Below are 72,089 nucleotides of genomic sequence, written 5' to 3'. Positions count from 1 at the left end.
TGATCGAGAGGCTCGGACCGGCCCGGTTCGTCTCGACCCTGGACCTCACGAAAGGGTACTGGCAAGTGAGGCTAACGGACCGGGCCAAGGCGAAGACCGCCTTTTCCACCCCGGACGGCCTATTCCAGTACACGGTTCTCCCCTTCAGCGTACACGGCGCGCCAGCCACCTTCCAGCGGCTTATGGACTGCCTACTGCGCCCCCATCAGAACTATAGCTCCGCCTACTTAGACGACATTATAATCTACAGCGGGACCTGGCATGAACACCTGGCACATCTGGATGCTATCCTCGGTGCCCTCCGAAGAGCGGGGCTCACCGCCAACGCCAAAAAGTGCCAACTCGGCATGTCCGAGACGGACTATCTGGGCCACACAATCGGACGCGGTTGTGTGAAACCCCAGCAAAAGAAGGTAGAAAGAATCCGCAACTGGCCACGCCCCGCCACAAAAAAACAGGTAAAATCATTCCTGGGACTCATATCATATTATCAAAAGTTTATTGATAATTTCGCTACTATTGTAGCCCCGCTGTACGAGCTGACACGACAGAGCCTCCCAAACCATGTGTGGAGGCTTTCCAACGGCTCAAGGACGCACTATGTTCCGAACCCGTACTAAGAGCCCCGGACTTCACGAGACCGTTCGTCCTACATACCGATGCCTCGGGGACCGGTCCGGGAGCCGTGCTGGCCCAAGTGACGAACAGTGAGGAGCACCCGATCACGTTTAGCAGCAGAAAACTACTCAAACATGAGAAGAATTACGCAACAGTGGAGAAAGAATGCCTGGTTATTAAGTGGGCCGTCCACCACTTACGCTACTATCTCTGGGGCCGGCCATTCACCCTCATCACCGACCACGCCCCCCTATGCTGGATGTCCACCAGCAAAGACAGGAATGCACGTGTCACGCGCTGGTTCCTAGAACTACAGGACTACAGGTTCAAAGTCGAGCACAAACCAGGGAGGAGCATCCCGCATGCTGACGACCCTGTCTAGACAATAGGAGGACGTCACACAGGCGAGCCAGATGGGCAAAAAGCTAAGAAGTGGGATATGTGGTGTCTCGATGGTAATACCGCGCCCAACAGGTAAGAGCGCCCCCGGAGCACGGCCGAGGCAGAGAGATAACAGGAGCCTACCCCACCCACTAGGTGTGATCATGGAAGGAAGATACATACCTCGTTACCTACTTGATCAGCTGGAATGCGCCGCACCTGCCTTCACCTGCTAGAAGGGATCCACCTCAGTATAAAACTCTCTCTCTCTGCCTCAGTGGGGATCCATTCTCCGGGAGGTGAGGAACGCGCATATACCGGGCTGCTGGGCGGTAGGTCGACACCACTATTTCACGTTACATTATACAATTTACAATTTACAATTTACAATTTAGGCATTTAGCAGACGCTCTTAATCCAGAGCGACTTACATTAAGCAATAACAAAAGCATGGCATACATCACATATATAAAAAGTAGTTATCATGAATCATGCGTAGACTAAGAACGTAACAGTGGAGTATCTATGTAAACTATACATACTATACTATATAATATATTATACATGTGTATATGCAACATTGTCTCCTCTTACCCTCCAGGCAATCACCGGGCATGCACAGAACGGCTCGTTACAGCGAGCGCATAAACCTGAAAAAGGAACGATTGATTAAGGACATGGAAAAGGAGGGCAACCTACCGGAGTACAGACGTATGGAACAGGAGTAGCGATACTGCCCTAGTACACAGCCAACCGGCTGGACATTGGAAACCCCCAATACAAGCTGAGTAGAAATACTTACGTTCATATCCTCGAATCTTATAGAATAAGGGAAACCGACTCCCGAGAGGGGAGGGAGAGAAACCTTATAGTAGACCTGTACTCACCTGTCGATATCTCTACAGCTAAAAACCACCTACCTGAGTAAATATACCTACCGTTGAAGTCCCGCGGCGAGGTCCAAAGACGAAGACGACTCAACTGCTCCACCTGCTGGAAGGAAAAACACATGAACTGTATGATGATACCTGAAAAGGAAGAGGAGAAATAGTATTATTTGTGACAAAGAAAGCTGTGAATAAACCTTTATAATTTTGCATTCTATCCTGTCTAAAGGGTCATGTGTACCAGTCGCCACAAGATGGTCAACAACTGAAACCAACTATATAAAGAGCATGAAGCTTGCACTTAATTAAAACTGCCTCATAAATGTGAAATAACAGAAAACATGGTCAGTGTGGTTCATCAAATATTCTTCATATACCATGACATTGTTGAGGGGCTCTAGCCCCTCCTATATACAGGTTAAAAACGCCATTGACAATGGAGTCTAATGTTTGTTTTGTCACTAACACAAACATTAAATGCCATTAACAATGAACAGAGTTTAATGTTTGTTTTGTCACTAACACAAACATTAAATGCCATTAACAATGAACAGAGTTTAATGTTTGTTTTGTCACTAACACAAACATTAAATGCCATTAACAATGAACAGAGTTTAATGTTTGTTTTGTCACTAACACAAACATTAAATGCCATTAACAATGAACAACAATGAATGCAGTTGGATGAATGTTTGTTTTGTCTGTCACTGAGGAATTCGGCATAATATAATATTAAACAGAATAGACTTTAAAGGCAGGGTATTATTTTCTTTGGTTATAATAAGTACTAACTAAGTAGGTCTATTCTACTCTTTATTTACTCTTTGTTTATTTATTAAACAGAAAATACAAAGAAATGTTGTATTGAATTCATGGTTCTATGTCTTGGTGTCACCTCGACCCATGATGGACTTCTTAGTGTTTCTCTCAGGTTTCAAAATAATTATATAAGACTTTGGTCCAAACAGTGACACCAAAATTCCAAAGCTAGATGCTAAAATAGCAAAAACCTCCACTACATCTGCATATTTGCCTGGAGAGCTTATATATGCTGGGATGAAGGCTATCCACACGGCACAGAAGATCAACATGCTGAAGGTGATTAACTTGGCTTCATTGAAGTTGTCTGGAAGATTTCTTGCCATGAATGCTAGGAGGAAGCTGAGGAGTGCCAGTAAACCAATATAACCTAATAGCACTGCAAATCCAACTGTTGATCCCACCACACACTCATAGACTATCGTATCACTGTGATAGTGTGTGTTTTTATGAGGAGCTGGTGAGGCAGACACAAGCCAGGCTATGCAGATTGCTGCCTGGATGGAAGTAAGAGCCAGAACTGTTCCTCTCTGCTGTATAGCACCAAACCACTTCATAATGTCTGTACCCCCAGGCTTGGAGGCCTTGAATACAGCCAAAACCACCATAGTCTTTACCAGGATACACGAGACACACAGCACAAAGCTGATCCCAAATGCTGCATGCCTCAGCTGACAAGTCCAGAGCGTGGGACGGCCAATGAACAGAAGTGAGCACAAAAAACAAAGTATGAGTGAAAACAAGAGAAGGAAGCTAAGTTCAGAGTTATTGGCGCGCACCATGGGTGTGCTTCGATGATAGATGAAGATTCCCAGTACAATGGCACAGATAAGTGTGCCCAGCAATGAGATGATTGTCAAGGAGATACCAAGAGCCTCATGGTAGGAGAGGAACTCCAGGCTTTTAGGAACACAGTGGTCACGCTGGGGACTGGGCCAGAAGTCCTCTGGACAACTGGTACACTCTGTAGAGTCTAACAAAGATGACAAGGTTAAAGGGACATACAAGTACAGTATTGTCCTAAAGATACTGTACATTACTACATGGTGTAAACCAACCAGTCTCATTGCTGATTTCTCCCTCAGAACAAGCAATGCAGTCAAAGCAGCAGATAGGTTCCCCTTTAATTCTGGCCACACGGGTTCCGGGGGAACAGCTCTCACTGCACACTGACCGAGGTGGCTACAGAGGAAATTATGAATGATATATTTTTGTACAAACTGAATTACATTCACACCAGCTCAGCATTAGCTATAGAAAGCGGAAGTTACCTTTTTAGATTCAAAGTTCCAGAAGATTCTGTCTTCATCCAGGATGAGTTCTTCACCTGCAGAGGCTAACTTCTTGACCACACCTACATTGTGAACTTTTGTGCTTCCATCAGGGAGCCACACCCAGTTCATGACATCATAGATTGGTAAAGCATCACCATTCTCATCAAACGATACGTGATCACCAAATGGTGTAGAGAAGTTGATCCTTTCCAGGTAATATACAAGCTAGACATGGTGATGACAGAATTATGAAGATCAAGTGACTATAAAAGTGTGTTTTGAGCAGCTGCTCAAAATATTACTTGCACAATGTACATAGACAAGGGAAATAGATTTTGATGTACAATTTGTACTTGAAATTATTCAGACACCACTGCATATCAGGTTTATGGGTAATAATCACAACTGTCCACTGTGTGAGATAAACAACTAAAACTAACAATTTAATAACTACTGCAGGCTCATAATTATTCCGCCCCATCATGACAAGTGTCTTTAGTAATCTTTTGTGTACACCCTTTGGCCTTTTGCTGTTATGAACTGATCCAAATTTTATATATAGTCAGATTGGCCCAGACGCCAGCCAAACCTAAATCATTATTAGTCTAAATTTGAACCCATGCAACTAGAAACATATGTAACCTGTGAAATGAGTGACATTACACCTGCCATGGCTGTATTGTCCGCAAACCGGCACAACTGTGCCCAATAAAAGGCCCTTTTCCTGGCACACAATTCAACATGTCATGGATGGCATGGGCCAGAGCATACACAGCCTTGTACACATTGTACTCTGGCCTGAGGTCAGATACATCCAAAAGTGCAGTTTCTGCTGTTGCTAGGTCCTCTTGTCCTGTACACACCCTTCCACCAGCATCCACCCACTCTGACGGAAGGGGGGGGAAATTACACTGAAATGTGTGCTCCCAAAACCGCCTCATCTGAAGAAACACAGTGAAAACTTAAAGCATAATTCTCTAAAGCACAAAGCTTGTGAATGAACACAAAATTGCAACTTAACCCATTTAGGACTGAGGCCGATTATAAAAAGGTCTTCTAAATCCTGACCTATGTTTTCATCAAATATTAATTCAAAATGACAACAGATATATATGTTGCTATATAGTATAGTATATAGTATATACTGTACATAGCAACAACTAACCCAAAGGGATTTCCCGTCCTGAAAGGTATAGTTACAAAAGGGGATCCCGTACATAATGGGTTTAAAAAACTGAAACAAAAGACTCACTATGTTATTTTCATGGCTGTTGTCAGGGTCAGTGTCAGGATGTATTTTTAACAAGAAGTCCTTTAGACCTGGTATCTCTCCACGACGGATGGCAATGCCCAGGGTGCCTCCCAGGTACGGCATGAAGTCTAGAGTCAGGAGCTTAGGATATGTTGTCCAGGCCTCACTGGCCATCCATTGCAGACCTGTCACATTCTGCTTTACCACCTATATGGTATATAAATCAATGCTATTGAACACCCTTCATGTCTGTGTGTTGATTCACAAAATATTGAACGAATTAAAATGAGAAGTATTAAAAAGTGCCTCTGACAAAACCAGCTAAGTCCATTGGACCCTCAAACACTCTGTCTGTTTGTCTGTCTGTCTGTCTGTCTCCACCACCACCACCTCTCCCCATCTCACGTAAGTATCTGACAATATACAGTATACATTCACAGTACCAACTTTGATGAGGCAGTATTGCTTTGTTTAAAAAATATAATGTTTTCTTACAATTTACAATTTAGGCATTTAGCAGACGCTCTTAATCCAGAGCGATTTACATTAGGCAAGAACAAAAGTATGGGAATACATCACATATATAAAATGCACTTATCAAGAAACATGCGTAAGCTACGAACGTAATTAGAACATATCTATATAATGACACTATACATATTAACTATACATAAGTTCTTGAAAAATTATATACATAATACTATACATATTTAGGCTATATATATTCTTCTTCTTCTTCTTCTTCTTCTTCTTCTTATTATTATTATTATTATTTTAATTTATTTAGAAAGTGGTTAAATTGCAGTCCCACAACCTCCTCCATGAGATGAACCATATTGCTCCCATGTTCAAATGCAATGACCACACGAGCTGTGGATGTCTTCATCACAGTGACAATCCTCTGAAGTTCAGCTGGGTCGTGGTCCCAGGGCAGAACCTCCACGTACGCCAGACAACCAAAACCAGACTGGGCCAGGTCAGACTGGAATGACTGGGCAGCATTTCGGCCATAGGCATCATTAGTAAATAGCAGTCCTGCCCAGGTCCACCCAAACCGCTTTATAATTTGGAGCATAGCTTGGACCTGATGGATGAAGAATGGTGGGATAAGACCTGCTTAGTTTGATTATGCACATACTGTCGTGTAAAATCAGTGAATCTCCTGCGTATAACCCACATTAATTTTCTTTTGATGCTGACCCTGAACCTAACCCTTCAGCTCCAGCAGTATTATACACAAAGAAATGAGAGGCGATATGCAATATCAATAAAGGGAAGTGATGTGTACTACTTGATACCAACAGATGTTTTGTCTGTAGAAGTTCACCTGGAAGGCATCACTTGGGATTGTTCTAAAGAAAGATGGGAACTTATTCCGGTCACTCAGACAGGAGCACGTGGAATAGTAACTTACCTGAAAAATACACAAAAGATATATTCTGTAATATACCTATACGGTACTATAATTCTTTATTACACGGCTTGGTTGAATGCTTGATTCTGATTGGTCAATCACCAAATTCATCGGTCTGTTATTTCTGGATAATGAATGCTCCGCTCTATAACACACCGATGCCAAAACAAACCGTCGGAGCACCTGCTGTGTTCCGCTGATTTACTGCTCCAACATGACAGCCATGATGTAAACACACACACAGTGTCCTTTACAGCAAAACATTGCTCTCAAAAAGGTTTTTGAAAACATTTCAGCGAGAAATAGACGGTGCAGTAGGCTACCCGAAAATGGATTCTATTTGATCAATTCACTTCCTTGTTTTCCGACTGTGCTGCAGCTGGGCAGACGCCGGCCAGCGCGACACTTATGGGAATACTTTCATTACCGTAAGCAAGGAAATATGAGTCGTTTTGTTGTGTTTTGGGTCAATTTATTAATTTATGTATTAAGTAGCCGTGTAATAAGCGGGATAATGTATGGCTGAGTGGTCATTGTTTATAGATAAATCACCTTCAGGCTGATTAACCACTGACGCGACAGCGGAGGTGGTTAATCAGCCTGAAGGTGATTTATCTACAAACAATAACCACTCAGCCATACATCATAGGTGGGCAACTTTGAAGATGGAGAGGGCCACTATATTTATACAGTCACTCCAGAGGGTCACATTGCATATTACGGTCGTAGCAAAAACAGCCAATCTACAAGCTCAAAACGCGTTTTGAGCTTGTAGATCAACTATTTTAGCTATAGTTTATTTTAAATCCTGATTTTTTTTTTGCTATTTTGGAATTGAAATCCTGAAAGATATTTTAGACTAAAGTAATTAAAGCCAGTCATGTTTGCATGATTGGAATTATAACAGAAATTAAATAATATACTTTATCAGTATTCCAATATTAGGGCCACATTAAGTGAAGATGGGGGGCGCATATAACGCAATAACATAATATTAATAATAATAAATACGATTTATATAGCGCTTCAAGGTATCCAAAGTCGCTTTACAGAACAGAAGTAAAAACAAATGTATTAGAAAACTAGTTAAAAGGTTAAAAGGTTACATTGTATAACAATATACAATGTGGCAATCTACTGCCCCCCATGCTCCATTCAAAGTCTGCCAGCTCCACTTACATGCTCTGTAAGTAAATATTGTTTTCTTTATCATGCTGTAGAAAGACTACACTGTTTATCATTATATTAGATTTGTAAATAAACTAAAATAGCCAAAAAGAATAGCCAATTAAAATGGTGATGGTGAAAGAAGAAAACTTACCAAGGACACTCTGTACAAACCTAATACACTAGAGATGGCAATTGAATGTGTTGAGGGAGAGTCGCCCACTATTCCAAGCACTGGAGGGGAGCCAACACAGCTCTCATTCAGTTGAAATTGTTCTTCTCTCCCACTGACCAATGACAAAGCTGAACGGAATGCTACTCCAAGTGTGAAACAATTATCATAGAGACTGTATCCCAGAGTCACGTTGGGTAGCAGGCTGGGGTTTCTGTTGATCTCAGTAATGGCAAAAGCCATGGTCTGGGCCATTCTGAACCCGGGAATGTTTAATCTAACAGACAAAGTTCCACAGTAACCTTGACAATTTATCTTTGTAGAACTACATCAAATAATCCTATGATGCTATAGGCCTATATTAAAACAATGTTCTCTTGCTTGCTTTTTTATGTGTGATACTCACCCATAGCAAATGAGATCCTGTTGCTTGGAGGTGAAAGATAGCTCAGGGAAGGCAGAGGAGAAATGGATGTAAAACAAGCCACCCAGAATAAAGTCCCCAGCCTTGTAAATTCTGTTGAATTTAAACTGTTCCTGTAACTCACAAGAAGAGGAAGGTGAGGAAGACAAAGAAGAGAATGAAGAGAACAATATCAAGCACAAGTACACATATGGAATCAGTTGTATAACTACAGAAGCGTTCATGACTGCACCTCCTCTCCTCCTCTGCACACTTTGTCCTGTTGCTCATTTTTATACACAGTGTTAGGCCATCCCCTGAGCCAACGTATGCCATAACATCATCGATCACACCTTCAACACACATCAACACCCTAGCAAGGCAGAGGCAGAAGAAGAGGCAGGGCTTAACATACGTCAACAATGCTTTCATATCAAAGTCCTGTTATGTCAAATCAAATCAAATCAGATCAAATTAATTTATATAGCACATTTAAAAACAACTCTTCAACATATCAAAAAGAGCAATACAGTACAATACAATACAGTAAAATACAATGCAGAAATATAATATAAGACAGTCAATGAAACAACAGGCAATTAAAGCAAAATAATGTAAAATATAAAAGTGCAGGATCATGAGGGGGATTAAAAAGGCTCAAGTTGTGATTTAAAAGACTCAACGGAGGGAGCAGTCCTAACAGCAAGGGGAATGATGTTCCAAGTGTAGGGGCTGCGACAGCCGCGGTCGCCCCTGAGCCTCTTTTTTGGTGGTGGAATGTGTAAGAGACCGCATTCTTCTGACCTGATAGGTCCTGATTTGTAGACAAAAATGAGGGTTTTGATGTAACAATAAGCCACAAGAGGTCACAAGAGGCTCTCTCTTACCAGGTATTTTATAATGGCTGAGAGGCGTAGTGAGACACAACGCAAAGCGGGAGTCTCCGACCCGCACGGCCTGGGTTTGTAAGGCAATCAAGTGGGGGAGCACTTGATTGCCTTACAAACCCCATCTCAGCTACAGAGCTGCGGAATCAATGTAACGCAGCTGGGAATGATATAAAGTTATTTGGAATGTTCATTTTTGGAGACAGGTATATCTTGATTCTTGGGGTTACCAGAATGCCAAAAAAGCATGTCTAAAATTATTTCTGTTGGGTTTAGCATGTTTAATTAGCATAATTAGCTAATAAATTATCAAAAACGGAAATGGCAATAACTTTGCTTCTAGGTAACTGTAATCTCTAAGTACTGGACCCTCGTCTGGTTCTGACAGACAGGTAGTGTGTGCAGGCTGGGTGGTGTGTGACAATCCTGTTGAAGTATTCCTTTGGTACGGCGACTGCGGCGGCGGGCCCGGGAGAACAAATTAACGGACACGAGACAGTATCACGCTAAGGTTCACAACGTTTATTACACAAACAGGAACATATATAGTGCTGGATCATAATGACGTTGACAATAAGATATGAGACAGAATAACGTGCCTACTCCAGCAAGGCTGACCTTGCTGCCGCCGAGATGTCTCTCGTAGCCTATCTATAAAGTATGCTACAGTACAGGCAGTACACAATACATATCAAGTACACTGTATCTCAAGTTGGAGTACACAGACATGGGCGATCATGATTATAACAGTAACTTATAAAGGTGATCTAAGTTTTGTCTCTATGATCAATCCCACAGTACAAGTTCATGCCCTTTTTGTGACAAAGTGGAGACCGTTTTTCATTGTTTCTATGAATGTAAAATACTGTTTTATTGTTTTGGAAAACATGTTTAATTTGTTTGGTGAAGAGTGTTATAAGCTTTTATTTTGGGAGCAGGTTACAGAAATGCTAACTGTGTTAAATGGCAACTAAGAACCGGAACCTCCTGATGAATAAGGGTTTGCTCAATTGCGTAGATTTGAATGAAATTGCACCATGCTGTTGCTTTTACTGACAAACATTCCATTCCCATGATTCCCATATAGTTAATGTGTTGGTCCGGTATTCTCGCTCATTGCACATGGAGTGCGTGTTGGGGGTCGTTGATATCAGAGCTGTGTCTTTCTTCACAGAATCAAAGGTGTTATGGTCATGATTTACCAGGATCCTGGATGGCTTGATTCTATAGGCTTAAAATAATATATATAAATATTGATGTAAATCTCTATGGGGAAAAATAAATAAAAAAATTTTTTTTTAACTATATGTTTATTGTTTTTTTAGTTTTTCATACATGTACACAACATGGTGATGCTGAAATATAGGAGCGGAGAGGATCAATACAGCAGACCAAGAGACAAAAACAAGACAAAACATTTAGCAGAAGTCAGTATATAAACAGATAAATGAGAGTATAGGTCCTCACAGTGTTGATGCATCAGTGTCCGAGAGAGTCCATAAGATCACTACAGTGTTATGAGGCATTTCCATTATCATTACGAAGCATATTCAACACATCAACATTCGTTAAGAGTTGGGTGAAGGGTCCCCAGACTTCATCATACATTACACTTTTTTTCTTCAAAATATAAGTTCAGTCAGACAACTCACGAATAGATTTACCAATATTTATTACAGAATGAGTAATGAGTTTGCATATGATATTAGACTTGGCGTTCGGCTCTGCTGGATTTCTCCCTGCTCGGCATGGTTAAGCAATAACACAGAATATAAAGAGCAGGGAGATAGATATACAATAACCCCCCATGGGGAACATAAATAGCAGAGCCCACCGGTGGTGCTGGGGTGGAGGTGGGAAAAAACATCACATACAACCAGGGACCATATGCAGAGGAAGGCAGGAAGAGCATGCAGACTGGTGAGCTTAAGTAGCCCGCCCAATTGGTCAGCTGACTGCCACATCAGCGAATGACATGAGGGTCTTGCACACACCGAATACACCCACATAGTAATGCAGCATGTTAACCCCTTGAGTATAGTATGCGCCTTGAGCATGGCATTAACTCCCTTGAGTGTGACTGACTGAACTAACTCCGCAAGCTACGTCTCATTTCAGTCAGACAACTCACGAATAGATTTACCAATATTTATTACAGAATGAGTAATGAGTTTGCATATGATATTAGACTTGGCGTTCGGCTCTGCTGGATTTCTCCCTGCTCGGCATGGTTAAGCAATAACACAGAATATAAAGAGCAGGGAGATAGATACAATAACCCCCCCAACACACATACTTTCGGTGAACTCTCACCGTTGATCCGGGCAGGTGACCCACTATGGATACACAGTGACGAAATGCAAATATGCATTTCTGGAACCTGCCGGATATGCTAACCCCCCCAACAAAGCAGAACCGGAACGCCCTACGGGAATACTCAACCGATACACATCCGTGCAGATGTCCCACTGAGAATAGTGACGAAATGCAAGCTATGCATTTCTGGATTTTGCACGGATATTTTAACTTTTACGTGAGCTATGTGTAGCCATGACTGCACGCCGAGCCGTGAGGCTTACCTCTTGAGAAAAATAATGTGTGGGGCCCCGGCCGATACCTTTGTATGTTCTCCCAGCATGAGAGACAACTATCTGGGATCGGCTGGGGCATACTAACCTTAAGCTTAAGCTGAAAAAGGCCTGCTTGGCTGCGCTCGCCGATAGGCCATTCCTCTATTGCCACTATAGAGGAATATTTTACGCTGCTGCGTGTAGTGCAACCATTCACCGTTACGCCGACGTCCTCAGCAAGAGGAACGCCACCGGCCCTCTGTCAGCAAGAGGAACGCCACCGGCCCTCTGTCAGCAAGAGGAACGCCACCGGCCCTCTGTCAGCAAGAGGAACGCCACCGGCCCCCTGTCAGCAAGAGGAACGCCACCGGCCCGCTGTTTCAGAGCCGCTATAAACATAAGGATATTCTAATTTACGAGAGCTAAGTGTAGCTATGACTGCACGCCGCAGCCGTGCGGCTTACCTGAACTATTTCACAGGGCTTACATGTAGTGCGACCATTGACCGTTACCCCAACGTTAATCTAAAGCCAAAATGAGGAAACCACCATTACCCCGGTGTAGAGGAACACTGTAGAGGAACATCTACAGAGCCATTTGGTCATTAGCTTGTGACATGCCACCAATGAACTACCCCCAGCGACCACCGTATATGCAAGGTAATAAGATTACCATTCCTGATCAGATACAGCACTTGCATTCATTACATCCTGAATCAACACTGAAAGCTCTTCTGATTAGATGCACATAATGATTCATGGGCAGCTGAGGACCGTGGCCTGAGTTTCGGTTGGCGACTGCCGCATCAGCGTGGCAGTAGAATCAGGAGTAGCGAGGAAATGAGCTGAGAAGACCGATAGCCATGGCTTAGGCAGGGCTCACGCCACCTTACGGAGTCCAGAACGCAGCCAAAGCAGGTTTCCCAATGCAGAACTAAAAGACACAAGCAGAGACAGAGTTACTTATACTTCATCCTGACTGAATGATTAAAAGATTAAATAGGGGATCCTAAGCACGGATCGGAAACAGAGATCATGCTGAGGGTCAAGATCAGCAGAAGAGACTTCCCACACCACACGAGCCTGATAAGCCGTTTAAAGAGAGATACCGATATTTAAAGAGAAAAGCCTTAGATCTTAATCCTAGACTATTTAGACACCCAAGTGATAGAGGCCCTTTATGAATTAACTTACATGAGCGGCATATGCTCTTCATGAGGCCTTTGAGCAATTGAATATGAGCTTAAAGAGGTTAAAATAAGCTTGAGTCGTGCAGACCCGAGAACTATTCAAGACCACCCTCGTCCAGAACTGGGATGAGATACACTACTATGTCCCATACAAGCAATCTATGATCATGCTGCAGAATCAGCAGCACTGCACATGGGTGATGGTGATGGACTTACTTCTTTGCCAGATACTAGAACCATCACTTTCGAAGAAAACCCAACCGGCCAAGGCGGCCAACACCGGCTGAAGAAGCATTGGTGAATCTCCTGACTGAGCGACCTTAGGACGTCTGAGATTTGTGCTGAAAGAAAGCTTAGGGCCAAAAGAACATCTGAGGGTCATGAACCTGTTGAACAAATGAGCCACAGATAATAGATAAAACATGATATGCTTTGAGAGAAAGCAAGATATATGCCTGTCCTGTATAGCCACTTATTTTTATTATAATTATTAATACATGTATTACTTTATTTAACATAACACTAAACAGCTTCTATGAGGAAGCAATGACAATGGCTACAGATAATTGACAACATTGATGCCACTAACTATGAATTTATTACTGCATTCATTTAGATTGCCATCCAATGCCATTAGTAGCAATAACTAGATGAGCGGAAAAACAAGCCTTGCTGAGTCATGAGGCCCGGGGGTAGGAGCCCAACTCTTAATCCAGAAGTGTGAGGCGGATTGATGTACACGTACAGCCCCTGGACGTGACACTAGAATGACGCAGGGACTTACTCCATTACGACCGTTGATGCCGAGTGCCGAGGATCGGAAGAGGCACTGGGTTCCCACCTTTCCGGAGGCCCCGGCATGACCCAGCCGGTGATCGAGCCACAACCTCCCAGTCTCGGGGCAGACTCGTCTAGCCGCGAGGCCCCTGGGCTGGTACCAGAACGTGAAGGCTTACAACAAGATTAGGAGTAGCTACCAAGCAGCCACAAAGAAAATCGGCCCCATCCCTACTAACTGCAACGTTAAATAGATTAACAACGAGATATACTGGCCATCTTGCACAACTATAGACTACTTTAACATAAACGTTTAATGAGCACCATGAGCCAAAAGTGTTTCCAGCATTGGATCCATCGTCCTGATGATGCAGTGCTGAATGAGGTCACACAACTAACCAGGGGCGGCCTTAGGAATCTGGAGGCTCGTTTCAAGACCAAATATGAGGCCTCCATAACCTATGACGTAATTATCCTGTTGATACGGGTGTATTGATGCAATAGTTTGACTGTTCAATATTGCACGCAACCATTACTCTCGACAATGATGCAGCGACAACACCACCTCTCCTCATCCTGCTGTCCCTTCACGATAAGTGTCTCCCCTTTACCTCCCAGTGCTGCACATTCACCCATGGTTATTAACAGGAAATAAGTGTAACTTAACATTGTGGGAGAGAGTAAGGCAGCGAGTGAGCGAGAGAGAGGCCAAAGGTGGCGGGGGACACCCGACGGTCAGTCAGCGCTCGGAGGGCCCCTGAGGGTGGAGGCCTGTTTCAGTTGAAACTGGTGAAACATAGCAAAGGCCTCCTATGCAAGTTGCAACTAACCCAACTTATGCTATATCCACTGCGGAATTATAGACATTAAACGTCATCACTGTGATATTTGCCTAATGCTGTTACTCAATACTATAGCGCAACGTCAAATCGATTACTGATCTGAATACAAACTGGCAGACTACATTTCCCAGGCTGCACAGGGGAAAACACAACCAATAGGTTGCACAAGCACTGCGACACGGAAGCCAAGCTTGCTGCGAACATAGACATACGTCTATGGCTGCCTTCCTTCGTCCCAGGTCCTCTCACGGATAAGTGATGAATTAATGCTTAGGAGTTTCACTTTAGAGCTCCTGGCAGTGGATGTTAGTTGTGCAGAAATGAAGCAATACAGCAAGCTGCTAGCCTACCACCTTTTGAAACATCTTCAGTCCCACAAAACAACTGCCATTACCTAATCCTACTCAAGGACTGATCAACAGAACATACAGTATGAATCTGAAACATTAAAGGTGACAATGAGCGATGGGACACACGGTGACAAGACGCTATATGTATATATTGATCTGAACTTCTGACCTCAAGAGAGTGAGGAGGGTATGCGCGTGACATCATCATCAAACCAGGAAGTTATGCAGGAACGCCTATACTGAGTGGCAGAAAACTACTTCTGGCCTTGACAGCCCATGCATCCAGACAGAAAAGTCCAATATGATTGCATTAAACGACGTTAAGCAACGTTAAACTCACTTTGCCACTCAATTTGCCGTTCACTTTATGCATGCGCATACCCTCTATACACTGGAGTGACTAGACCGACAGCTAGATATGCTTGAAGAGGCGGACGGAGGCAGCAGTTTGTTAAGGCTTTTAACTCTTCTCCAAGACAGCTCAACCCGGATAGTGAAGCTGAGACATGATACAACGAAAAGAAAGCACTAATTAAATGATACCCATTGAGAAATACGTCCGAAAATAAACCGCTAGAAACAAATCTACAGATCTACAGCAGTAGACCGTAGGCTATGTCACTTGACATGACATTACTGCAAATGCAATTTGCAATTTTAACCTACTTTAGAATGACACTGCACATAACTGAAATGGATTGAGATGAACGTTAAGATTAATAACTATGCCACATATGACTTGACAGTGTTAATGTTAACCAGGCATAAAACTGAAGCATAATAAATCACAGGGCAAAAGGGTGCTAGCTTTAGCATTAGTTTAGCAAGAACAAACCCTCATGGCAATGAGGAAACCTCAACACTATATGGCTACAAAAGCACCAAACCTATATCAAGATTGCAAGTAAGGTAGTTACCTCACAGACAACACTTTCCAAAGCACATATAGAAAGTATTTTAAGGAATACTTTGGTAAGCAGAGTGTGACTGAAGTCTTGCTCCAAAATGAATGAAACTGCTAGGAGACACAAACAGTCAGCTGAGTTGCCAGATCTTGAGAAAGAAAGCAACCAGGTGTAGAACCATCCTGTACCCGACTAGGACTCACCATGTGACAACTTAACTTACAATATATACCCTAATGACTACAACGACTTTGAAACAATACAGTTCATTGGCCAAGGTCATTTGGATCCATGACAGAACACCAGAACCGAACAATTTGACTACAGAAAACAAGCCCAACGTTGCTTATAAAAGCGGACGTGGCAACCACTGCACATGAGTTGAGGACCCATCACTGAATGGGAGAAACACTGCACCTGGGCTGACTTGGCAAAACATTAGCAAAATGAAAACTTGGCTATAGAACACATACCATGTTACAATAGAAGCTGCAGCACTGACTGCGCATCTGGCTTAATTACCAAAACGGGCTATTATGAAGCTTGTTGAAGCCACATAGTAGAACTCAGCAGCATTAGCAGAATCCTATCAAACTCAATATTTTGCATACAACCTGCAGGCCCTTATCACAGCAAGGACAGTAGCTGAGAAGCATAATTTAAGCAGAAGTAGCTGCACACACGGACAGCAATAGCAGCAGCAACAACCACGAGGAACAAAAACATCACATACAACCAAGGACCATATGCAGAGGAAGGCAGGAAGAGCATGCAGACTGGTGAGCTTAAGTAGCCCGCCCAATTGGTCAGCTGACTGCCACATCAGCGAATGACATGAGGGTCTTGCACACACCGAATACACCCACATAGTAATGCAGCATGTTAACCCCTTGAGTATAGTATGCGCCTTGAGCATGGCATTAACTCCCTTGAGTGTGACTGACTGAACTAACTCCGCAAGCTACGTCTCATTTATCCTTTCCATAGCACAACAGCTGCTCATTTCCCTGAGCCATTGGCTCGCTCGTGGTCTCAATTGCTCCCATGTTAGAGCAATTGTGCGCTTTGCTTGGAGAAGTGACATATCTATGAGAAATTGTTTATTCCTTGGTATAACCAGGGTTACCGGGTACAATCCCAATATGCAGAGTTTTGGATCCAATGGTATCCTTACATCTAGCATTCTATAAAGTATTTGTAAGATCTCACTCCAAAATGCCACAATCTCTCTGCATTCCCACATACAGTGAAAAGGTGTGCCCTTTGACTGCTCACATTTTACACAAGTGTCTGGAATATTTTCATTGAACTGGTGTAATTTAGCTGGTGTTATATAAGTGTGCATCAACCAGTTATATTGTAGCAATCTTAATCTAGTATTTGCAGTTTGTCTGTGTACTTTTGCACATATGGCACCCCAGTCAACCAAGGATATATCATCTTGTACATCTTCCTTCCAGGCCCTTAGTCTATCATTAGAGCTTTCAGAGATGAATTGGAAACCAGCACGTCATATATCACAGAGATACGCCCTTTACTATAACAATGATCAGATATAAGTTTCTCCATTCCCGAAAGGAATGGAGTAATCAATGCTTGGTTACCAGATGCTCTAATAAAGTCTCTTAGCTGTAAATACTTGAAAAGAAAGATCAAATTTTGTACATATGTGTTCAAATGTCATCAGATTTCCATCTTGGAACATATCTCCTATTTTAGTTAGACCTTTATTAGCCCAAAGGCGAACCCCCTGATCTGTTATTCCTGGTTTAAATAGATAATTTCCCCATATAAAAGTTGTTTTAATCAGTTTTTAATACATTTATAATGAATATTTTAACCAGGAGAGTGTATTAACAGACTCAAAAATACTTAAACTGAAACAGAGAAGTTCTGAAGCAGAAGACAGGCCAAGAGACTCAGGCACACCGATGAAGAGGCGCAGGCCAGGCAGAGAGATGTTTCGGAGTTCGGTTTTATTTGCAGAGTACAGAATACAGCAGTATCCTGGATCAGGAGCCTGGATGGCTGACCACCGTGGTGGCCAGCCCAACTGAACACCATCCTTACATTGAGTCAGAATATATAGGTACATGCACAAAGCTGAGGGACAAGCACAGTTATTTACGGCACCCCCTTGCAAGGATACCCACATGATTGACACCTTAACCTGCAGCTTTGGAAATAGCCTGATAGATCAACATTGGCCAGGTTCATCCTGGAAGGTGTGCTGAGACCCTAGCCTAGGTGTCATGACTAGGGATGTGCCGATGAGACATTTTGGCCGATAATGAATTGCTGTTATGGCCGATAACTGATATTACCAATGTCGATATGATCTCATTCTGTATTAAAAAAATAATAATAATTTTGTCCATTCTAAAAAATACATGTAACAGGGTATCTGCACTGCAGGCTTAGGCAAGCCAGATTTAACTTAAATGCCTTTATATTTAATATTGTGAGCTTGTAGATCTGTTAAAGCTGTTACTTTGGGCTTGTTTATCTGTAAAGAGCGATTAATCGGACCGATGAATTAATCGGTCTGATTAATTAATCGAACCGATGCCGATTAATCTAAAAACAATCGGCCGATAACGATGTGTTTGCCGATTAATCTCCCATCACTAGTCATGACATAATGTTTAAGCAGATTGTGGTGTCTCGATGGTAATACCGCGCCCAGCAGGTAAGAGCGCCCCCGGAGCATGGCCGAGGCAGAGAGATAACAGGAGCGCACCCCACCCACTAGGTGTGATCATGGAAGGAAGGTACATACCTCGTTACCTACTTGATCAGCTGGAATGCGCCGCACCTGCCTTCACCTGCTAGAAGGGATCCACCTCAGTATAAAACTCTCTCTCTCTGCCTCAGTGGGGATCCATTATCCGGGAGTTGAGGAACGCGCATATACCGGGCTGCTGGGCGGTAGGTCGACACCACTATTTCACGCTACATTCTATGCAACATTAAGTGAAATATAAATACTTAACATGTCTCCTCTTACCCTCCAGGCAATCACCAGGCATGCACAGAACGGCTCGTTTCAGCGAGCGCATAAACCTGAAAAAGGAACGATTGATTAAGGACACCACATCCATAGCATCGCTATGGATGTGGTGGGACCCCTGTCCAAGTCGACCCGGGGCCACCGCTACATTTTAGTAATAGTGGATTATGCCACCCGGTATCCCGAGGCCATAACCCTGCGTGCCGCCTCGGCCAAGGCAGTCGCGCTGGTATTAATGCTGGTTAGCCGGGTCGGCATCCCGAACGAGGCGCTTTCGGACCAGGGCACATGTTTCATGTCGCAAGTAATCACCCTCCTATATAAATGGCTCAACATTAAGCGCATAAAAACCTCCGTATACCACCCGCAGACGGACGGCCTAGTGGAACGATTTAATCAAACCCTAAAAACAATGTTGAAGATACTGCCAGATATTGATGGGAAGGATTGGGACCGCTTAATCCCATATGTGATGTTTGCTATTCGTGAAGTTCCCCAGGCCTCCACAGGGTTCTCTCACAGGGTTCTCTCCCTTCAAACGACACCTCGCCATCAAGGAAGAAGTGAAAAAGATGTTGGAGCTGGGGGTCATCGAAGAGTCATTTAGCTCCTGGTCCAGTCCCATCGTCATCGTACCGAAGCCGGACGGGTCCCTACGCTTCTGCAATGACTTCAGGAAATTGAACGAGGTGTCGCTCTATGACAGTTATCCCATGCCGAGGTCCGACGAACTGATCGAGAGGCTCAGACCGGCCCTGTTCGTCTCGACCCTGGACCTCACGAAAGGGTACTGGCAAGTGAGGCTAACGGACCGGGCCAAGGCGAAGACCGCCTTTTCCACCCCGGACGGCCTATTCCAGTACACGGTTCTCCCCTTCGGCGTACACGGCGCGCCAGCCACCTTCCAGCGGCTTATGGACTGCCTACTGCGCCCCCATCAGAACTATAGCTCCGCCTACTTAGACGACATTATAATCTACAGTGGGACCTGGCATGAACACCTGGCACATCTGGAGGCTATCCTCGGTGCCCTCCGAAGAGCGGGGCTCACCGCCAACGCCAAAAAGTGCCAACTCGGCATGTCCGAGACGGACTATCTGGGCCACACAATCGGACGGGGTTGTGTGAAACCCCAGCAAAAGAAGGTAGAAAGAATCCGCAACTGGCCACGCCCCGCTGTACGAGCTGACACGACAGAGCCTCCCAAACCATGTGAGATGGACGGCGGAGGCCGAGGAGGCTTTCCAACGGCTCAAGGACGCACTATGTTCCGAACCCGTACTAAGAGCCCCAGACTTCACGAGACCGTTCGTCCTACATACCGATGCCTCGGGGACCGGTCCGGGAGCCGTGTTGGCCCAAGTGACGAACGGCGAGGAGCACCCGATCACGTTTAGCAGCAGAAAACTACTCAAACATGAGAAGAATTACGCAACAGTGGAGAAATAATGCCTGGTTATTAAGTGGGCCGTCCACTTACGCTACTATCTCTGGGGCCGGCCATTCACCCTCATCACCGACCACACCCCCCTACGCTGGATGTCCACCAGCAAAGACAGGAATGCACGTGTCACTCGCTGGTTCCTAGAACTACAGGTTCAAAGTCGAGCACAAACCAGGGAGGAGCATCCCGCATGCTGACGCCCTGTCTAGACAATAGGAGGACGTCACACAGGCGAGCCAGACGGGCAAAAAGCTAAGGGGAGGAATATGTTGTGTCTCGATGGTAATACCGCGCCCAGCAGGTAAGAGCGCCCCCGGAGCATGGCCGAGGCAGAGAGATAACAGGAGCCTACCCCACCCACTAGGTGTGATCATGGAAGGAAGATACATACCTCGTTACCTACTTGATCAGCTGGAATGCGCCGCACCTGCCTTCACCTGCTAGAAGGGATCCACCTCAGTATAAAACTCTCTCTCTCTGCCTCAGTGGTGATCCATTATCCGGGAGGTGAGGAACGCGCATATACCGGGCTGCTGGGCGGTAGGTCGACACCACTATTTCACGTTACATTATATGCAACATTGTCTCCTCTTACCCTCCAGGCAATCACCGGGCATGCACAGAACGGCTCGTTACAGCGAGCGCATAAACCTGAAAAAGGAACGATTGATTAAGGACATGGAAAAGGAGGGCAACCTACCGAAGTACAGACGTATGGAACAGGAGTAGCGATACTGCCCTAGTACACAGCCAACCGGCTGGACATTGGAAACCCCCAGGCTGAGTAGAAATACTTACGTTCATATCCTCGACTCTTATAGAATAAGGGAAACCGACTCCCGAGAGGGGAGGGAGAGAAACCTTATAGTAGACCTGTACTCACCTGTCTCTCTACAGCTAAAAACCACCTACCTGAGTAAATATACCTACCGTTGAAGTCCCGCGACGAGGTCCAAAGACGAAGACGACTCAACTGCTCCACCTGCTGGAAGGAAAAAACACATGAACTGTATGATGATACCTGAAAAGGAAGAGGAGAAATAGTATTATTTGTGACAAAGAAAGCTGTGAATAAACCTTTATAATTTTGCATTCTATCCTGTCTAAAGGGTCATGTGTACCAGTCGCCACAAGATGGTCAACAACTGAAACCAACTATATAAAGAGCATGAAGCTTGCACTTAATTAAAACTGTCCCATAAATGTGAAATAACAGAAAACATGGTCAGTGTGGTTCATCAATATTCTTCATATACCATGACATTGTTGAGGGGCTCTAGCCCCTCCTATATACAGGTTAAAAACGCCATTGACAATGGAGTCTAATGTTTGTTTTGTCACTAACACAAACATTAAATGCCATTAACAATGAACAGAGTTTAATGTTTGTTTTGTCACTAACACAAACATTAAATGCCATTAACAATGAACAGAGTTTAATGTTTGTTTTGTCACTAACACAAACATTAAATGCCATTAACAATGAACAGAGTTTAATGTTTGTTTTGTCACTAACACAAACATTAAATGCCATTAACAATGAACAACAATGAATGAAGTTGAATGAATGTTTGTTTTGTCTGTCACTGAGGAATTCGGCATATGCCATTATGTTCTGATATCGCGATGATGTAAGACGATAAGGGTTGGTAAAGCGCCCCTCACTTCACACGGTGTGATCTTTCATAATTTTTCATAATTTCAATATATATATTTTAAATATAATATTAAACAGAATAGACTTTAAAGGCAGGGTATTATTTTCTTTGGTTATAATAAGTACTAACTAAGTAGGTCTATTCTACTCTTTATTTACTCTTTGTTTATTTATTAAACAGAAAATACAAAGAAATGTTGTATTGAATTCATGGTTCTATGTCTTGGTGTCACCTCGACCCATGATGGACTTCTTAGTGTTTCTCTCAGGTTTCAAAATAATTATATAAGACTTTGGTCCAAACAGTGACACCAAAATTCCAAAGCTAGATGCTAAAATAGCAAAAACCTCCACTACATCTGCATATTTGCCTGGAGAGCTTATATATGCTGGGATGAAGGCTATCCACACGGCACAGAAGATCAACATGCTGAAGGTGATTAACTTGGCTTCATTGAAGTTGTCTGGAAGATTTCTTGCCATGAATGCTAGGAGGAAGCTGAGGAGTGCCAGTAAACCAATATAACCTAATAGCACTGCAAATCCAATTGTTGATCCCACCACACACTCATAGACTATCGTATCACTGTGATAGTGTGTGTTTTTATGAGGAGCTGGTGAGGCAGACACAAGCCAGGCTATGCAGATTGCTGCCTGGATGGAAGTAAGAGCCAGAACTGTTCCTCTCTGCTGTATAGCACCAAACCACTTCATAATGTCTGTACCCCCAGGCTTGGAGGCCTTGAATACAGCCAAAACCACCATAGTCTTTACCAGGATACACGAGACACACAGCACAAAGCTGATCCCAAATGCTGCATGCCTCAGCTGACAAGTCCAGAGCCTGGGACGGCCAATGAACAGAAGTGAGCACAAAAAACAAAGTATGAGTGAAAACAAGAGAAGGAAGCTAAGTTCAGAGTTATTGGCGCGCACCATGGGTGTGCTTCGATGATAGATGAAGATTCCCAGTACAATGGCACAGATAAGTGTGCCCAGCAATGAGATGATTGTCAAGGAGATACCAAGAGCCTCATGGTAGGAGAGGAACTCCAGGCTTTTAGGAACACAGTGGTCACGCTGGGGACTGGGCCAGAAGTCCTCTGGACAACTGGTACACTCTGTAGAGTCTAACAAAGATGACAAGGTTAAAGGGACATACAAGTACAGTATTGTCCTAAAGATACTGTACATTACTACATGGTGTAAACCAACCAGTCTCATTGCTGATTTCTCCCTCAGAACAAGCAATGCAGTCAAAGCAGCAGATAGGTTCCCCTTTAATTCTGGCCACACGGGTTCCGGGGGAACAGCTCTCACTGCACACTGACCGAGGTGGCTACAGAGGAAATTAAGAATTATATATTTTTGTACAAACTGAATTACATTCACACCAGCCCAGCATTAGCTATAGAAAGCGGAAGTGACCTTTTTAGATTCAAAGTTCCAGAAGATTCTGTCTTCATCCAGGATGAGTTCTTCACCTGCAGAGGCTAACTTCTTGACCACACCTACATTGTGAACTTTTGTGCTTCCATCAGGGAGCCACACCCAGTTCATGACATCATAGATTGGTAAAGCATCACCATTCTCATCAAACGATACGTGATCACCAAATGGTGTAGAGAAGTTGATCCTTTCCAGGTAATATACAAGCTAGACATGGTGATGAGCAGAATTATGAAGATCAAGTGACTATAAAAGTGTGTTTTGAGCAGCTGCTCAAAATATTACTTGCACAATGTACATAGACAAGGGAAATAGATTTTGATGTACAATTTGTACTTGAAATTATTCAGACACCACTGCACATCAGGTTTATGGGTAATAATCACAACTGTCCACTGTGTGAGATAAACAACTAAAACTAACAATTTAATAACTACTGCAGGCTCATAATTATTCCGCCCCATCATGACAAGTGTCTTTAGTAATATTTTGTGTACACCCTTTGGCCTTTTGCTGTTATGAACTGATCCAAATTTTATATATAGTCAGATTGGCCCAGACGCCAGCCAAACCTAAATCATTATTAGTCTAAATTTGAACCCATGCAACTAGAAACATATGTAACCTGTGAAATGAGTGACATTACACCTGCCATGGCTGTATTGTCCGCAAACCGGCACAACTGTGCCCAATAAAAGGCCCTTTTCCTGGCACACAATGCAACATGTCATGGATGGCATGGGCCAGAGCATACACAGCCTTGTACACATTGTACTCTGGCCTGAGGTCAGATACATCCAAAAGTGCAGTTTCTGCTGTTGCTAGGTCCTCTTGTCCTGTACACACCCTTCCACCAGCATCCACCCACTCTGACGGAAGGGGGGGGAAATTACACTGAAATGTGTGCTCCCAATACCGCCTTATCTGAAGAAACACAGTGAAAACTTAAAGCATAATTCTCTAAAGCACAAAGCTTGTGAATGAACACAAAATTGTAACTTAACCCATTTAGGACTGAGGCAGATTCTAAAAAGGCCTTCTAAATCCTGACCTATGTTTTCATCAAATATTAATTCAAAATGACAACAGATATATATGTTGCTATATAGTATAGTATATAGTATATACTGTACATAGCAACAACTAACCCAAAGGGGTTTCCCGTCCTGAAAGGTATAGTTACAAAAGGGGATCCCGTACATAATGGGTTTAAAAAACTGAAACAAAAGACTCACTATGTTATTTTCATGGCTGTTGTCAGGGTCAGTGTCAGGATGTATTTTTAACAAGAAGTCCTTTAGACCTGGTATCTCTCCACGACGGATGGCAATGCCCAGGGTGCCTCCCAGGTACGGCATGAAGTCTAGAGTCAGGAGCTTAGGATATGTTGTCCAGGCCTCACTGGCCATCCATTGCAGACCTGTCACATTCTGCTTTACCACCTATACGGTATATAAATCAATGCTATTGAACACCCTTCATGTCTGTGTGTTGATTCACAAAATATTGAACGAATTAAAATGAGAAGTATTAAAAAGTGCCTCTGACAGTCTGTCTGTCTGTCTGTCTGTCTGTCTGTCTGTCTGTCTGTCTGTCTGTCTGTCTGTCTGTCTGTCTGTCTGTCTGTCTCCACCACCACCACCTCTCCCCATCTCACGTAAGTATCTGACAATATACAGTATACATTCACAGTACCAACTTTGATGAGGCAGTATTGCTTTGTTTAAAAAATATAATGTTTTCTTACAATTTACAATTTAGGCATTTAGCAGGCGCTCTTAATCCAGAGCGACTTACATTAGGCAAGAACAAAAGTATGGGAATACATTACATATATAAAATGCACTTATCAAGAAACATGCGTAAGCTACGAACGTAATTAGAACATATCTATATAATGACACTATACATAAGTTCTTGAAAAATGATATACATAATACTATACATATTTAGGCTATATATATTCTTCTTCTTCTTCTTCTTCTTCTTCTTATTTTAATTTATTTAGAAAGTGGTTAAATTGCTTTCCCACAACCTCCTCCATGAGATGAACCATATTGCTCCCATGTTCAAATGCAATGACCACACGAGCTGTGGATGTCTTCATCACAGTGACAATCCTCTGAAGTTCAGCTGGGTCGTGGTCCCAGGGCAGAACCTCCACGTACGCCAGACAACCAAAACCAGACTGGGCCAGGTCAGACCTGAATGACTGGGCAGCATTTCGGCCATAGGCATCATTACTAAATAGCAGTCCTGCCCAGGTCCACCCAAAACGCTTCATAATTTGGAGCATAGCTTGGACCTGATGGATGAAGAATGGTGGGATAAGACCTGCTTAGTTTGATTATGCACATACTGTAGTGTAAAATCAGTGAATCTCCTGCGTATAACCCACATTAATTTTTTTATTATAAACAAATAAATGAGAGGTGATATGCAATAACAATAAAGGGAAGTGATGTGTACTACTTGATACCAACAGATGTTTTGTCTGTAGAAGTTCACCTGGAAGGCATCACTTGGGATTGTTCTAAAAAAAGATGGGAACTTATTCCGGTCACTCAGACAGGAGCACGTGGAATAGTAACTTACCTGAAAATACACAAAAGATATATTCTGTAATATACCTATACGGTACTATAATTCTTTATTACACGGCTTGGTTGAATGCTTGATTCTGATTGGTCAATCACCGAATTCATTGGTCTATTATTTCTGGATAATGACTGCTCCGCTCTATAACACACCAATGCCAAAACAAACCCTCGGAGCACCTGCTGTGTTCCGCTGATTTACTGCTGTTTCCAACATGACAGCCATGATGTAAACACACACACAGTGTCCTTTTGCTCTCAAAAAGGTTTTTGAAACATTTCAGCGAGAAATAGACGGTGCAGTACCCGAAAATGGATTCTATTTGATCAATTCACTTCCTTGTTTTCTGACTGTGCTGCAGCTGGGCAGACGCCGGCCAGCACGACACTTATGGGAATACTTTCATTACCGTAAGCAAGGAAATATGAGTCGTTTTGTTGTGTTTTGGGGTACTTTATTAATTTATGTATTAAGTAGCCGTGTAATAAGCGGGATAATGTATGGCTGAGTGGTCATTGTTTATAGATAAAACACCTTCAGGCTGATTAACCACTGACGCGACAGCGGAGGTGGTTAATCAGCCTGAAGGTGATTTATCTATAAACAATGACCACTCAGCCATACATTATCCCTTACATCAGAGGTGGGCAACTTTGAAGATGGAGAGGGCCACTATATTTATACAGTCACTCCAGAGGGTCACATTGCATATTACGGTCGTAGCAAAAACAGCCAATCTACAAGCTCAAAACGCGTCGCAGTGCAACGCGTTTTGAGCTTGTAGATCAGCTATTTTAGCTATAGTTTAATTTAAATCCTGATTTTCTTTTTTGCTATTTTGGAATTGGAATCCTGAAAGATATTTTAGACTAAAGTAATTAAAGCCAGTCATGTTTGCATGATTGGAATTATAACAGAAATTAAATGATATACTTTATCAGTATTCCAATATTAGGGCCACATTAAGTGAAGATGGGGGCCGCATATGGCCCCCGGGCCGCCAGTTGCCCATGTATGCCTTACATAATTTCCCCCTAACAAGCACAGCACGTTAGTGGAACAGAGCAGGGTGAAACTCTACACTCACTTTCCCTGCTCAATCCCATGCTAAAATGCTCAACATCGCTCACCACCACTCAGCTTGATTTCCCTCCGCTCGGTTCACATTTTCAATCACAAAAAAAAAAAAAAAAAATGGAAAAAGAAGGGACTGCATTGTGTGCTGCGAACACACAGAGGCAGCTTTAGCCATCAGGAGGCAGCTGGTTCAGAAACACAATGCCATCTTTTGACAAACACGTATACGAACCCTTCAGCACTCACAACAAAACACACTATAGCCTTGCGTAGCCAGCCTTCATCTGCCTTTGCAATGCATATTGCCACGCAGTGATATCACCATCGCTATACAAGGCTAAAAACACACACCATGCAAGGTTTGTTAACACTTGCATGGTGTGTTGTTAACCCCTAATCAATCATTAAGATATACTTTGTTACAAAAAACACAAACATTATCCTTTTTCATAAGACAACGCAATAACATAATAATAATAATAATATATACGATTTATATAGCGCTTCAAGGTATCCAAAGTTGCTTTACAGAACAGAAGTAAAAACAAATGTATTAGAAAACTAGTTAAAAGGTTAAAAGGTTACATTGTATAACAATATACAATGTGGCAATCTACTGCCCCCCATGCTCCATTCAAAGTCTGCCAGCTCCACTTACATGCTCTGTAAGTAAATATTGTTTTCTTATCAGGCTGTAGAAAGACTACACTGTTTAGATTTAGATTTGTAAATAAACTAAAATAGCCAAAAAGAATAGCCAATTAAAATGGTGATGGTGAAAGAAGAAAACTTACCAAGGACACTCTGTACAAACCTAATACACTAGAGATGGCAATTGAATGTGTTGAGGGAGAGTCACCCACTATTCCAAGCACTGGAGGGGAGCCAACACAGCTCTCATTCAGTTGAAATTGTTCTTCTCTCCCACTGACCAATGACAAAGCTGAACGGAATGCTACTCCAAGTGTGAAACAATTATCATAGAGATTGTATCCCAGAGTCACGTTGGGTAGCAGGCTGGGGTTTCTGTTGATCTCAGTAATGGCAAAAGCCATGGTCTGGGCCATTCTGAACCCGGGAATGTTTAATCTAACAGACAAAGTTCCACAGTAACCTTGACAATTTATCTTTGTAGAACTACATCAAATAATCCTATGATGCTATAGGCCTATATTAAAACAATCTTCTCTTGCTTGCTTTTTTTTTTGTGATACTCACCCATAGCAAATGATATCCTGTTGCTTGGATGTGAAAGACAGCTCAGGGAAGGCAGAGGAGGAATGGAGGGATGGAAACAAGCCACCCAGAATAAAGTCCCCAGCCTTGTAAATTCTGTTGAATTTAAACTGTGCCTGTAACTCACAAGAAGAGGAAGGTGAGGAAGACAAAGGAGAGAATGAAGAGAACAACATCAAGCACAAGTACACATATGGAATCAGTTGTATAACTACAGAAGCGTTCATGACTGCACCTCCTCTCCTCCTCTGCACACTTTGTCCTGTTGCTCATTTTTATACACAGTGTTAGGCCATCCCCTGAGCCAACGTATGCCATAACATCATCGATCACACCTTCAACACACATCAACCCCCTAGCAAGGCAGAGGCAGAAGAAGAGGCAGGGCTTAACATACGTCAACAATGCTTTCATATCAAAGTCCTGTTATGTCAAATCAAATCAAATCAGATCAAATTAATTTATATAGCACATTTAAAAACAACTCTCATTGTACCAAAGTGCTTCAACATATCAAAAAGAGCAATACAGTACAATACAATACAGTAAAATACAATGCAGAAATATAATATAAGACAGTCAATGAAACAACAGGCAATTAAAGCAAAATAATATCAAATATAAAAGTGCAGGATCATGAGGGGGATTCAAAAGCTTAAGTTGTGATTTAAAAGACTCAACGGAGGGAGCAGTCCTAACAGCAAGGGGAATGATGTTCCAAGTGTAGGGGCTGCGACAGCCGCAGTCGCCCCTGAGCCTCTTTTTTGGTGGTGGAATGTGTAAGGGACCGCATTCTTCTGACCTGATAGGTCCTGATGGAGGGGGGATAGGATAGGAGGTCAGTGATGTAGGAGGGGGCCAGCCCGTTTAGGGCTTTGTAGACAAAAATGAGGGTTTTGATGAGGCAATAAGCCACAAGAGGTCACAAGAGGCTCTCTCTTACCAGGTATTTTATAATGGCTTTGTTTGGTGAAGAGTGTTCTAAGCTTTTATTTTGGGAGCAGGTTACAGAAATGCTAACTGTGTTAAATGGCAACTAAGAACCGGAACCTCCTGATGAATAAGGGTTCGCTCAATTGCGTAGATTTGAATGAAATTGCACCATGCTGTTGCTATTACTGACAAACATTCCATTCCCATGATTCCCATATAGTCAATGTGTGGGTCCGGTATTCTCGCTCATTGCACATGGAGTGCATGTTGGGGGTCGTTGATATCAGAGCTGTGTCTCGGTGCACAGATTTTCATTTTTCTTTCTTCACAGAGTCAAAGGTGTTATGGCCATGATTTACCAGGATCCTGGATGGCTTGATTCTATAGGCTTAAAATAATTGATATAAATATTGATGTAAATCTCTATGGGGAAAAATAAATGGCCGATTTTTCAGTGGGTCCAGAAAACCACGCCCACTGCTATGACTTATTCGGTGGCCGATAAGTCACATAGAAAGCTAATTTATTACCCAACTCTTTGAGAACACAACAACAACATTTCAATAAAGTGCACTGTTTTAAAAGTGCAAGTGCATATTTCTGTGAACCCAATACAAGTTTTTTTTTTAAACAATATGTTTATTGGTTTTTTAGTATTTCATACATGTACACAACATGGTGATGCTGAAATATAGGAGCGGAGAGGATCAATACAGCAGACCAAGAGACAAAAACAAAAGACAAAACAAAACAAAATTAGCAGAAGTCAGTATATAAACAGATACATGAGAGTATAGGTCCTCACGGGTTAGATGCATCAGTGTCCGAGAGAGTCCATAAGATCACTACAGTGTTATGAGGCATTTCCATTATCATTACGAAGCATATTCAACACATCAACATTCGTTAAGAGTTGGGTGAAGGGTCCCCAGACTTCATCATACATTACACTTTTTTTCCTTTCCTTTCCATAGCACAACAGCTGCTCATTTCCCTGAGCCATTGGCTCACTCGTGGTCTCCATGTTAGAGCAATTGTGCGCTTTGCTTGGAGTAGTGACATATCTATGAGAATTTGTTTATTCCTTGGTATAACCAGGGTACAATCCCAAAATGCAGAGTTTTGGATCCAATGGTATCCTTACATCTAGCATTCTATAAAGTATTTGTAAGATCTCGCTCCAAAATGCCACAATCTCTCTGCATTCCCACATACAGTGAAAAGTGTGCCCTTTGACTGCTCACATTTTACACAAGTGTCTGGAATATTTTCATTGAACTGGTGTAATTTAGCTGGTGTTATATAAGTGCGCATCAACCAGTTATATTGTAGCAATCTTAATCTAGTATTTGCAGTTTGTCTGTGTACTTTTGCACATATGGCACCCCAGTCAACCAAGGATATATCATCTTGTACATCTTCCTTCCAGGCCCTTAGTCTATCATTAGAGCTTTCAGAATTGGAAACCAGCACGTCATATATCACAGAGATACGCCCTTTACTATAACAATGATCAGATATAAGTTTCTCCATTCCCGAAAGGAATGGAGCAATCAATGCTTGGTTACCAGATACTCTAATAAAGTCTCTTAGCTGTAAATACTTGAAAAAATGGATATTTGAAAGATCAAATGTTGTACGTATTTGTTCAAATGTCATCAGATTTCCATCTTGGAACATATCTACTATTTTAGTTAGACCTTTATTAGCCCAAAGGCGAAACCCCTGGTCTGTTATTCCTGGTTTAAATAGATCATTTCCCCATATCAAAGTTGTTTTAATCAGTTTTTAATACATTTATAATGAATATTTGTATTAACAGACTCAAAAATACTTAAACTGAAACGGAGAAGTTCTGAAGCAGAAGACAGGCCAAGAGACTCAGGCACACCGATGAAGAGGCACAGGCAGGCAGAGAGATGTTTCGGAGTTCAGTTTTATTTGCAGAGTACAGAATACAGCAGTATCCTGGAGCAGGAGCCCGGATGGCTGACCACCGTGGTGGCCAGCCCAACTGAACACCATCCTTACATTGAGTCAGAATATATAGGTACATGCACAAAGCTGAGGGACAAGCACAGTTATTTACGGCACCCCCTTGCAAGGATACCCACATGATTGACACCTTAACCTGCAGCTTTGGAAATAGCCTGATAGATCAACATTGGCCAGGTTCATCCTGGAAGGCCTGCTGAGACCCTAGCCTAGGTGTCATGACTAGGGATGTGCCGATGAGACATTTTGTCCGATATCGATATCTGATATAATGAATTGCTGTTATGGCCGATAACCGATATTATCGATGTCGATATCTCATTCTGTATTCAAAAAATATAATAATTTTGTCCATTCTGAAAAATACATGTAACAGGGTATCTGCACTTCAGGCTTAGGCAAGCCAGATTTAACTTAAATACCTTTATATTTAATATTGTGAGCTTGTAGATCTGTTCAAGCTGTTACTTTGGGCTTGTTTATCTGTAAAGACTGATTAATCGGACCGATGAATTAATCGGTCTGATTAATTAATCGAACCGATGCCGATTCATCTAAAAACAACTAGAATCGGCCGATAACGATGTGTTTGCCGATTAATCTCCCATCACTAGTCATGACATAATGTTTAAGCAGATTGTGGTGTCTCGATGGTAATACCGCACCCAGCAGCTAAGAGCGCCCCCGGAGCATGGCCGAGGCAGAGAGATAACAGGAGCGCACCCCACCCACTAGGTGTGATCATGGAAGGAAGATACATACCTCGTTACCTACTTGATCAGCTGGAATGTGCCGCACCTGCCTTCACCTGCTAGAAGGGATCCACCTCAGCATAAAACTCTCTCTCTGCCTCAGTGGGGATCCATTATCCGGGAGGTGAGGAACGCGCATATACCGGGCTGCTGGGCGGTAGGTCGACACCACTATTTCACGCTATATTCTATGCAACATTAAGTGAAATATAAATACTTAACATGTCTCCTCTTACCCTCCAGGCAATCACCAGGCATGCACAGAACGGCTCGTTTCAGCGAGCGCATAAACCTGAAAAAGGAACGATTGATTAAGGACACCACATCCATAGCATCGCTATGGATGTGGTGGGACCCCTGTCCAAGTCGACCCGGGGCCACCGCTACATTTTAGTAATAGTGGATTATGCCACCCGGTATCCCGAGGCCATAACCCTGCGTGCCGCCTCGGCCAAGGCAGTCGCGCTGGTATTAATGCTGGTTAGCCGGGTCGGCATCCCGAACGAGGCGCTTTCGGACCAGGGCACATGTTTCGTGTCGCAAGTAATCACCCTCCTATATAAATGGCTCAACATTAAGCGCATAAAAACCTCCGTATACCACCCGCAGACGGTCGGCCTAGTGGAACGATTTAATCCAACCCTAAAAACAATGTTGAAGATACTGCCAGATATTGATGGGAAGGATTGGGACCGCTTAATCCCATATGTGATGTTTGCTATTCGTGAAGTTCCCCAGGCCTCCACAGGGTTCTCTCACAGGGTTCTCTCCCTTCAAACGACACCTCGCCATCAAGGAAGAAGTGAAAAATATAATGGAGCTGGGGGTCATCGAAGAGTCATTTAGCTCCTGGTCCAGTCCCATCGTCATCGTACCGAAGCCGGACGGGTCCCTACGCTTCTGCAATGACTTCAGGAAATTGAACGAGGTGTCGCTCTATGACAGTTATCCCATGCCGAGGTCCGACGAACTGATCGAGAGGCTCAGACCGGCCCGGTTCGTCTCGACCCTGGACCTCACAAAAGGGTACTGGCAAGTGAGGCTAACGGACCGGGCCAAGGCGAAGACCGCCTTTTCCACCCCGGACGGCCTATTCCAGTACACGGTTCTCCCCTTCGGCGTACACGGCGCGCCAGCCACCTTCCAGCGGCTTATGGACTGCCTACTGCACCCCCATCAGAACTATAGCTCCGCCTACTTAGACGACATTATAATCTACAGTGGGACCTGGCATGAACACCTGGCACATCTGGAGGCTATCCTCGGTGCCCTCCGAAGAGCGGGGCTCACCGCCAACGCCAAAAAGTGCCAACTCGGCATGTCCGAGACGGACTATCTGGGCCACACAATCGGACGGGGTTGTGTGAAACCCCAGCAAAAGAAGGTAGAAAGAATCCGCAACTGGCCACGCCCCGCCACAAAAAAACAGGTAAAATCATTCCTGGGACTCATATCATATTATCAAAAGTTTATTGATAATTTCGCTAATTTTGTAGCCCCGCTGTACGAGCTGACACGACAGAGCCTCCCAAACCATGTGTGATGGACGGCGGAGGCCGAGGAGGCTTTCCAACGGCTCAAGGACGCACTATGTTCCGAACCCGTACTAAGAGCCCCAGACTTCACGAGACCGTTCGTCCTACATACCGATGCCTCGGGGACCGGTCCGGGAGCCGTGCTGGCCCAAGTGACGAACGGCGAGGAGCACCCGATCACGTTTAGCAGCAGAAAACTACTCAAACATGAGAAGAATTACGCAACAGTGGAGAAATAATGCCTGGTTATTAAGTGGGCCGTCCACTTACGCTACTATCTCTGGGGCCGGCCATTCACCCTCATCACCGACCATACCCCCCTACGCTGGATGTCCACCAGCAAAGACAGGAATGCACGTGTCACTCGCTGGTTCCTAGAACTACAGGTTCAAAGTCGAGCACAAACCAGGGAGGAGCATCCCGCATGCTGACGCCCTGTCTAGACAATAGGAGGACGTCACACAGGCGAGCCAGACGGGCAAAAAGCTAAGGGGAGGGATATGTTGTGTCTCGATGGTAATACCGCGCCCAGCAGGTAAGAGCGCCCCCGGAGCATGGCCGAGGCAGAGAAATAACAGGAGCCTACCCCACCCACTAGGTGTGATCATGGAAGGAAGATACATACCTCGTTACCTACTTGATCAGCTGGAATGCGCCGCACCTGCCTTCACCTGCTAGAAGGGATCCACCTCAGTATAAAACTCTCTCTCTCTGCCTCAGTGGTGATCCATTATCCGGGAGGTGAGGAACGCGCATATACCGGGCTGCTGGGCGGTAGGTCGACACCACTATTTCACGTTACATTATATGCAACATTGTCTCCTCTTACCCTCCAGGCAATCACCGGGCATGCACAGAACGGCTCGTTACAGCGAGCGCATAAACCTGAAAAAGGAACGATTGATTAAGGACATGGAAAAGGAGGGCAACCTACCGGAGTACAGACGTATGGAACAGGAGTAGCGATACTGCCCTAGTACACAGCCAACCGGCTGGACATTGGAAACCCCCAGGCTGAGTAGAAATACTTACGTTCATATCCTCGACTCTTATAGAATAAGGGAAACCGACTCCCGAGAGGGGAGGGAGAGAAACCTTATAGTAGACCTGTACTCACCTGTCGATATCTCTACAGCTAAAAACCACCTACCTGAGTAAATATACCTACCGTTGAAGTCCCGCGACGAGGTCCAAAGACGAAGACGACTCAACTGCTCCACCTGCTGGAAGGAAAAACACATGAACTGTATGATGATACCTGAAAAGGAAGAGGAGAAATAGTATTATTTGTGACAAAGAAAGCTGTGAATAAACCTTTATAATTTTGCATTCTATCCTGTCTAAAGGGTCATGTGTACCAGTCGCCACAAGATGGTCAACAACTGAAACCAACTATATAAAGAGCATGAAGCTTGCACTTAATTAAAACTGTCCCATAAATGTGAAATAACAGAAAACATGGTCAGTGTGGTTCATCAAATATTCTTCATATACCATGACATTGTTGAGGGGCTCTAGCCCCTCCTATATACAGGTTAAAAACGCCATTGACAATGGAGTCTAATGTTTGTTTTGTCACTAACACAAACATTAAATGCCATTAACAATGAACAGAGTTTAATGTTTGTTTTGTCACTAACACAAACATTAAATGCCATTAACAATGAACAGAGTTTAATGTTTGTTTTGTCACTAACACAAACAATAAATGCCATTAACAATGAACAACAATGAATGAAGTTGAATGAATGTTTGTTTTGTCTGTCACTGAGGAATTCAGAGCATGGAGATGAGATGCTACAGAAGACTCATGGGTATCTCCTACACCCAACATGTCACAAACGAGGAAGTACGGCAAAAGATCAGCCAAGCCGTCGGCCCACATGATGACCTTCTGACCACTGTCATCAAGCGTAAACTGAGGTGGTATGGACACATCACCAGATCCTCAGGCCTTGCAAAGACCATCCTGCAAGGCACTGTACGAGGTGGCAGGAGAAGAGGGAGACAAAAGAAAAGATGGGAAGATAACATCGGAGAATGGACACACTTGAAACTCAGCGAGGCAATGAGAGCTGCCGAGGACAGAGAGGGATGGAGAGAGCTGGTCAACAGATCGTCTGTGGTGCCCCAACGACCCTCCGGGGTTACGGGATAGGTGAGGTGAGGTGAAGGTGAGGAATTCGGCATATGCCATTATGTTCTGATATCGCGATGATGTAAGACGATAAGGGTTGGTAAAGCGCCCCTCACTTCACACGGGTGTGATCTTTCATAATTTTTCATAATTTCAATATATATATTTTAAATATAATATTAAACAGAATAGACTTTAAAGGCAGGGTATTATTTTCTTTGGTTATAATAAGTACTAACTAAGTAGGTCTATTCTACTCTTTATTTACTCTTTGTTTATTTATTAAACAGAAAATACAAAGAAATGTTGTATTGAATTCATGGTTCTATGTCTTGGTGTCACCTCGACCCATGATGGACTTCTTAGTGTTTCTCTCAGGTTTCAAAATAATTATATAAGACTTTGGTCCAAACAGTGACACCAAAATTCCAAAGCTAGATGCTAAAATAGCAAAAACCTCCACTACATCTGCATATTTGCCTGGAGAGCTTATATATGCTGGGATGAAGGCTATCCACACGGCACAGAAGATCAACATGCTGAAGGTGATTAACTTGGCTTCATTGAAGTTGCCTGGAAGATTTCTTGCCATGAATGCTAGGAGGAAGCTGAGGAGTGCCAGTAAACCAATATAACCTAATAGCACTGCAAATCCAACTGTTGATCCCACCACACACTCATAGACTATCGTATCACTGTGATAGTGTGTGTTTTTATGAGGAGCTGGTGAGGCAGACACAAGCCAGGCTATGCAGATTGCTGCCTGGATGGAAGTAAGAGCCAGAACTGTTCCTCTCTGCTGTATAGCACCAAACCACTTCATAATGTCTGTACCCCCAGGCTTGGAGGCCTTGAATACAGCCAAAACCACCATAGTCTTTACCAGGATACACGAGACACACAGCACAAAGCTGATCCCAAATGCTGCATGCCTCAGCTGACAAGTCCAGAGCCTGGGACGGCCAATGAACAGAAGTGAGCACAAAAAACAAAGTATGAGTGAAAACAAGAGAAGGAAGCTAAGTTCAGAGTTATTGGCGCGCACCATGGGTGTGCTTCGATGATAGATGAAGATTCCCAGTACAATGGCACAGATAAGTGTGCCCAGCAATGAGATGATTGTCAAGGAGATACCAAGAGCCTCATGGTAGGAGAGGAACTCCAGGCTTTTAGGAACACAGTGGTCACGCTGGGGACTGGGCCAGAAGTCCTCTGGACAACTGGTACACTCTGTAGAGTCTAACAAAGATGACAAGGTTAAAGGGACATACAAGTACAGTATTGTCCTAAAGATACTGTACATTACTACATGGTGTAAACCAACCAGTCTCATTGCTGATTTCTCCCTCAGAACAAGCAATGCAATCAAAGCAGCAGATAGGTTCCCCTTTAATTCTGGCCACACGGGTTCCGGGGGAACAGCTCTCACTGCACACTGACCGAGGTGGCTACAGAGGAAATTATGAATGATATATTTTTGTACAAACTGAATTACATTCACACCAGCTCAGCATTAGCTATAGAAAGCGGAAGTTACCTTTTTAGATTCAAAGTTCCAGAAGATTCTGTCTTCATCCAGGATGAGTTCTTCACCTGCAGAGGCTAACTTCTTGACCACACCTACATTGTGAACTTTTGTGCTTCCATCAGGGAGCCACACCCAGTTCATGACATCATAGATTGGTAAAGCATCACCATTCTCATCAAACGATACGTGATCACCAAATGGTGTAGAGAAGTTGATCCTTTCCAGGTAATATACAAGCTAGACATGGTGATGAGCAGAATTATGAAGATCAAGTGACTATAAAAGTGTGTTTTGAGCAGCTGCTCAAAATATTACTTGCACAATGTACATAGACAAGGGAAATAGATTTTGATGTACAATTTGTACTTGAAATTATTCAAACACCACTGCATATCAGGTTTATGGGTAATAATCACAACTGTCCACTGTGTAAAATAAACAACTAAAACTAACAATTTAATAACTACTGCAGGCTCATAATTATTCCGCCCCATCATGACAAGTGTCTTTAGTAATCTTTTGTGTACACCCTTTGGCCTTTTGCTGTTATGAACTGATCCAAATGTTATATATAGTCAGATTGGCCCAGACGCCAGCAAAACCTACATCATTATTAGTCTAAATTTGAACCCATGCAACTAGAAACATATGTAACCTGTGAAATGAGTGACATTACACCTGCCATGGCTGTATTGTCCGCAAACCGGCACAACTGTGCCCAATAAAAGGCCCTTTTCCTGGCACACAATGCAACATGTCATGGATGGCATGGGCCAGAGCATACACAGCCTTGTACACATTGTACTCTGGCCTGAGGTCAGATACATCCAAAAGTGCAGTTTCTGCTGTTGCTAGGTCCTCTTGTCCTGTACACACCCTTCCACCAGCATCCACCCACTCTGACGGAAGGGGGGGGAAATTACACTGAAATGTGTGCTCCCAAAACCGCCTCATCTGAAGAAACACAGTGAAAACTTAAAGCATAATTCTCTAAAGCACAAAGCTTGTGAATGAACACAAAATTGCAATTTAACCCATTCAGGACTGAGGCAGATTCTAAAAAGGCCTTCTAAATCCTGACCTATGTTTTCATCAAATATTAATTCAAAATGACAACAGATATATATGTTGCTATAGTATATAGTATATACTGTACATAGCAACAACTAACCCAAAGGGGTTTCCCGTCCTGAAAGGTATAGTTACAAAAGGGGATCCCGTACATAATGGGTTTAAAAAACTGAAACAAAAGACTCACTATGTTATTTTCATGGCTGTTGTCAGGGTCAGTGTCAGGATGTATTTTTAACAAGAAGTCCTTTAGACCTGGTATCTCTCCACGACGGATGGCAATGCCCAGGGTGCCTCCCAGGTACGGCATGAAGTCTAGAGTCAGGAGCTTAGGATATGTTGTCCAGGCCTCACTGGCCATCCATTGCAGACCTGTCACATTCTGCTTTACCACCTATACGGTATATAAATCAATGCTATTGAACACCCTTCATGTCTGTGTGTTGATTCACAAAATATTGAACGAATTAAAATGAGAAGTATTAAAAAGTGCCTCTGACAAAACCAGCTAAGTCCATTGGACCCTCAAACTGTCTGTCTGTCTGTCTGTCTGTCTGTCTGTCTGTCTGTCTGTCTGTCTGTCTGTCTGTCTGTCTGTCTGTCTGTCTGTCTGTCTGTCTGTCTGTCTGTCTCCACCACCACCACCTCTCCCCATCTCACGTAAGTATCTGACAATATACAGTATACATTCACAGTACCAACTTTGATGAGGCAGTATTGCTTTGTTTAAAAAATATAATGTGTTCTTACAATTTACAATTTAGGCATTATTATTATTATTATTTTAATTTATTTAGAAAGTGGTTAAATTGCTTTCCCACAACCTCCTCCATGAGATGAACCATATTGCTCCCATGTTCAAATGCAATGACCACACGAGCTGTGGATGTCTTCATCACAGTGACAATCCTCTGAAGTTCAGCTGGGTCGTGGTCCCAGGGCAGAACCTCCACGTACGCCAGACAACCAAAACCAGACTGGGCCAGGTCAGACTGGAATGACTGGGCAGCATTTCGGCCATAGGCATCATTAGTAAATAGCAGTCCTGCCCAGGTCCACCCAAACCGCTTTATAATTTGGAGCATAGCTTGGACCTGATGGATGAAGAATGGTGGGATAAGACCTGCTTAGTTTGATTATGCACATACTGTAGTGTAAAATCAGTGAATCTCCTGTGTATAACCCACATTAATTTTCTTTTGATGCTGACCCTAAACCTAACCCTTCAGCTACAGCAGTATTATACACAAAGAAATGAGAGGCGATATGCAATATCAATAAAGGGAAGTGATGTGTACTACTTAATACCAACAGATGTTTTGTCTGTAGAAGTTCACCTGGAAGGCATCACTTGGGATTGTTCTAAAGAAAGATGGGAACTTATTCCGGTCACTCAGACAGGAACACGTGGAATAGTAACTTACCTGAAAAATACACAAAAGATATATTCTGCAATATACCTATACGGTACTATAATTCTTTATTACACGGCTTGGTTGAATGCTTGATTCTGAATGGTCAATCACCAAATTCATCGGTCTGTTATTTCTGGATAATGACTGCTCCGCTCTATAACACACCGATGACAAAACAAACCCTCGGAGCACCTGCTGTGCTCCGCTGATTTACTGCTGTTTCCAACATGACAGCCATGATGTAAACACACACACAGTGTCCTTTACAGCAAAACATTGCTCTCAAAAAGGTTTTTGAAAACATTTCAGCGAGAAATAGACGGTGCAGTAGGCTACCCGAAAATTGATTCTATTTGATCAATTCACTTCCTTGTTTTCCGACTGTGCTGCAGCTGGGCAGACGCCAGCCAGCGTGACACTTATGGGAATACTTTCATTACCGTAAGCAAGGAAATATGAGTCGCTTTGTTGTGTTTTGGGTCAATTTATTAATTTATGTATTAAGTAGCCGTGTAATAAGCGGGATAATGTATGGCTGAGTGGTCATTGTTTATAGATAAATCACCTTCAGGCTGATTAACCACTGACGCGACAGCGGAGGTGGTTAATCAGCCTGAAGGTGATTTATCTATAAACAATAACCACTCAGCCATACATTATCCCTTACATCAGAGGTGGGCAACTTTGAAGATGGAGAGGGCCACTATATTTATACAGTCACTCCAGAGGGTCACATTGCATATTACGGTCGTAGCAAAAACAGCCAATCTACAAGCTCAAAACGCGTTTTGAGCTTGTAGATCAACTATTTTAGCTATAGTTTAATTTAAATCCTGATTTTTTTTTTGCTATTTTGGAATTGAAATCCTGAAAGATATTTTAGACTAAAGTAATTAAAGCCAGTCATGTTTGCATGATTGGAATTATAACAGAAATTAAATAATATACTTTATCAGTATTCCAATATTAGGGCCTCATTAAGTGAAGATGGGGGCCGCATATAACGCAATAACATAATAATAATATTAATAATAAATACGATTTATATAGCGCTTCAAGGTATCCAAAGTCGCTTTACAGAACAGAAGTAAAAACAAATGTATTAGAAAACTAGTTAAAAGGTTAAAAGGTTACATTGTATAACAATATACAATGTGGCAATCTACTGCCCCCCATGCTCCATTCAAAGTCTGCCAGCTCCACTTACATGCTCTGTAACAAGTAAATATTGTTTTCTTTATCAGGCTGTAGAAAGACTACACTGTTTATCATTATATTAGATTTGTAAATAAACTAAAATAGCCAAAAATAATAGCCAATTAAAATGGTGATGGTGAAAGAAGAAAACTTACCAAGGACACTCTGTACAAACCTAATACACTAGAGATGGCAATTGAATGTGTTGAGGTCTCGTCACCCACTATTCCAAGCACTGGAGGAGAGCCAACACAGCTCTCATTCAGTTGAAATTGTTCTTCTCTCCCACTGACCAATGACAAAGCTGAACGGAATGCTACTCCAAGTGTGAAACAATTATCATAGAGACTGTATCCCAGAGTCACGTTGGGTAGCAGGCTGGGGTTTCTGTTGATCTCAGTAATGGCAAAAGCCATGGTCTGGGCCATTCTGAACCCGGGAATGTTTAATCTAACAGACAAAGTTCCACAGTAACCTTGACAATTTATCCTTGTAGAACTACATCAAATAATCCTATGATGCTATAGGCCTATATTAAAACAATGTTCTCTTGCTTGCTTTTTTATGTGTGATACTCACCCATAGCAAATGAGATCCTGTTGCTTGGAGGTGAAAGACAGCTCAGGGAAGGCAGAGGAGAAATGGATGTAAAACAAACCACCCAGAATAAAGTCCCCAGCCTTGTCAATTCTGTTGAATTTAAACTGTGCCTGTAACTCACAAGAAGAGGAAGGTGAGGAAGACAAAGGAGAGAATGAAGAGAACAATATCAAGAACAAGTACACATATGGAATCAGTTGTATAACTACAGAAGCGTTCATGACTGCACCTCCTCTCCTCCTCTGCACACTTTGTCCTGTTGCTAATTTTTATACACAGTGTTAGGCCATCCCCTGAGCCAACGTATGCCATAACATAATCGATCACACCTTCAACACACATCAACACACCCTAGCAAGGCAGAGGGAGAAGAAGAGGCAGGGCTTAACATACGTCAACAATGCTTTCATATCAAAGTCCTCTTATGTCAAATCAAATCAAATCAAATCAGATCAAATTAATTTATATAGCACATTTAAAAACAACTCTCATTGTACCAAAGTGCTTCAACATATCAAAAAGAGCAATACAGTACAATACAATACAGTAAAATACAATGCAGAAATATAATATAAGACAGTCAATGAAACAACAGGCAATTAAAGCAAAATAATATAAAATATAAAAGTGCAGGATCATGAGGGGGATTCAAAGGCTTAAGTTGTGATTTAAAAGACTCAACGGAGGGAGCAGTCCTAACAGCAAGGGGAATGATGTTTCAAGTGTAGGGGCTGCGACAGCTGCGGTCGCCCCTGAGCCTCTTTTTTGGTGGTGGAATGTGTAAGAGACCGCATTCTTCTGACCTGATAGGTCCTGATGGAGGGGGGATAGGATAGGAGGTCAGTGATGTAGGAGGGGGCCAGCCCGTTTAGGGCTTTGTAGACAAAAATGAGGGTTTTGATGAAACAATAAGCCACAAGAGGTCACAAGAGGCTATCTCTTACCAGGTATTTTATAATGGCTGAGAGGCGTAGTGAGACACGACGCAAAGCGGGAGTCTCCGACCCGCACGGCCTGGGTTTGTAAGGCAATCAAGTGGGGGAGCACTTGATTGCCTTACAAACCCCATCTCAGCTAAAGAGCTGCGGAATCAATGTAACGCAGCTGGGAATGATATACAGTTATTTGGAATGTTAATTTTTGGAGACAGGTATATCGGTAACCCTTTCTTTTACAGTACAGTAATAACCATGAAATTACATGGTAATTACATGGTTATTACAATGTAGTAAGGAGTAATTACTGGGTATTTACTAGGTAATTACATGGTAACTACAGGGTAATAAACACAACATTACTAGGTAATTATCAAGTATTTTCTTGACTACTACCCAGTAATTACCATGTCATTATGAGTATTTACCAGGTAATTACATTGTAATGTAACCAGTAATTACTATGAAAACTAATCAGTAATTACTAGGTAATTATCAAGTATTTTCTTGACTACTAACCATTAATTACCATGTAATTATGAGTATTTACCAGGTAAATACAGGAATTTACATGGTAATTACATGGTCATGTAACCAGTAATTACTATGAAAACTAATCAGTAATTACTAGGTAATTATCAAGTATTTTCTTGACTACTACCCAGTGATTATTAGTATTTGCCAGGTAATTACATGGTAATTACATGGTCATGTAACCAGTAATTACTCAGAAAATACAAAGTTTTCCCCAGTAAGTACTAGGTAATCCTTATGTATTTTCCTGCCAACTACCAGGAAATTATAACCTATATACTAGGTAGTTACCAGTTAATTACACTGTAAATACTGGATAATGGCCATGTAGTTACATAGTATTTACTATACAATTCACTGACGACTACCAGGTATTTACCCATGAATTATTGAGCCATGTGTTATCAATCAATTGGTGCAGTTGACCGTGAGGCTGTTAACGACGGTATTTACATTGTAATTACCAGATATTAACCTGATAACTACCATGTTTTACCTGGTAATTACTCAGCATTTACCCAGTAACTAGAACATATTTAACCGGTAATTACCTGCTATTTACCCAGTAAGTGTGATTTGTATTTACCTAGTATATACTAAGTAATTAAAGTGGAACTGTGACTGTAAAAGAAAGCGTGGTTTGTTTCCATATTACTACCTGGTACTTTCAGTATTTACACAGTAGTTACGGTAGAACTGGACTGTAAAAGAAAGCGTGGTTTGTTGCCATGATATTACTTGGTAATTACTCAGTATTTATCCAGTAACTAGACAACTATTTACCTGGTATTTACCCAGTAATTAAGGTGGACTGTAAAAGAAAGTGTGGTTTGTTTCCATGATATTACCCTGTACCTTCCCTGTAATAACCATATTTCAGTTTGTAATCAACGAGTAGCCCATGAACTCAAGAATGACACAATGATGACAGTTTAAGAGTTTTTATATAGAGATGGTTGCACAGCCACAGACAGACATGGATGGATGATTGTATGAATGGTATCTGAAATGACTAACCTTAACACACTTATCACTGTAAAGTTCAAATACATTAGCTGAGGCTAACTTAGCTTGTTAGAGCCCTGTTAGGCTACCATAGATGGCTGCCAATGTTAACCTAGCAACATGATTTAGCATAGCAAATACAGGCAAAAACGAACTTTTTAGAGAACACATAGATGAATGAATTTAATATTGCACTGTATAAACAAACAATGAGCATACTTCCTGAAGAACGCATTCTGTGATCCTGTTTGTCTGTGTAGCTGCATGTAGAGTTGCAGCTGGACTGGGGTCCTCTTTCACTGACTACACTGCCCAAACAGAAGCCTGAACTAAAGTAGAAAAATGGGTCCTCAATATGAATAGAGTGTGCATGAAGTAGCCTTCACTAAATGCTATGGGGAATTTTGTACACAGTTACTTTTACAATTCATGGTTTAAACCAGTGGTTTTCAACCCTTTTCAAATCAAGGTCCATTATTTATTTTGCATTTGAGCCACGGCACGGGCCACCATTTGATGAGATTTAATTATGAAATTCTTCTACATTCTCTAACTTGTGTAGACTTCTTGTAAATTAATTAATGCAGATGTTTAACAATTATTTAACTATTCATAAAAATATGACCTGTAAGGGTCCACTTGGTTTAATTTTATGCTCTCAAAAGTTAAAGAACTATAAGGGTCCATTTGGTTACCAAAGTTGAAAACCACTGGTTTAACCTGTAGAAAATAATTGATCGCCATGGCAACCCCAGCCTGGACCTGATTAGGTGAATTCCCAACACCTGCTAAATCCCCCAAACCTGTATCTTGATTGGAGTCAGTTTCCACTCTCTACACTCACTCTCCCAACCACTCAGTCATGCAGCTACACAGACTCAGACAAACAGGATCACAGAATGTGTTCTTCAGGAAGTATTCTCATTGTTTGTTTATACAGTGCAATATTAATTAATGTTGCAACAATTCATTCATCTATGTGTTCTCTAAAAAGTTCGTTTTTGCCTGTATTTGCTATGCTAAATCATGTTGCTAGGTTAACATTGGCAGCCAGCTATGGTAGCCTAACAGGGCTCTAACAAGCTAAGTTAGCCTCAGCTAATGTATTTGAACTTTACAGTGATAAGTGTTTTAAGGTTAGTCATTTCAGATACCATTCATACAATCATCCATCCATGTCTGTCTGTGGCTGTGCAACCATCTCTATATAAAAACCCTTAAACTTTCATCATTGTGTCATTCTTGAGTTCATGGGCTACTCGTTGATTACAAACTGAAATATGGTTATTACAGGGAAGGTACAGGGTAATATCATGGAAAAAACCACACTTTCTTTTACAGTCCAGTTCCACCTTAATTACTGGGTAAATACCAGGTAAATAGTTGTCTAGTTACTGGATAAATACTGAGTAATTACCAAGTAATATCATGGCAACAAACCACGCTTTCTTTTACAGTCCAGTTCTACCGTAATTACTGTGTAAATACTGAAAGTACCAGGTAGTAATATGGAAACAAACCACGCTTTCTTTTACAGTCACAGTTCCACTTTAATTACTTAGTATATACTAGGTAAATACAAATCACACTTACTGGGTAAATAGCAGGTAATTACCGGTTAAATATTTTCTAGTTACTGGGTAAATGCTGAGTAATTACCAGGTAAAACATGGTAGTTATCAGGTTAATATCTGGTAATTACAATGTAAATAGTCATTAACACCCGCACGGCCACTGCACCAGTTGATTGATAAGGCATGAATCAATAATAAATACTCATAATTACATGGTAATTCCCGGGTAGTAGTTAAGAAAATACATGATAATTACCTAGTACTTACTGGGTATATTTCCCTGTAGTTAACATGTAATGGACTGGGTAATACATGGTAGTTATCAGGTTAATATCTGGTAATTACAATGTAAATACCGTCGTTAACAGCCTCACGGTCAACTGCACCAATTGATTGATAACACATGGCTCAATAATTCATGGGTAAATACCTGGTAGTCGTCAGTGAATTGTATAGTAAATACTAGGTAACTACATGGCCATTATCCAGTATTTACAGTGTAATTAACTGGTAACTACCTAGTATATAGGTTATAATTTCCTGGTAGTTGGCAGGAAAATACATAAGGATTACCTAGTACTTACTGGGGGAAACTTTGTATTTTCTGAGTAATTACTGGTTACATGACCATGTAATTACCTGGCAAATACTAATAATCACTGGGTAGTAGTCAAGAAAATACTTGATAATTACCTAGTAATTACTGATTAGTTTTCATAGTAATTACTGGTTACATGACCATGCAATTACCATGTAAATTCCTGTATTTACCTGGTAAATACTCATAATTACATGGTAATTAATGGGTAGTAGTCAAGAAAATACTTGATAATTACCTAGTAATTACTGATTAGTTTTCATAGTAATTACTGGTTACATTACCATGTAATTACCTGGTAAATACTCATAATTACATGGTAATTACTGGGTAGCAGTCAAGAAATACTTGATAATTACCTAGTAATTGTTGTGTTTATTACCCTGTAGTTACCATGTAATTACCTAGTAAATACCCAGTAATTACTCCTTACTACCTTGTAATTTCATGGTTATTACTGTACTGTAAAAGAAAGGGTTACCGGTATATCTTGATTATTGGGGTTACCAGAATGCCAAAAAAACATGTCTAAAATTATTTCTGTTGGGTTTAGCATGTTTAATTAGCATAATTAGCTAATAAATTGTCAAAAACAGAAATGGCAATAACTTCTAGGTAACTGTTGTAATCTCTAAGTACTGGACCCTCGTCTGGTTCTGACAGACAGGTAGTGTGTGCAGGCTGGGTGGTGTGTGACAATCCTGTTGAAGTATTCCTTTGGTACGGCGACTGCGGCGGCGGGCCCGGGAGAACAAATTAACGGACACGAGACAGTATCACGCTAAGGTTCACAACGTTTATTACACAAACAGGAACATATATAGTGCTGGATCATAATGACGTTGACAATAAGGATATGAGACAGAATAACGTGCCTACTCCAGCAAGGCTGACCTTGCTGCCGCCGAGATGTCTCTCGTAGCCTATCTATAAAGTATGCTACAGTACAGGCAGTACACAATACATATCAAGTACACTGTATCTCAAGTTGGAGTACACAGACATGGGCGATCATGATTATAACAGTAACTTATAAAGGTGATCTAAGTTGTGTCTCTATGATCAATCCCACAGTCCCAAGTTCATGCCCTTTTTGTGACAAAGTGGAGACCGTTTTTCATTGTTTCTATGGATGTAAAATACTTTTTTATTGTTTTGGAAAATATGTTTCATTTGTTTGGTGAAGAGTGTTATAAACTTTTATTTTGGGAGCAGGTTACAGAAATGCTAACTGTGTTAAATGGCAACTAAGAACCGGAACCTCCTGATGAATAAGGGTTCGCTCAATTGCGTAGATTTGAATGAAATTGCACCATGCTGTTGCTTTTACTGACAAACATTCCATTCCCATGATTCCCATATAGTTAATGTGTTGGTCCGGTATTCTCGCTCATTGCACATGGAGTGCGTGTTGGGGGTCGTTGATGCACAGATTTTAATTTTTCTTTCTTCACAGAATCAAAGGTGTTATGGTCATGATTTACCAGGATCCTGGATGGCTTGATTCTATAGGCTTAAAATAATGTATATAAATATTGATGTAAATCTCTATGGGGAAAAATAAATGGCCGATTTTTCAGTGGGTCCAGAAAACCACGCCCACTGCACTTATTCGGTGGCCGAATAAGTCACATAGAAAGCTAATTTATTACCCAACTCTTTGAGAACACAACAACATTTCATTAAAGTGCACTGTTTTAAAAGTGCAAGTGCATATTTCTGTGAACCCAATAAAAGTTTTTTTTCTTTTTTTTTTAAACTATATGTTTATGTTTTTTTTAGTTTTTCATACATGTACACAACATGGTGATGCTGAAATATAGGAGCGGAGAGGATCAATACAGCAGACCAAGAGACAAAAACAAAAGACAAAACAAAACAAAATGACAACAACAAAAACAAAACATTTAGCAGAAGTCAGTATATAAACAGATAAATGAGAGTATAGGTCCTCACGGGTTAGATGCATCAGTGTCCGAGAGAGTCCATAAGATCACTACAGTGTTATGAGGCATTTCCATTATCATTACGAAGCATATTCAACACATCAACATTCGTTAAGAGTTGGGTGAAGGGTCCCCTGCAGACTTCATCATACATTACACTTTTTTTCTTCAAAATATAAGTTCCATAGCACAACAGCTGCTCATTTCCCTGAGCCATTGGCTCGCTCGTGGTCTCTGAGTGTTTTTCCATGTTAGAGCAATTGTGCGCTTTGCTTGGAGTAGTGACATATCTATGAGAATGTGTTTATTCCTTGGTATAACCAGGGTACAATCCCAATATGCAGAGTTTTGGATCCAATGGTATCCTTACATCTAGCATTCTATAAAGTATTTGTAAGATCTCGCTCCAAAATGCCACAATCTCTCTGCATTCCCACATACAGTGAAAAAGTGTGCCATTTGACTGCTCACATTTTACACAAGTGTCTGGAATATTTTCATTGAACTGGTGTAATTTAGCTGGTGTTATATAAGTGCGCATCAACCAGTTATATTGTAGCAATCTTAATCTAGTATTTGCAGTTTGTCTGTGTACTTTTGCACATATGGCACCCCAGTCAACCAAGGATATATCATCATGTACATCTTCCTTCCAGGCCCTTAAGGTGGCCTTACACTAGCCGATAATCGGGGGGTGCCCGACCGCTCAAAGCGCGATCGGGATCGGCCCGATCAACATCAAGAATGTTTGATATTTGCTCTGCCCCGCTCCGATTATCCAGTAGTGTGTGGTGCTATCAGATTTCAGATTGAAAAAAATCGGCTAGTGTAAGGCCACCTTTAGTCTATCATTAGAGCTTTCAGAGATGAATTGGAAACCAGCACGTCATATATCACAGAGATACGCCCTTTACTATAACAATGATCAGATATAAGTTTCTCCATTCCCGAAAGGAATGGAGTAATCAATGCTTGGTTACCAGATGCTCTAATAAAGTCTCTTAGCTGTAAATACTTGAAAAGAAAGATCAAATTTTGTACGTATGTGTTCAAATGTCATCAGATTTCCATCTTGGAACATATCTCCTATTTTAGTTAGACCTTTATTAGCCCAAAGGCGAAACCCCTGATCTGTTATTCCTGGTTTAAATACAGTAGATCATTTCCCCATATAAAAGTTGTTTTAATCAGTTTTTAATACATTTATAATGAATATTTTAACCAGGAGAGTGTATTAAATAACAGACTCAAAAATACTTTAACTGAAACTGAGAAGTTCTGAAGCAGAAGACAGGCCAAGAGACTCAGGCACACCGATGAAGAGGCGCAGGCCAGGCAGAGAGATGTTTCGGAGTTCGGTTTTATTTGCAGAGTACAGAATACAGCAGTATCCTGGAGCAGGTTCATCCTGGAAGGCCTGCTGAGACCCTAGCCTAGGTGTCATGACTAGGGATGTGCCGATGAGACATTTTGGCCGATAATTAATTGCTGTTATGGCCGATAACTGATATTACCGATGTCATATATGATCTCATTCTGTATTAAAAAAATATAATAATTTTGTCCATTCTGAAAAATACATGTAACAGGGTATCTGCACAGGCTTAGGCAAGCCAGATTTAACTTAAATACCTTTATATTTAAGCTGTTACTTTGGGCTTGTTTATCTGTAAAGCCTGATTAATTGGACCGATGAATTAATCGGTCTGATTAATTAATCGAACCGATGCCGATGTATCTAAAAACAACTAGAATCGGCCGATAACGACGGATTATGCCACGGCCATACCCCTGCGTGCTGCCTCGGCCAAGGCAGTCGCGCACAAACTATTAATGCTGGTTAGCCGGGTCGGCATCCCGAACGAGGCGCTTTCAGAACAGGGCACATGTTTCATGTCGCAAGTAATCACCCTCCTATATAAATGGCTCAACATTAAGCGCATAAAAACCTCCGTATACCACCCACAGACGGACGGCCTAGTGGAACGATTTAATCAAACCCTAAAAACAATGTTGAAGAAACTGCCAGATATTGATGGGACGGATTGGGACCGCTTAATCCCATATGTGATGTTTGCTATTCGTGAAGTTCCCCAGGCCTCCACAGGGTTCTCTCCCTTGAAACTCCTGTATGGGCGGCAGCCGAGGGGTCTGTTAGACCTGGCCTGGGAGGCCTGGGAGAGCCAACCTTCCCCGCATAGGAGCGTGATTGATCAGATAGAACAGATGCAGGCACGCTCAGATGCAGATGCAGTCCCGATCGGGACAGACCTTTCCCCCCCGCAGGTCCGGGACGTGAAGGGGCTCATAGGGCGGTTCCGAGACCGCTTCTCAGAGCTCCCAGGCAGAACCAATGTCATTCGACATGACATTATAACCGAACCGGGCAAAGTGGTGCGGCAGCGCCCCTACCGGATCCCCGAGGCGTGACACCTCGCCATCAAGGAAGAAGTGAAAAAGATGTTGGAGCTGGGGGTCATCAAAGAGTCCTTTAGCCCCTGGTCCAGTCCCATCGTCATCGTACCGAAGCCGGACGGGTCCCTACGCTTCTGCAATGACTTCAGGAAATTGAACGAGGTGTCGCTCTATGACAGTTATCCCATGCCGAGGTCCGACAAACTGATCGAGAGGCTCGGACCGGCCCGGTTCGTCTCGACCCTGGACCTCACGAAAGGGTACTGGCAAGTGAGGCTAACGGACCGGGCCAAGGCGAAGACCGCCTTTTCCACTCCGGACGGCCTATTCCAGTACACGGTTCTCCCCTTCGGCGTACACGGCGCGCCAGCCACCTTCCAGCGGCTTATGGACTGTGTACTGCGCCCCCATCAGAACTATAGCTCCGCCTACTTAGACGACATTATAATCTACAGCGGGACCTGGCATGAACACCTGGCACATCTGGAGGCTATCCTCGGTGCCCTCCGAAGAGCGAAGCTCACCGCCAACGCCAAAAAGTGCCAACTCGGCATGTCCGAGACGGACTATCTGGGCCACATAATCGGACGGGGTTGTGTGAAACCCCAGCAAAAGAAGGTAGAAAGAATCCGCAACTGGCCACGCCCCGCCACAAAAAAAACAGGTAAAATCATTCCTGGGACTCATATCATATTATCAAAAGTTTATTGATAATTTCGCTACTATTGTAGCCCCGCTGTACGAGCTGACACGACAGAGCCTCCCAAACCATGTGAGATGGACGGCGGAGGCCGAGGAGGCTTTCCAACGGCTCAAGGACGCACTATGTTCCGAACCCGTACTAAGAGCCCCGGACTTCACGAGACCGTTTGTCCTACATACCGATGCCTCGGGGACCGGTCCGGGAGCCGTGCTGGCCCAAGTGACGAACAGTGAGGAGCACCCGATCACGTTTAGCAGCAGAAAACTACTCAAACATGAGAAGAATTACGCAACAGTGGAGAAAGAATGCCTGGTTATTAAGTGGGCCGTCCACTTACGCTACTATCTCTGGGGCCGGCCATTCACCCTCATCACCGACCACGCCCCCCTATGCTGGATGTCCACCAGCAAAGACAGGAATGCATGTGTCACGCGCTGGTTCCTAGAACTACAGGACTACAGGTTCAAAGTCGAGCACAAACCAGGGAGGAGCATCCCGCATGCTGACGCCCTGTCTAGACAATAGGAGGACGTCACACAGGCGAGCCAGACGGGCAAAAAGCTAAGAAGAGGGATATGTGTTGTCTCGATGGTAATACCGCGCCCAGCAGGTAAGAGCGCCCCCGGAGCATGGCCGAGGCAGAGAGATAACAGGAGCCTACCCCACCCACTAGGTGTGATCAGGGAAGGAAGATACATACCTCGTTACCTACTTGATCAGCTGGAATGCGCCGCACCTGCCTTCACCTGCTAGAAGGGATCCACCTCAGTATAAAACTCTCTCTCTCTGCCTCAGTGGGGATCCATTCTCCGGGAGGTGAGGAACGCGCATATACCGGGCTGCTGGGCGGTAGGTCGACACCACTATTTCACGTTACATTATATGCAACATTAAGTGAAATATAAATACTTACCATGTCTCCTCTTACCCTCCAGGCAATCACCGGGCATGCACAGAACGGCTCGTTACAGTGAGCGCATAAACCTGAAAAAGGAACGATTGATTAAGGACATGGAAAAGGAGGGCAACCTACCGGAGTACAGACGTATGGAACAGGAGTAGCGATACTGCCCTAGTACACAGCCAACCGGCTGGACATTGGAAACTCCCAGGCTGAGTAGAAATACTTACATTCATATCCTCGACTCTTATAGAATAAGGGAAACTGTTTATTCACCAGCTGACTCTAATACTTACCGACTCCCGAGAGGGGAGGGAGAGAAACCTTATAGTAGACCTGTACTCACCTGTCGATATCTCTACAGCTAAAAACCACCTACCTGAGTAAATAGACGAAGACGACTCAACTGCTCCACCTGCTGGAAGGAAAAACACATGAACTGTATGATGATACCTGAAAAGGAAGAGGAGAAATATTATTATTTATGACAAAGAAAGCTGTGAATAAACCTTTATAATTTTGCATTCTATCCTGTCTAAAGGGTCATGTGTACCAGTCGCCACAAGATGGTCAACAACTGAAACCAACTATATAAAGAGCATGAAGCTTGCACTTAATTAAAACTGTCCCATAAATGTGAAATAACAGAAAACATGGTCAGTGTGGTTCATCAAATATTCTTCATATACCATGACATTGTTGAGGGGCGCTAGCCCCTCCTATATACAGGTTAAAAACAATGAACAGAGTTTAATGTTTGTTTTGTCTGTCACTGAGGAATTCTGCATATGACATTATGTTCTGATATCGCGATGATGTAAGACGATAAGGGTTGGTAAAGAGCCCTGTAGCGGTGCGAATACCATCAGACGGGACAACTTCTTGCTTGCAATTAAGATTTCATTTTATTTCCTATACGGTTTAACAATACTAAAAACAGGGGAAAAGGGAGGTGGAACAATGTTGGGATCAAGTTCAAGGTCAAACAATTCTGAATCGAATCGAATCTGAAGGCAGAGTGTCACTTCCTGCCTATAAGCATGGGCCCAATCCCACTGATTAGGGATGACACTAGGTGTGAATGGTCATTGTCCTATTGTCTTCTTTAAAGTGCTATAAACAGTGCAATTCAATTAAGCTATATTACAAACAATATTCAACACGCACCTCACTTCACACAGGTGTGATTTTTCATAATTTTTCATAATTTCAATATAAAATTAAACAGAATAGACTTTAAAGGCAGGGTCTTATTTTCTTTGGTTATAATAAGTACTAACTAAGTAGGTCTATTCTGATATTGTTCAGTAACAGGAGTCTCCTCTCCATGTATTTATAAAACAGAAAATACAAAGAAATGTTGTATTGAATTCATGGTTCTATGTCTTGGTGTCACCTCGACCCATGATGGACTTCTTAGTGTTTCTCTCAGGTTTCAAAAGCATTATATAAGACTTTGGTCCAAACAGTGACACCAAAATTCCAAAGCTAGATGCTAAAATAGCAAAAACCTCCACTACATCTGCATATTTGCCTGGAGAGCTTATATATGCTGGGATGAAGGCTATCCACACGGCACAGAAGATCAACATGCTGAAGGTGATTAACTTGGCTTCATTGAAGTTGTCTGGAAGATTTCTTGCCATGAATGCTAGGAGGAAGCTGAGGAGTGCCAGTAAACCAATATAACCTAATAGCACTGCAAATCCAACTGTTGATCCCACCACACACTCATAGACTATCGTATCACTGTGATAGTGTGTGTTTTTATGAGGAGCTGGTGAGGCAGACACAAGCCAGGCTATGCAGATTGCTGCCTGGATGGAAGTAAGACCCAGAACTGTTCCTCTCTGCTGTATAGCACCAAACCACTTCATAATGTCTGTACCCCCAGGCTTGGAGGCCTTGAATACAGCCAAAACCACCATAGTCTTTACCAGGATACACGAGACACACAGCACAAAGCTGATCCCAAATGCTGCATGCCTCAGCTGACAAGTCCAGAGCCTGGGACGGCCAATGAACAGAAGTGAGCACAAAAAACAAAGTATGAGTGAAAACAAGAGAAGGAAGCTAAGTTCAGAGTTGTTGGCGCGCACCATGGGTGTGCTTCGATGATAGATGAAGATTCCCAGTACAATGGCACAGATAAGTGTGCCCAGCAATGAGATGATTGTCAAGGAGATACCAAGAGCCTCATGGTAGGAGAGGAACTCCAGGCTCTTAGGAACACAGTGGTCACGCTGGGGACTGGGCCAGAAGTCCTCTGGACAACTGGTACACTCTGTAGAGTCTAACAAAGATGACAAGGTTAAAGGGACAGACAAGTACAGTATTGTCCTAAAGATACTGTACATTACTACATGGTGTAAACCAACCAGTCTCATTGCTGATCTCTCCCTCAGAACAAGCAATGCAGTCAAAGCAGCAGATAGGTTCCCCTTTAATTCTGGCCACACGCGTTCCGGGGGAACAGCTCTCACTGCACACTGACCGAGGTGGCTACAGAGGAAATTAAGAATTATATATTTTTGTACAAACTGAATTACATTCACACCAGCTCAGCATTAGCTATAGAAAGTGGAAGTGACCTTTTTAGATTCAAAGTTCCAGAAGATTCTGTCTTCATCCAGGATGAGTTCTTCACCTGCAGAGGCTAACTTCTTGACCACACCTACATTGTGAACTTTTGTGCTTCCATCAGGGAGCCACACCCAGTTCATGACATCATAGATTGGTAAAGCATCACCATTCTCATCAAACGATACGTGATCACCAAATGGTGTAGAGAAGTTGATCCTTTCCAGGTAATATACAAGCTAGACATGGTGATGAGCAGAATTATGAAGATCAAGTGACTATAAAAGTGTGTTTTGAGCAGCTGCTCAAAATATTACTTGCACAATGTACATAGACAAGGTAAATAGATGTTGATGTACAATTTGTACTTGAAATTATTCAGACACCACTGCATATCAGGTTTATGGGTAATAATCACAACTGTCCACTGAGTGAAATAAACAACTAAAACTAACAATTTAATAACTACTGCAGGCTCATAATTATTCCGCCCCATCATGACAAGTGTCTTTAGTAATCTTTTGTGTACACCCTTTAGCCTTTTGCTGTTATGAACTGATCCACATTTTATATACAGTAGGCCTATACTCAGATTGGCCCAGACACCAGCCAAACCTAAATCATTATTAGTCTAAATTTGAACCCAACTAGACACATTATGTAACCTGTGAAATGAGTGACATTACACCTGCCATGGCTGTATTGTCCGCAAACCGGCACAGCTGTGCCCAATAAAAGGCCCTTTTCCTGGCACACAATGCAACATGTCATGGATGGCATGGGCCAGAGCATACACAGCCTTGTACACATTGTACTCTGGCCTGAGGTCAGATACATCCAAAAGTGCAGTTTCTGCTGTTGCTAGGTCCTCTTGTCCTGTACACACCCTTCCACCAGCATCCACCCACTCTGACGGAAGGGGGGGGAAATTACACTGAAATGTGTGCTCCCAAAACCGCCTCATCTGAAGAAACACAGTGAAAACTTAAAGCATAAATTCTCTAAAGCACAAAGCTTGTGAATGAACACAAAATTGCAACTTAACCCATTTAGGACTGAGGCCGATTCTAAAAAGGCCTTCTAAATCCTGAGCTACGTTTTCATCAAATGTTAATTCAAAATGACAAAAAATATATATGTTGCTATATACTGTACATAGCAACAACTAACCCAAAGGGGTTTCCCGTCCTGAAAGGTATAGTTACAAAGGGGATCCCGTACATAATGGGTTTAAAAAATGAAACAAAAGACTCACTATGGTATTGCCAAGGCTGTCGTCATGGCCATTGTCGGGATGGATTTTTAACAAGAAGTCCTTTAGACCTGGTATCTCTCCACGACGGATGGCAATGCCCAGGGTGCCTCCCAGGTACGGCATGAAGTCTAGAGTCAGGAGCTTATGATATGTTGTCCAGCCCTCACTGGCCATCCATTGCAGACCTGTCACATTCTGCTTTACCACCTATACGGTATATAAATCAATGCTATTGAACACCCTTCATGTCTGTGTGTTGATTCACAAAATATTGAACGAATTAAAATGAAAAGTATTAAAAAGTGCCTCTGACAAAACCAGCTAACTCCATTGGACCGTCTGTCTGTCTGTCTGTCCGTCTGTCCGTCTGTCCGTCCGTCCGTCCGTCCGTCCGAACGTCCGTCTGTCTGTCTGTCTCCACCACCACCACCTCTCCCCATCTCAAATATCTGACAATATACAGTATAAATTCACAGTACCAACTTTGATGAGGCAGTATTGCTTTGTTTTAAAAATATATTTAATAATTTCTTGAAATATTATATACATAATAATATACATATTTAGGCTATATATATATATATTATTATTATTATTATTATTTTAATTTATTTAGAAAGTGGTTAAATTGCTTTCCCACAACCTCCTCCATGAGATGAACCATATTGACCCCATGTTCAAATGCAATGACCACACGAGCTGTGGATGTCTTCATCACAGTGACAATCCTCTGAAGTTCAGCTGGGTCGTGGTCCCAGGGCAGAACCTCCACGTACGCCAGACAACCAAAACCAGACTGGGCCAGGTCAGACTGGAATGACTGGGCAGCATTTCGGCCATAGGCATCATTACTAAATACCAGTCCTGCCCAGGTCCACCCAAACCGCTTTATAATTTGGAGCATAGCTTGGACCTGATGGATGAAGAATGGTGGGATAAGACCTGCTTAGTTTGATTATGCACATACTGTAGTGTAAAATCAGTGAATCTCCTGCGTATAACCCACATTAATTTTCTTTTGATGCTGACCCTAAACCTAACCCTTCAGCCCTTCAGAAGTGATATGTACTACTTGATACCAACAGATGTTTTGTCTGTAGAAGTTCACCTGGAAGGCATCACTTGGGATTGTTCTAAAGAAAGATGGGAACTTATTCCGGTCACTCAGACAGGAACACGTGGAATAGTAACTTACCTGAAAAATACACAAAAGATATATTCTGTAATATACCTATACGGTACTATAATTCTTTATTACACGGCTTGGTTGAATGCTTGATTCTGATTGGTCAATCACCGAATTCATCGGTCTGTTATTTCTGGATAATGACTGCTCCGCTCTATAACACACCGATGCCAAAACAAACCCTCGGAGCACCTGCTGTGTTCCGCTGATTTACTGTTTACTGTTTCCAACATGACAGCCATGATGTAAACACACACACAGTGTCCTTTACAGCAAAACATTGCTCTCAAAAAGGTTTTTGAAAACATTTCAGCGAGAAATAGACGCTGCAGTACCCGAAAATGGATTCTATTTGATCAATAATTCACTTCCTTGTTTTCCGACTGTGCTGCAGCTGGGCAGACGCCGGCCAGCGCGACACTTATGGGATTACTTTCATTACCGTAAGCAAGGAAATATGAGTCGTTCTGTTGTGTTTTGGGTCAATTTATTAATTTATGTATTAAGTAGCCGTGTAATAAGCGGGATAATGTATGGCATGGTCATTGTTTATAGATAAATCACCTTCAGGCTGATTAACCACTCGACAGCGGAGGTGGTTAATCAGCCTGAAGGTGATTTATCTATAAACAATGACCACTCAGCCATACATTATCCCTTACATCAGAGGTGGGCAACTTTGGAGATGGAGAGGGCCACTATATTTATACAGTCACTCCAGAGGGTCACATTGCATATTACGGTCATAGCAAAAACAGCCAATCTCCAAGCTCAAAGCGCGTCGCAGTGCAACGCGTTTTGAGCTTGTAGATCAGCTATTTTAGCTATAGTTTAATTTAAATCCTGATTTTTTTTTGCTATTTTGGAATTGGAATCCTGAAAGATATTTTAGACTAAAGTAATTAAAGCCGGTCATGTTTGCATGATTGGAATTATAACAGAAATTAAATAATATACTTTATCAGTATTCCAATATTAGGGCCACATTAAGTGAAGATGGGGGCCGCCAGTTGTCCATGTATGCCTTACATAATTTCCCCCTAACAAGCAGAGCACGTTAGTGGACCAGAGCAGGGTGAAACTCTACACTCACTTTCCCTGCTCAATCCCACGCTAAAATTCTCAACATCGCTCACCACCACTCAGCTTGATTTCCCTCCGCTCGGTTCACATTTTCAATCACAAAAGAAAGAAAAAAAAAAGGGAAAAAGAAGGGACTGCATTGTGTGCTGCGAACACACAGAGGCAGCTTTAGCCATCAGGAGGCCTGGTTCAGAAACACAATGCCATCTTTTGACAAACACGTATACGAACCCTTCAGCACTCACAACAAAACACACTATAGCCTTGCGTAGCCAGCCTTCATTTGCCTTTGCAATGCATATTGCCACGCAGTGATATCACCATCGCTACACAAGGCTAAAAACACACACCATGCAAGGTTTGTTAAAACTTGCATGGTGTGTTGTTAACCCCTAATCAATCACTAGGTTATACTTTGTTATGAAAAAACACAAACCTTATCCTTTTTCATAAGACAATGCAATAACATAATAATAATAATTATATATACGATTTATATAGCGCTTCAAGGTATCCTAAGTCGCTTTACAGAACAGAAGTAAAAACAAATGTATTCGAAAACTAGTTAAAAGGTTAAAAGTTTACATTGTATAACAATATACAATGTGGCAATCTACTGCCCCCCATGCTCCATTCAAAGTCTGCCAGCTCCACTTACATGCTCTGTAACAAGTAAATATTGTTTTCTTTATCAGGCTGTAGAAAGACTACACTGTTTATCATTATATTAGATTTGTAAATAAACTAAAATAGCCAAAAAGAATAGCCAATTAAAATGGTGATGGTGAGAGAAGAAAACTTACCAAGGACACTCTGTACAAACCTAATACACTAGAGATGGCAATTGAACGTGTTGAGGAAGAGTCACCCACTATTCCAAGCACTGGAGGGGAGCCAACACAGCTCTCATTCAGTTGAAATTGTTCTTCTCTCCCACTGACCAATGACAAAGCTGAACGGAATGCTACTCCAAGTGTGAAACAATTATCATAGAGACTGTATCCCAGAGTCACGTTGGGTAGCAGGCTGGGGTTTCTGTTGATCTCAGTAATGGCAAAAGCCATGGTCTGGGCCATTCTGAACCCGGGAATTTTTATTCTAACAGACAAAGTTCCACAGTAACTTTGACAATTTATCTTTGTAGAACTACATCAAATAATCCTATGATGGTATAGGCCTATATTAAAACAATGTTCTCTTGCTTGCTTTTTTATGTGTGATACTCACCCATAGCAAATGAGATCCTGTTGCTTGGAGGTGAAAGACAGCTCAGGGAAGGCAGAGGAGGAATGGAGGGATGGAAACAAGCCACCCAGAATAAAGTCCCCAGCCTTGTAAATTCTGTTGAATTTAAACTGTGCCTGTAACTCACAAGAAGAGGAAGGTGAGGAAGACAAAGGAGAGAATGAAGAGAACAATATCAAGCACAAGTACACATATGGAATCAGTTGTATAACTACAGAAGCGTTCATGACTGCACCTCCTCTCCTCTGCACACTTTGTCCTGTTGCTCATTTTTATACACAGTGTTAGGCCATCCCCTGAGCCAACGTATGCCATAACATCATCGATCACACCTTCAACACACATCAACACCCTAGCAAGGCAGAGGCAGAAGAAGAGGCAGGGCTTAACATACGTCAACAATGCTTTCATATCAAAGTCCTGTTATGTCAAATCAAATCAAATCAGATCAAATTAATTTATATAGCACATTTAAAAACAACTCTCATTGTACCAAAGTGCTTCAACATATCAAAAAGAGCAATACAGTACAATACAATACAGTAAAATACAATGCAGAAATATAATATAAGACAGTCAATGAAACAACAGGCAATTAAAGCAAAATAATATAAAATATAAAAGTGCAGGATCATGAGGGGGATTCAAAGGCTTAAGTTGTGATTAAAAGACTCAACGGAGGGAGCAGTCCTAATGTGACCAAGGCCGAATCAGCCACACAGAATTTGGGCAGTAGAATATTCTTATTATTTTATAAGACACACAACCTTTAATTACTAGAGTTGCGCCATTTAAGGTGCTAGAGATATCAAAGTTGTATACCTTAATAAACAATCCTGTACTATGACTACGCCATCCGTTATTTAATTGAAGAGAAACGGAAACTCTTTTGTCATTATTACTCTTAACTTCAGTTTGTTCAAGGACACACACAGGTTCACGTTTTACCAGGTGAGGGAGCAAAAAATAGGTGGAGAGAGACTGACACTGAATCATGAATCAAAATATAACATTTTGTTTATTCCCCTTGTACATCGGCCACTAAAATGCCATAAAATCTACAATGTTTATTGCTCTAAAATCCTCCTAAAATCTAAACTACAAAAGAAACAAAATAACAACAAAACAATAATAAATCCTTAAAAGCGTTCAGTAGAAAAGTGTGCAAAGTGCGTTGGGTCAGATAGTTTGGTTTGTGAGTAGAGAGTAGAGAGCCTCCAGTCAATCCAGCATCATATACGTTGAATCAGAACAATACGTCCACTTCCATACATCATGGATCTGAAGTCAGTTTCTCCGTTCCACAATTAAGCACAGCTAACAGCCTCACTAGGGTGGTGGAATCGACAGTAGTGCGGGATGGAACAGTACTCACACACAACGGGCAGTTTGCACCGCCCGCCGAGGTTGTTGGGTATATAGGCTCTCTCGCATTAACGTGACTTGGGATCCTGTGTCTAGTAAGCCCCTCAAAGACACACCCTCCACTTTAACACCGATAGTTGGACTTTGTCCAATAAAAGCTTCTTTGGCCCCTGATTCTGCATAAGGACACCCAACCCCTGTCTCCCGGACCTCGGCGACCGGGGACGCTAGTTTAACGCCGCCTGGTTAGCTGGACAGAAACGGATCATATGGCCTGATTGCTTGCATTGTCTACATATAGGTCTCCCATCTGCATCCCATTTATTTCTTTGATAAGGCACGTACCGATCTCTAGGTGGCGCGGCTCGTGGCTCCGAGGTGCGGCGGTGCGCCTCGGTGGAGCTTGGTTGCAGTAGCGGCTTGATTTCGCGCAACAGTTCCTGGGTCAGTCCTTTCATTTGTGTTTTAACGTCATCCATTATCTCTCTCTTTAAAGTCTCTCTCCAATCTGTGGTCTGTGGGGTATGGGAAACAGATGCAGGGTTAATAGCATGACAAGCGATTTCAGGTGTATTTGTACCTCCATGTTCTCTATCTAATGCCAGGGCCTCTGTACGTAGTTTCATAAAGTCCTCTTCAGGGTGTCGCCTTGCGTAGATCCGTAGCGCTTGTCCAAGTGGGCCATCGGACAGCCCACTCAGTAGTTGGTCTCGAAGAACGGCATCAGAGGGGGCGGTAGCTGAGTCGTGCCCCCGCAACCCACAAGAGAGCTCCCTAAGTCTCAGAATAAAGGTAGTAACACTTTCCCCGGACTGCTGGGTGCAGCCAAAAAACTGTGAACGTAGTTTTGAGGCGGACACCGATTCCCTATACAAAGCATCCAGATAATTAAAGATTTTTGCTGCCGTGTCCCGCTCTCCCTCATCCACCACCCTTATCTGTCGTTTAGCTTCCCCGGCTAGCGTACTCAACACAATGGCTACTTTCTTCGCCTCAGTTAGATCTTGAGTGCCCAATAACCCTTTAATCTGTTGTTTCCATTCTTTATATTTTTCCCTACCTTCTGTACCTTCGAACTTGGGCAACCATGGGGCACCTGAGTAGACCGGCATCATCATCATCATAGCAGCTAATATAAACAAAACAAAACAAAACAAAATTAATGTTCAGTCTCTCCTGTGGTTTGCTCTCTTCCTGTCCTGCCGACACTACGCCATCCGTTATTTAATTGAAGAGAAACGGAAACTCTTTTGTCATTATTACTCTTAACTTCAGTTTGTTCAAGGACACACACAGGTTCACGTTTTACCAGGTGAGAGAGCAAAAACCATAAATAGGTGGAGAGAGACTGACACTGAATCATGAATCAAAATATAACTGTGGCAGGGGGCGGGATCAAGGTATCTGTGAGTGGGGTGACAGGGCTGGCTTTGCCAGCTCACAGGCGCACCTGCAGCAGATTGTGTCAATTAAATGAAGGACAGCTGCTGTGTATAAAAGGAAGCTAATGTGTTTGTGTTTCTCGGTTGCAGTGAGAGGCTGGGTCCAGACAGAGCCACACAATACTACACATTCCTGCCTGTTAAGAATTGGATGTTTAATGTCACACGGTGACTGTTTAGTTCACGTTATAGGATTCACATTGAGGACACTGTGACTTGCTACATTTTGGTTTGGCTCCTGTTAATGACGGAGATAGTTTGTTTGATGACCAATTCCCTGGCTTGAGAGGAATAAAGAGCCTACTGGATAACAACTGCCTGTGTCGTGTCCTTCCGTGCCCTGGGTTGTGACCAGCTTGGTCACATTTGGAGCCTGAACAGGGACATGGAGGGACAGCAACGATCCCCTGAGACTCCGCTGGCGCAGATTTTCCGCCAGCTTGCGGATATGCAGCAAAACACAGCAGCCCTACAGCATCAGCAGTCTCAGGCCTTGCTTGCCATGGACAAGCGCCTACAGCAGGCGGAGGCACACAGGCAGCAGGAGGACCTGGCCAGGGCTGATGGCCAGCAACTACCGGCAGACCAGGCCGCGCAGCGCACACACCAGCGCCTTTTGCAGGACTCCCTGCATAAGATGACTTTGGATGATGACGTTGAGGCATTCCTGGAGGTATTCGACAGCGTGGCAACAGAATGTGAGTGGACAGAGGACGTGAAGGCGTGGCGGTTGCTACCTCTGCTCACAGGGGAGGCACAGCTTGCTGCACACAGCCTGCCAGCCCCGTCGCGTCTGGTGTATCCGGACCTGAAGAAGGCCATATTGGACCGCCTCGGCCAAACCCCAGAGGGACATCGTCGTCGGCTCCGGGGTCTCGGCTATGATGAGGGGGGCCGTCCCTTCATTTTTGCCCAGCAGCTACGAGAAGCAGCGAGGCGTTGGCTGCAGCCGAGCACCCTGACGGCAGAGCAAGTTGTCGAGCGGGTCGTGTTGGAGCAGTTTATCGCTGGCCTGCCAGCCTCCACTGGAAACTGGGTTCAGTGTCACCGACCCCTTACCCTGGAGGCGGCTGTAGTCCTGGCGGAGGACCACCTCTCCCTCCCACGGAGGGCACGCTGGGAGGAAACACGGGGCCAACCGCCTCCACCTGCAGCCCGGCCCGTCCCGGCCCCAAGACGGAAGAACACCACGCCCAATGCACCTACACCTGCACCCAGACACACACATACACCCCAGCCGACAACCTATAATGACCACCTCTCTTTTCCTCCTAATTTGCAGGATTCAGCCTCAGCGCCTGTGCGTTCGGCACCCCAGGGGGGCCCTCAAACGTTGGGACAGGCGTGCTGGCGGTGCGGTCAGCTGGGCCACTTCCGCAGAGAGTGTCCCTTGATGGAGGTTGGGGCGGTGGTCCAGGTCGCCGGACCGCCAGGGCCCTCTCCAGGTCCAGAAGGGACGTACTACATACCGGTATGTATGGAAGGGAGTACACACCAGGCGTTGATGGATACAGGCTGTATGCAGACTATGATCCATGAAAGTTTGGTTCGGCCAGGGGCATTGTTGGAGGCTCAGCATGTGAAAGTAAGGTGTGTGCATGGTGACATTCACGAGTACCCTTTAGTCCCCGTTGAAATTTGTTGTGGTGGTGAAAAGCATGAAGTTAAGGCTGCGGTTAGCTCCCGCCTTATGCACCCTCTAATTTTGGGCACAGATTGGCCTGGGTTCTTTAGGTTAGTGAAGGAAGCTGTGGGGGTGCGTTCACAACCGACAGGGCAATGTGGGTTGTGTGCTGTGTTTACTGGAGAGATGGAGGCACCCGAGGCTGTTGAGATGGGGGTGGGGCCGGAGGAGGCTCAGGCCGAGGTTCAGGCCGAGGCTCCCCCGGGTCTGCCAATAAGTCCCCTGGAAGACTTCCCTCTCGAGCAGTCTCGGGATGAGTCTCTCCGCCGTGCTTTTGAACAGGTGGCCAAGATTGACGGCTCCCAGGTTCTCCCTGGCACAGCACTCACACCCCCATACTTTTCTATTATGAAGGATAAGTTGTATAGAGTGTGTCGCCACACTCAGTCAGGGGAAGAATCCACACAGTTGTTGGTACCAAAAACCTGCAGAGAAATGCTTTTCCATGCAGCTCATCATAACCCCATGGCGGGGCACCTAGGGTTTGATAAAACTCTTAGCCGGATCATGGCCCGGTTTTATTGGCCTGGCATTCACGCTGATGTACGTCGATGGTGCGCATCCTGCCGTGAATGCCAACTAGTTAACCCACCGGCCATCCCAAAAGCGCCGTTGCGGCCCCTTCCGTTAATTGAGGTCCCTTTTGAAAGAGTGGCCATGGACATCATAGGGCCATTTGACCGGAGTGCACAGGGGTATCGCTTTGTGTTAGTCCTGCTGGATTACGCAACACGATATCCCGAAGCCGTGGCCTTGCGCACAATCTCAGCAAAGAGTGTGGCACAGGCCCTGTTTAAAATTATCTCCCGCGTCGGCGTTCCCAAAGAAATTTTGACTGATCAGGGTACGTCGTTTATGTCCCGCACCCTTCGCGAACTGTATGATTTATTGGGCGTTAAGTCTATCCGAACCAGCGTGTACCATCCGGAAACTGATGGGCTCGTGGAGCGCTTTAACAAAACGTTAAAGTCTATGATTCGTAAGTTCATTCACGAGGACAGCCGCCATTGGGATAAATGGTTAGATGCTCTGCTGTTTGCGGTGCGAGAGGTTCCCCAGGCTTCCACAGGGTTTTCTCCCTTTGAGCTCCTGTTTGGCAGGAGACCCCGTGGTATCTTGGACGTGATTAAAGAAAACTGGGAAAGTGGTCCAAGCACCAGTAAGAATGAGGTTCAATACGTCCTGGACCTACGAGCAAAGCTCCATTCACTGGGTCAGTTATCCAGGGAGAACTTGCTCCAGGCCCAGGAACGTCAGCAGCGACTATACAACAGGGGGACGAAATTGCGTCAGTTTGAACCAGGGGAGAAAGTACTTGTATTACTTCCAACGGCCAGTTCTAAATTACTCGCCAAGTGGCAAGGGCCCTTTGTGGTCTCACGGCGAGTGGGGGACGTGGACTATGAGGTTGTGCGTTCTGACAGGGGAGGGGCATCTCACATTTACCACCTCAACCTCCTGAAAGCTTGGAGAGAGGTGGTGTCTGTTAATTTGGTTTCCACGGTGATTGAGAGTGATGAGTTGGGCCCGGAGGTGACAAAAACTACCACCGGGCCAGTTTGTTTTGACGACCAGCTCTCGCAGGGCCAGAAAGCAGATGTTGCCTCATTGCAACAGCGTTTTGCTGATGTGTTCTCCCCCCTGCCAGGGCGCACAAGCCTCATACACCACCACATTGAAACTCCCCCAGGCGTAACGGTACGCTCACGGCCCTATCGTCTGCCTGAGCATAAAAGACAAATAGTTCAGACAGAAATTCAGGCCATGCTGGAGTTGGGGGTAATAGAGGAGTCCAGCAGTGACTGGTGTTGCCCCATTGTGCTGGTAGGCAAGCCCGATGGGTCAATACGGTTCTGTGTGGACTACCGTAAGGTCAATGGGGTTTCCAAGTTCGATGCCTACCCAATGCCCCGGGTCGATGAACTCCTGGACCGGCTAGGCACTGCTCGCTTTTTCACAACACTGGATTTAACTAAGGGCTACTGGCAGATTCCCTTGACTCCGGAGTCCAGGGAAAAAACTGCCTTCTCCACTCCGTCGGGTTTATACCAATTCGTGACACTTCCGTTCGGGTTGTTTGGGGCCCCGGCCACGTTTCAACGCCTCATGGACCGGGTCCTCCGTCCTCACTCTGCATATGCTGGAGCTTATTTGGATGATTGTATTATTTACAGTGAGACCTGGGACCAGCATATGCAGCAGGTGGCGGCTGTACTCGAGTCCCTGAGGCAGGCGGGGCTCACAGCGAACCCGAAAAAGTGTGCGGTTGGACGGAGGGAGGTACGGTATCTGGGGTACCGCTTGGGTGGCGGACGGGTGCGGCAACAGGTAGAGAAAACTGCAGCTGTTGCGGCTTGTCCAAGGCCCGAGACCAAGAAAGGTGTCAGGCGGTTTGTGGGCATGGCCGGCTACTATAGGCGCTTTATACCATCCTTCTCTGAGTTGATCAGCCCTCTGACCGACCTGACCCGAAAGAGTGCTCCAGATCCGGTCCAGTGGACGGAGCAGTGTCAGCTGGCGTTTGAGAGGGTGAAAAAGGCTCTCTGTGAGGAACCGGTCCTGTTCACCCCTAACTTCTCTCTCCCGTTTATCTTACAGACGGATGCTTCGAACAGTGGGTTGGGGGCCGTTTTGTCCCAGGAGGTGGGGGGATTCGACCGCCCGATACTGTACATCAGCAGGAAGCTGGCCCAACGGGAGGTCCGCTATAGTACAGTTGAGAAGGAATGTCTGGCTATTCGCTGGGCGGTCGGGGCCCTCCGCTACTACCTCCTGGGGTGCCCATTCACCCTCTGGTCGGATCATGCCCCTCTCCAATGGCTCCACCGCATGAAGGATACCAACGCCCGGATCACCCGGTGGTATCTGGCTTTGCAGCCCTTTAACTTCAAGGTGGTCCATAGACCGGGAACTCGGATGGTCGTCGCTGACTTCCTCTCCCGCTCAGGGGGAGAGGGGGGGGAGTTGGCTGTCGGCCGACGAGGTCCCGGCCTAAGTCGGGCGGTGGGGGTATGTGGCAGGGGGCGGGATCAAGGTATCTGTGAGTGGGGTGACAGGGCTGGCTTTGCCAGCTCACAGGCGCACCTGCAGCAGATTGTGTCAATTAAATGAAGGACAGCTGCTGTGTATAAAAGGAAGCTAATGTGTTTGTGTTTCTCGGTTGCAGTGAGAGGCTGGGTCCAGACAGAGCCACACAATACTACACATTCCTGCCTGTTAAGAATTGGATGTTTAATGTCACACGGTGACTGTTTAGTTCACGTTATAGGATTCACATTGAGGACACTGTGACTTGCTACATTTTGGTTTGGCTCCTGTTAATGACGGAGATAGTTTGTTTGATGACCAATTCCCTGGCTTGAGAGGAATAAAGAGCCTACTGGATAACAACTGCCTGTGTCGTGTCCTTCCGTGCCCTGGGTTGTGACCAGCTTGGTCACAATAACATTTGTTTATTCCCCTTGTACATCGGCCACTAAAGCCAGTTTGCACCGCCCGCCGAGGTTGTTGGGTATCCGCACTCTGTCACACCACTCCTGGTCCCTGGCACAGCTCACTCGATTCCTCTCCGTCGTCCACAGTTTGGTCACACACGAGTCTTCCTTCTCTCTCGGCTCGTACCGTGGTGTGCCAACCGATATTTCGGCTCTCTCTCTCTCTCTCTCTCTCTCTCGGTCCTCCTGTCACCCTTAACACACTCAACAGAGCAGCACACAACATACAACCTCTCCCAGCAAGCCCTCTTTTGTACTGGCAACAATCTGTGCTGATTAGACAGCTCCTCCTCCATTTCTCACCACTGACAGCTGTCAGGTAATGATGCTGACGTCATGCTCAGTCCTTCACACATAAGTCCATATATCCAATCGAGAGTAGCAAGCAATATATATATATAATAAGGAAGGACACCACAAGTCACTGATAGACAAATAATACACATGCAAAACAACCAACAAAAAAAAGAGAAACCCATTTCTGACACCGGTCACACTAACAGCAAGGGGAATGATGTTCCAAGTGTAGGGGCTGCGACAGCCGCGGTCGCCCCTGAGCCTCTTTTTTGGTGGTGGAATGTGTAAGAGACCGCATTCTTCTGACCTGATAGGTCCTGATGGAGGGGGGATAGGATAGGAGGTCAGTGATGTAGGACGGGGCCAGCCCGTTTAGGGCTTTGTAGACAAAAATGAGGGTTTTGATGAAACAATAAGCCACAAGAGGTCACAAGAGGCTATCTCTTACCAGGTATTTTATAATGGCTGAGAGGCGTAGTGAGACACAACGCAAAGCGGGAGTCTCCGACCCGCACGGCCTGGGTTTGTAAGGCAATCAAGTGGGGGAGCACTTGATTGCCTTACAAACCCCATCTCAGCTAAAGAGCTGCGGAATCAATGTAACGCAGCTGAATGTTAATTTTTGGTATATCAGGTATATCTTGATTCTTGGGGTTACCAGAATGCCAAAAAAACATGTCTAAAATTCTTTCTGTTGGGTTTAGCATGTTTAATTAGCATAATTAGCTAATAAATTGTCAAAAACAGAAATGGCAATAACTTTGCTTCTAGGTAACTGTTGTAATCTCTAAGTACTGGACCCTCGTCTGGTTCTGACAGACAGGTAGTGTGTGCAGGCTGGGTGGTGTGTGACAATCCTGTTGAAGTATTCCTTTGGTACGGCGACTGCGGCGGCGGGCCCGGGAGAACAAATTAACGGACACGAGACAGTATCACGCTAAGGTTCACAACGTTTATTACACAAACAGGAACATATATAGTGCTGGATCATAATGACGTTGACAATAAGATATGAGACAGAATAACGTGCCTACTCCAGCAAGGCTGACCTTGCTGCCGCCGAGATGTCTCTCGTAGCCTATCTATAAAGTATGCTACAGTACAGGCAGTACACAATACATATCAAGTACACTGTATCTCAAGTTGGAGTACACAGACATGGGCGATCATGATTATAACAGTAACTTATAAAGGTGATCTAAGTTTTGTCTCTATGATCAATCCCACAGTCCCAAGTTCATGCCCTTTTTGTGACAAAGTGGAGACCGTTTTTCATTGTTTCTATGAATGTAAAATACTTGTTTTATTGTTTTAAAAAACATGTTTCATTTGTTTGGTGAAGAGTGTTCTAAGCTTTTATTTTGGGAGCAGGTTACAGAAATGCTAACTGTGTTAAATGGCAACTAAGAACCGGAACCTCCTGATGAATAAGGGTTCGCTCAATTGCGTAGATTTGAATGAAATTGCACCATGCTGTTGCTTTTACTGACAAACATTCCATTCCCATGATTCCCATATAGTTAATGTGTTGGTCCGGTATTCTCGCTCATTGCACATGGAGTGCGTGTTGGGGGTCGTTGATATCAGAGCTGTGTCTCGGTGCACAGATTTTCATTTTTCTTTCTTCACAGAATCAAAGGTGTTATGGTCATGATTTACCAGGATCCTGGATGGCTTGATTCTATAGGCTTAAAATAATTGATATAAATATTGATGTAAATCTCTATGGGGAAAAATAAATGGCCGATTTTTCAGTGGGTCCAGAAAACCACGCCCACTGCACTTATTCGGTGGCCGAATAAGTCACATAGAAAGCTAATTTATTACCCAACTCTTTGAGAACACAACAACATTTCATTAAAGTGCACTGTTTTAAAAGTGCAAGTGCATATTTCTGTGAACCCAATAAAAGTTTTTTTTTTTTTTTTTTTTAACTATATGATTATTATTTTTTTAGTTTTTCATACATGTACACAACATGGTGATGCTGAAATATAGGAGCGGAGAGGATCAATACAGCAGACCAAGAGGCAAAAACAAAAGACAAAACAAAACAAAATGACAACAACAAAAACATTTAGCAGAAGTCAGTATATAAACAGATAAATGAGAGTATACTGTAGGTCCTCACAGGTTAGATGCATCAGTTTCCGAGAGAGTCCATAAGATCACTACAGTGTTATGAGGCATTTCCATTATCATTACAAAGCATATTCAACACATCAACATTCGTTAAGAGTTGGATGAAGGGTCCCCTGCAGACTTCATCATACATTACACTTTTTTTCTTCAAAATATAAGTTATCCTTTCCATAGCACAACAGCTGCTCATTTCCCTGAGCCATTGGCTCGCTCGTGGTCTCTGAGTGTTTTTCCATGTTAGAGCAATTGTGCGCTTTGCTTGGAGTAGTGACATATCTATGAGAATTTGTTTATTCCTTGGTATAACCAGGGTTACCGGGTACAATCCCAATATGCAGAGTTTTGGATCCAATGGTATCCTTACATCTAGCATTCTATAAAGTATTTGTAAGATCTCGCTCCAAAATGCCACAATCTCTCTGCATTCCCACATACAGTGAAAAGGTGTGCCCTTTGACTGCTCACATTTTACACAAGTGTCTGGAATATTTTCATTGAACTGGTGTAATTTAGCTGGTGTTATATAAGTGTGCATCAACCAGTTATATTGTAGCAATCTTAATCTAGTATTTGCAGTTTGTCTGTGTACTTTTGCACATATGGCACCCCAGTCAACCACGGATATATCATCTTGTACATCTTCCTTCCAGGCCCTTAGTCTATCATTAGAGCTTTCAGAGATGAATTGGAAACCAGCACGTCATATATCACAGAGATACGCCCTTTACTATAACAATGATCAGATATAAGTTTCTCCATTCCCGAAAGGAATGGAGTAATCAATGCTTGGTTACCAGATGCTCTAATAAAGTCTCTCAGCTGTAAATACTTGAAAGAAATGGCTATTTGAAAGATCAAATTTTGTACGTATTTGTTCAAATGTCATCAGATTTCCATCTTGGAACATATCTCCTATTTTAGTTAGACCTTTATTAGCCCAAAGGCGAAACCCCTGGTCTGTTATTCCTGGTTTAAATAGATCATTTCCCCATATCAAAGTTGTTTTAATCAGTTTTTAATACATTTATAATGAATATTTTACCAGGAGAGTGTATTAACAGCCTCAAAAATACTTAAACTGAAACGGAGAAGTTCTGAAGCAGAAGACAGGCCAAGAGACTCAGGCACACCGATGAAGAGGCGCAGGCCAGGCAGAGAGATGTTTCGGAGTTCGGTTTTATTTGCAGAGTACAGAATGCAGCAGTATCCTGGAGCAGGAGCCTGGATGGCTGACCACCGTGGTGGCCAGCCCAACTGAACACCATCCTTACATTGAGTCAGAATATATAGGTACATGCACAAAGCTGAGGGACAAGCACAGTTATTTACGGCACCCCCTTGCAAGGATACCCACATGATTGACACCTTAACCTGCAGCTTTGGAAATAGCCTGAAAGATCAACATTGGCCAGGTTCATCCTGGAAGGCCTGCTGAGACCCTAGCCTAGGTGTCATGACTAGGGATGTGCCGATGAGACATTTTGGCCGATAATGAATTGCTGTTATGGCCGATAACCGATATTACCGATGTCATATATGATCTCATTCTGTATTAAAAAAATATAATAATTTTGTCCATTCTGAAAAATACATGTAACAGGGTATCTGCACTGCAGGCTTAGGCAAGCCAGATTTAATTGAAATACCTTTATATTTAAGCTGTTACTTTGGGCTTGTTTATCTGTAAAGCCTGATTAATCGGACCGATGAATTAATTGGTCTGATTAATTAATCGAACCGATGCCGATTCATCTAAAAACAACTAGAATCGGCCGATAACGATGTGTTTGCCGATTAATCTCCCATCACTAGTCATGACATAATGTTTAAGCAGATTGTGGTGTCTCGATGGTAATACCAGGAGCGCACCCCACCCACTAGGTGTGATCATGGAAGGAAGATACATACCTCGTTACCTACTTGATCAGCTGGAATGCGCCGCACCTGCCTTCACCTGCTAGAAGGGATCCACCTCAGTATAAAACTCTCTCTCTGCCTCAGTGGGGATCCATTATCCAGGAGGTGAGGAACGCGCATATACCGGGCTGCTGGGCGGTAGGTCGACACCACTATTTCACGCTACATTCTATGCAACATTAAGTGAAATATAAATACTTACCATGTCTCCTCTTACCCTCCAGGCAATCACCAGGCATGCACAGAA

General features: G+C 43.3%; 4 protein-coding genes and 1 long non-coding RNA gene across 5 annotated transcripts; all 5 read right to left on the bottom strand.

Annotated features, from left to right (window-relative positions):
- Positions 1-2,764: 2,764 nt before the first annotated feature.
- LOC306913279 (extracellular calcium-sensing receptor-like) lies at positions 2,765-14,446 on the bottom strand (the record flags this gene model as incomplete). Its single annotated transcript, XM_079489870.1, has 11 exons — positions 2,765-3,678; positions 3,764-3,887; positions 3,977-4,204; positions 4,645-4,920; positions 5,232-5,438; positions 6,046-6,315; positions 6,559-6,645; positions 7,967-8,261; positions 8,391-8,521; positions 13,818-13,984; positions 14,347-14,446. 11 exons carry the CDS (start codon positions 14,444-14,446, stop codon positions 2,765-2,767), a joined length of 2,799 nt encoding a protein of 932 aa, XP_079345996.1.
- A 7,788-nt stretch (positions 14,447-22,234) lies between these two features.
- LOC306913278 (extracellular calcium-sensing receptor-like) lies at positions 22,235-28,651 on the bottom strand (the record flags this gene model as incomplete). The annotated part of the gene is made up of 9 exons (XM_079489869.1): positions 22,235-23,148; positions 23,234-23,357; positions 23,447-23,674; positions 24,116-24,391; positions 24,703-24,909; positions 25,503-25,772; positions 25,976-26,062; positions 27,937-28,231; positions 28,614-28,651. 9 exons carry the CDS (start codon positions 28,649-28,651, stop codon positions 22,235-22,237), a joined length of 2,439 nt encoding a protein of 812 aa, XP_079345995.1.
- Positions 28,652-36,055: 7,404 nt separating this feature from the next.
- LOC306913277 (extracellular calcium-sensing receptor-like) lies at positions 36,056-44,879 on the bottom strand (the record flags this gene model as incomplete). The annotated part of the gene is made up of 9 exons (XM_079489868.1): positions 36,056-36,969; positions 37,055-37,178; positions 37,268-37,495; positions 37,937-38,212; positions 38,517-38,723; positions 39,154-39,423; positions 39,667-39,753; positions 41,097-41,391; positions 44,860-44,879. 9 exons carry the CDS (start codon positions 44,877-44,879, stop codon positions 36,056-36,058), a joined length of 2,421 nt encoding a protein of 806 aa, XP_079345994.1.
- An 8,652-nt stretch (positions 44,880-53,531) lies between these two features.
- LOC306913276 (extracellular calcium-sensing receptor-like) lies at positions 53,532-59,771 on the bottom strand (the record flags this gene model as incomplete). Its single annotated transcript, XM_079489867.1, has 9 exons — positions 53,532-54,445; positions 54,531-54,654; positions 54,744-54,971; positions 55,421-55,696; positions 55,988-56,194; positions 56,631-56,900; positions 57,096-57,182; positions 59,060-59,354; positions 59,737-59,771. The coding sequence occupies 9 exons, from the start codon at positions 59,769-59,771 to the stop codon at positions 53,532-53,534; spliced, it is 2,436 nt and encodes an 811-aa protein (XP_079345993.1).
- A 733-nt stretch (positions 59,772-60,504) lies between these two features.
- LOC306913089 lies at positions 60,505-60,908 on the bottom strand. The gene is made up of 2 exons (XR_013788478.1): positions 60,877-60,908; positions 60,505-60,782 (listed from the first exon to the last, which is right to left on the bottom strand). It is a non-coding gene; the product is annotated as an uncharacterized lncRNA (long non-coding RNA).
- Positions 60,909-72,089: the final 11,181 nt, after the last annotated feature.

This window comes from Electrona antarctica (genome assembly GCF_951216825.1).
Source record: "Electrona antarctica genome assembly, chromosome: 20".
NCBI lineage: Eukaryota > Metazoa > Chordata > Actinopteri > Myctophiformes > Myctophidae > Electrona > Electrona antarctica.
Note: the sequence above shows the minus strand (reverse complement) of the source record. Positions and strands in the feature narration are given on the sequence as shown.